This window comes from Gymnogyps californianus, chromosome 1, assembly GCF_018139145.2.
Source record: "Gymnogyps californianus isolate 813 chromosome 1, ASM1813914v2, whole genome shotgun sequence".
NCBI classification, from domain to species: domain Eukaryota; kingdom Metazoa; phylum Chordata; class Aves; order Accipitriformes; family Cathartidae; genus Gymnogyps; species Gymnogyps californianus.
In genome coordinates this window covers 169422186-169477487 of record NC_059471.1, presented here as the reverse complement: position 1 = coordinate 169477487, position 55302 = coordinate 169422186, and the positions used below count along the sequence as shown (strand labels likewise).

Below are 55302 nucleotides of genomic sequence, written 5' to 3'. Positions count from 1 at the left end.
TCCAGACAGCCAGCACATAGCATTTGGCCTTCTGCCAGTTGATGCGACCCTCTACTGGAACATATCCACTTGGTGATAAATTATCTTTGCCATGGAGATGGGACAGTTTGGGAGCCACTTAATGTGCAGTTTTTTAAAGTACCGCTTATTGTCATTTTTAAAATGAAACACCTTGGAAAAATCTACTGCTGCTACAGAAGACCCTGTTATCCACCAAGTTTACAACCTCATAAGCAAGTAAAGGCTTGCTAGATAATACCTATTATATCATTAGTTATCTATTAGTATCTATTCTGCATTAGTTGTCACTTAATTCATTACCAACTGAATGCTGTATCAGATTTTTACATTATTTTTGCTGGGACTGATGGCAGGTTAATAGCCTTGAGGTATAGTATCCACTTATTTGTAGTCTATGATCAGTAACAACGCACTGGTGTTCTGGTATTCCCAGGTTCATGAAAATGGACTGCAAATGAACCAAAAATCTCTTACATGGCTTCCTAAGACATTTAAGTACATATTATTATGACAACATAATTTAAAAGTATTTATCACTAACAAATATTATCTAGTTTTTTTCCCTTTAGAAAGAACAGGGTAATCTTCATATGATAAAAGTACATCAGTCTGATGAAAGTACATCAGTCCTCTCCAAATGCAGAGAAAAATTGTTTACTGATTTTTTTTACATATTTAATTTCTACCCATTGTCTTGTGTCTGTTTAGTTGTGGTTCTATAACATTACTAGAATTTATTTTCCTCATCATAAACTTCAGCTTCTTCTAACTATCTTCACCCATGCTATCTGTGGATCTGTCACTGATACCTTCAGTGCAACTCAGTTTTATTTTTTCCTTATTACTAATATGTGCAGAGACACTATTATATATACTTTATATTTCCTCATTCTTCATGTCTCATACTTTTAATTTTTTGTCACTTCTAATTGCATTTCACTTTTCTACTGAAACAAGCAAGCTTATGGCTAAAATTGGCCTTTTTTGGTTGTAAAATCAGGGGGGAAAAGGTATTTGAGGACAATTTCTTAAATTCTTTTTAAGTATTGGTATTCTTATTTTTCTTCTAATTTTTTCCTCCCAGACAAATTTACTCATCCTTTTCCTGTTTGGGGACATTGAGCTCCTCTGAAATACTGGCTGGAACTATGTTTTTGACCGTATTAAATGGTCAGCTTTGGCAACCACCAGATTCCAATCCAGTGATTAACTTGTCTCTATTCATCATGAGGAGGTCCAGAGTGGATTTACCTCATATTGTATGCAATACCTTTTGTCTTAGGAATTGTGCAGTGTTGAGAAACTCTACTAATGCTTTATTATGGGCTGCATGGCACTGCTAGCAACATCTCACAAAATAAAATTTCCTGTTAGAAAAGTTATTTATTTCATAAGTTACTCCATCTTATATCTTATTACCTCCACTTCTCTGTGAGATGCAGACCACCTTTTTTATAAATGGTCTCAGATGCTGTATCTCACACTTTGGTCCTGAGAGACAGCAAACATAGGTGTCTACATGTGTGTTAGGAGTCCAAGCATTCCTCATGGTCAATGAGGATCTAGTAAATGAGTTATGGAGTCTAGGGAGTGATTCAACTCTCTAACACAGACACCATAACAGTATTCAGTTACCTAAATGTAGGCATCTAGTATCTTTTGAGAATCCCTAAGGTATCCAGCTCATCTGTGTAGGTTATGAGAAAGGACGTAAAGACCTGTCCACTTTTCAAGTGGCAGCTGATGACAAAGCACACTACTCCACAGTGCCTAATACAAGGCATCTGCATTTAGGCAATTGCCCATCGTCAAGGGGCTTCAGTCAGCTGATGATACAAAGGCATCTACTGCTGTCTGACGTGCCCTGGACTGTACAGTACATCCAAGTGGGGCTGACTGCTACGACTCAGGATCTTGAGGAGACCTGTCCTGTCCTGAAGTAGCGGCAGGAGGCCAGGCACATCTAAGCCATCTAGAATGACATTAGACACTTATGTTTTGACACCTGAATTGTGCCCTTGGAGCTCCAGTCCAGGAGATAGCCAGTCTCCTAAGTGAGGTAATATCCTCACTTTGTGTAAACTGAACAATATTTTCTCCAACAATTTTCTCTGTAGACTTCTGTTAGCTGAGTATTCAGCACAATGTCTGCAAAGAAATGTCACAGAAATAGAGCCAAGCAAAATGAGATGTACAAGCCTGGACACAGTCATGATCTATTCCCCCACAGGTATTTTCCATTTTCTTACCACCTCTAAAAAAACATAATAATAAAAAAGCCAAAACAGCGAATCTTTTGAAAGGTCAAATAAAAATTTAGAAGACAGTCCTCTGCTTCCATTAGATCATCACCTGAGTCCTCACTGAACAGTTTTCTTTTGTTTTAGTCAAGCAAAGCTTTTCAATAGATTTTATATAAAATTGTGTAAGTTATAGACATTGGAAAGGACAGAAACAATTTAAGAGATTTTGGATCACAAGCTTTCATAGGCTTATTTTAAATTGACACAACAGTGCTTAAGGTCTAATTTGCTCTCCATCCAACCCAAGAAGGGACAAGCTGTACCAACATTTCCCTCATCCTGTGTTGATTAAGGAGAACACACCACTTTCCAAGTATTCTTGTTCACCTCCAATAGATTTTAGACCTCTGTCTGCTTAACCTGACTCTTTTTTCTTTACCTCTTTGTATTTTTTGGACTTCAGTAAGCACTTAGCAATTGTATTTGGATAATTATGTATCCGCATATTTATACACATGTGTGTCTGTCGGCTAAATGACAAACTGATTTGGACCAAAAACTGGAATCAACGTCTATCTCTTTAGCTTCCCAGTAGTCTTTTTCATATTTTCTTAATATTTGAAATTACTTTTGCTTATCTAGATATGTTATGCTACAAAACAGAATAGCATTTTCAAAGATGCTGCACTTTTTTGGAATAGCAATATGAAGCTAACCCAGAGGGAACTTCTTTCCTTCTCTATTCAAATGCTGGGTTGTAATTTCTTTTGGATTGTAGGTATAGAAAGTAAAACATTGCAATCAAGTATTGTAACTCCTTCAAACTCTCAGTCAGATCAGAACTCCATGTTATCAGCTGTTCAAAGATATAAAAAGAGAGAGATAAACTTTGCCATGAAGGGCTGAAGAAAGCATTACAACTGACTGAGAAGAAAAATAGCAAAGCATTCAGATAGCAAGCAGGTAACAGCATTGTCAATATTTGGGTAGATCAATGCAAAATATTAATGTCACCACACTTAAAATTATTGTATACAAGCAAATGGATGACTTACCTCCCCTTTAGGCTCTACCTACACTAGTAATTCATATAGTGCCCCTGGCACTGGCAAGTCATTTTTTATAGTATTAATTTATTAGAATGGGCTTTTCATGATTCTAGCCTGAACTGAACAATTCCTAGCCATGGTTTGGGATTTACCACTCTCAACAGAGAGTTTAAATGAAGCCACCTTGTTTCGTAGGGTAAGATAACCTTACACTAGAGATGGGGCTAAGTCATGCTAGTTGGTCTAGAGCTGTAAAATGGCATGATTTTGCTTAATAATACAGATGCAGCTTTAGACTCTGGAATATAACCTGGGCCATCAATCAGAAAATAGACATTCAGGTCCTAAGGTCTGCTGACATTAGCTGATCCACAATTTGAAGTTTATCAAATTATAATTTCATTGTTTTCACCATTTTCTCAAAATTTATGTGTGTTTGTATGTGTGTGTGTGCATATGTCACTCGTGCTTTACACTGAAGTTTTGAAGAAGATACATGGGTTATTTTTAATTTTCAAAAGAGAAACAAATATGTTCCAGAAATAAGATCTGATTCCAAGCCTTAGCAGAGTAATAATTTTTAAGTGGAAAAGCTGGTTTTGCATAGAACTGCTGACACAAACTTAGCTACAGCAGTACCGGTGAGCAACACTATAATTTAGGTCATGTTCCTGTCCCATAGATAACTTCGATAATATGGTTAGCCAGTTGCGGTATAGCAAAATCCATTGCCCCTATTCCAATCTCATGAAAGCAGAACAGAGCTGAGCATCATACGTTTGTAATAACTTTGCTCATGAACAGAAGGGTTTTACACTGTGTTTTAGCAGTTATATCTTTGCATTTATTATAGAACTTTTAGCAGTTATATCTTTGCATTTATTATAGAACTTTTAGCACAACAATAATTCAATAACCCTAAGAGTATCTGGTGTCAGAAAACAATATAAACAGGGCAATCACATTAGAAAGACCCACACCTTCTGTAGAAGAGTTTTGGTGAGGCTTTCGTGCTTTTCTCCTATCCTACTGAGATTTACTCTTCCCCCTTTCTGGGACTTAGTAAGAAGGTTTTTTGAGGCATGCAAATGTTGATGAATGAGCAAGGCTTGTTCTGAGCACATGTGTGAGCCTGCATCCTCATGTCCCCTACATCCAGACCCATCAGAGATTTGTGTTGTCTCAGACTGGTGACTTTTCTGAGGAATCCACATGAGGGTCATTCTTTCAAGCAAGTGGGGAATAGATGTGCAGGTGATAGCCCACGACATTTTGATTCAAAGCACAGTGAAGGGAAGAAGGTGTTTGCTTTACCGATGAGCACGATATCCTTCTCCTGAAAGCCACCACTAATGACTTGTCACATATTCACATGTCAAAACATTTTCAGAAATGTGCCTTCTAAGGTCTTGGAAAACAGCGTTTGTGCTCCTAATTCACTCAGGTGATGTTGAACATTTTAGTCCATGCCTATGTGCCTCTCAGCCTAGTAAAGTTCATCTTGTGTATGTCTGAACTGCCTGTTAAGCTTGGAGCCGCAATCATCCTCAGGGAAGAGGTAATTTATTTGCCACATTTCAAGTCTGCAAACAAGGCCGTTGGAGTGACTGGGGACTTCTGCAAGCTCTATATGTGACAACACACCACATTCCAGGCCCTGAGCACACCATTAGGCTCTGATTGCCCTGACCAGCCTCATTCATGTTCACCAGCCATGCTGCCTCCACCCAGCAGCTGTTATTTAAGCTGAACCCCCAGCCCTAGCTGTGTTGTGGGTATGCTGTGCCTAGTTTTGTACCTGGCATTATCTTATGGACCTGGTATCTGAGCTTGACCTTGGACCTGCCTCCTCAGTGGACATCTGTCACTGGATGGTTGGCCAGCCCTGGTTACAGTCACCAAACCAACTCTGCTCTTCTTCTTTAGGTGCTGTGGGACTGTGCACCTTGCTCATGAGGTTGCTGCCCTGCCTTGTGTAACTGCTGGCTCCCAGCTTGCCTTCCCTTGCACAGCTGCCCTCTCTTGCTGAACCCCAACAATAAGCTCAGGGAAAAGACAAGGACCTGAGCTTAAATGTAGCTCCTGGGACAATGAGTGGTAGATGTCTAGGTAAGCAGAGGCTCTGGGAAGAGTATGGTTATGGTACCGAGAGCCTGCTAGTGTACTCAGGGCCCTGGTACTGCATATGGAATCACAGAATGATTTGCGTTCGAAGGGACCTTTAAAGATTATCTAGTCCAATCCCCCTGCCATAAGCAGGGACATCTTTCACTAGATCAGGTTGCTCAAAGCCCTGTCCAACCTGGTCTTGAACACTTCCGATGATGAGGCATCCACAACTTCTCTGGGCAACCTGTTCCAGTATCTCACCACCCTTAACGTAAAGAATGTCTTCCTTATATGCAACCTAAATCTACCCTCTTTCAGTTTAAAACTGTTGCCCCTTGTCCTGTTACTACAGGGCCTAGTAAAAAGTCTCTCTCCATCTTTCTTATAAGCCTCCTTTATATATTGAAAGCCAGCAATAAGGTCTCCCCGGAGCCTTCTCTTCTCCAGGCTGAACAACCTCAGTTCTCTCAGCCTTTCTTCGTAGGAGAGGTGTCCCAGCCCTCTGACCATTCTTGTGGCTCTCCTCTGGACCCGCTCTAACAGGTGAATGTCTTTCTTGTGCTAGGGACCCCAGAACTAAATGCATAACTCAGGTGGGGGTCTCATGAGAGCTGAGTAGAGGGGGAGAATCACCTCCCTTGACCTGCTGGCCGTGCTTCTTTTTATGCAGCCCAGGATGTGACTGGCTTTCTGGGTTGCAACCACACATTGCCAGCTCATATCCAATTTTTCATCCACCAGTATCCCAAAGTCCTTCTCTGCAGGGCTGATCTCAATCCATTCATCACCCAGTCTGTACTGATACTGGGATTGCCTTGACCTTCATGAGGTTCACATATGTTCATGTACTACCACACATGCTCTCATACCAGCCCAGAAGCTGTCCATGAGGTAGCCAAGTGGCTAGAAAGCTCTTTTATCTCCCCTCTCTCTCACTTGAACTGTGAATGAGGGTAGAGGGGGGTGGGAGGCATCCTCAGCTTCCTCCTCTTTTTCAGCTCTGCAGAATAATCTAAAATCATTGTGCAGCTGTATTTTTCCATACTGTGGGCACATTCCCGCTGCCTAAGATGTAGGGAACACAACAATCCTGTGGGTCAGAATTCTGACAAGGAAGTTCAAAGGAAATATTACCATTTCACAGTAATTTAGTCCTTTGACAGCAGTAAGGAGCCTAACTATTTAACTTTTTCCATAACAATCCAATTATCTGCATCTGTTGAACAGCAATTCACACAATCTTCTCTGTTTCCCTGTAACCTACACATGCAGTGGCTCCTTCTATATATCAAAAATGATTGGTATGTCTTTAAAGAACTTGGTGCTGGAAATGAGCAGTAAGGGATAGAAGAGAAAAAAAATACCCAAAAGGTTAATCTTTTTGTTTAATTTTGGTGATGGCATGATGAAATATTAAATCGTCTGAGGTTTAGGATCTCTCAGTTGCTCTCTGTTAGCCAACACCTCAAAGACAGTGCTTTCTTTCAAGACTTCATTGCAACATATCCACTTTCTCCTTCCACATTAGAATGATGTGTATGGACAAACCTCTGAAGGATTATTCTCAGAAGTGAAGAAGCCTTTTGAAGCATTTCCATTGTCTAGAGTTTCTAACATAGCCAAGCAATATTTAGAATGATTCTGTCTTTCATGTCAGGCTTGTTTTATGCATTTTGAAATTCCTTTTTTTTTCTGCACTCTGGAATTTTGTTTATTCTTTATAATCTTTTGATTCCTGCAAAGATTCAGTACCTTGAAATTAAAAGATGAAACGATTCATCAGCGGAATACTACATGATTAACTTAATTGGTTTTCCTGTTGAAAGGGCTTTCTAACATGCATTTAGCAGCAGACACATGGTCCCTATTTTCCATCCCTTTATATTGGGATTTGAACACTTTCAAAAAGTTACTGTGTGGAGAAGCACTAGCCTAATTCATCTCAATTAAAGTCTTCATCTGGAAGCAATAATATAACTTGTCCAAACCTGAAGTTTGCAAAAATAGTAGCAAAATCCTTAAGGCTTTTTCATTCAAATATAGTATGTAGTTTAATCTGTTAGTTAAAAATGAATAAAAGGTGTAAGTATGATTTATCATAAATTACATACTTCAGCACTGTTGAGTCAATAACATAAAGAGCTGGAAAAAAAAACCCTGGCATTTTGCTTGATTTCATGTTAGATATGAAAATAGAAGGTTTTGTAAATTGTAACCATTTATACAGAATAAAGCTATACTTATTCTACTGTCCATTCCGCCAAATGCTAGGAGCAATAAAAACTACCGATTAATATTTGTGCATATAAACAAAATCTCATGCCATTTATCACCAGAAATCATCATTTGCAATATTCATCTTCTGTTCATCTGGGTGTGAGCCAAGGACAGTACCTGGTACAATTCTTTGAATGAAACTTTTCTGGATAGAGGCGGTTTAGACAGTTTTTTGTTTGTTTGTTTAAAAACTGCCTTTTGTATTTAGACAGTGGATGGAATCTTTTGTTTAATTTCCCTTCAAAATTGAGTGCCCATCTGTAGCTTTCAGTTCCTCTGACTGAAAACATTGGAACTATTCATGTGGGTAAATGTTTGCAGATGCAAGGCCTACAATGTTTGTTATTTTCCAAAACCAACTTCACTGTGTTGCTTGCTGCAGCCGTACATGTAGATTCAGAAACATGACCATCACTGCTTCTCATCACACTGCAGATTCTCTGATTTTGTTACTAGTTCCCTTTATTTATTTTTTTAATATTATGTTATAATCTAAAAAGATGTGTGCATATATATATGATTAAAACAATACCATTTTTCATAGGTTTTTCCATTCTTTCTCCCACAGATTTAAGTCCCAGTTTAAGCAGGCAGTAACAGAGCATTAACATTCTTCTGGTCTGCTGACTTAAGACACCCACATAGAGGTAATCTCCAAAGCTTTCAAGTGGCATAATGTACACACTGAGTAAGAGAACAGCCTGACAAAGCAGTTTTGAAGAAACCACATCTTTGTATCTCAGAAAGGAAAGCGTGGAGTTTAACAGCAGGGTAAGCAGCCCTCTGTAGTGCCTGCATCCAGACTGATCCTCAGGCACTTACGGTGCACTAACAGCCCTGAACTTCCAGAGCAGGAAGCAGGGCAGGAGACCAAAGGCTGGTTTATGTCACTTTAAATGTATCCATTGATGAGCCTAGCTGTTTGAGTGTTTGTGCCGAGCTTAATTCAAACACTAAAACAGTTTTTGTGCCTTTTCAGGAGATGCACCCATACTTGGTTCTATTGCAGCTGGAGCTGCTGGAGCACTGTTAGGGTAATGTTTTATGCTAAAATTTATCAACGATTTTTAGTTCCACTATTTCAGTTTGAAGATGATGCACTTAATATTGAACATCTCACAGCCTACGTTTCCCCTTCAGTGCTATGCAAACTTGTCACTAACATGCTCCTTAATTTCTTTTTCTTTTTATTGAATAAACTACTTCCAACTAAATTAGCACTGACTAAACCCCTTTGGTGTTTTAAAATTTGGAATGGAAAAAAACCCCAACCACCTAGCAATAGCTTGGTAATGACCATGGAAAATAAGTCCACCTCTTTTGAAAAAAAAAAAATTACAGCGATGTAGACCAGTCCCTGTAGCAAAACTGACTTCAGAGCAATGTGTATGTTCAGAGAGGATGAGCAAAACCGTATCCATGTGCAAAGCAAGAATATTTGACTGTGGACTTACAAAAAGACTATTGATTTCACAGCTACCCACTCTGACCAAAAAAAAAAAAAAAAAGAAAAAAAGAAAAGAAAAACAGCAGAGTAAGTATGTGAATTTGTGTAACCTCTTTTCATAAAGCCTCATAAACATCTTTCCTCCTGGTTTTCACAATTAGTGAACAGTAACTTTGTTAGTGTCCCTCAGTGACACTAGATGGCACTTCAGAGTAGTGGTGAAATCAGAAAGTCTTTTGTAATCTTTTCTAGTTATTTTGCATACGATATTATAGATGCATGAAATGAATGCTTGCATCGAACATAAGCAATTTCTCAGCTTTCTGCTAATTTGTATGTAAGACTGTGAGGTAGATAATACTATCTGTTTAAAAAAAGTAACAAATGTAAGCAGAAAGAAATTATAAGAGTGGTTCACTAGTAGGTCAAAAAAACAGGTTATGGTCCAAAGAGCTGTTGCCAGACATTGTGTTTAGAGGATCTGAGAAGCAGTTTGTGGAGGGAACTGAAAAAAATCTATAGGCCTGGAAATCAGAGCAACACGTTGATGCCAGGGATTTAAGAGCTGATCCTTTCCTGGAAATGAAATTAGATTTGATGTCATTTATACATCAGCAATCAAGTATAAGATGACTGACCATAACTTGGTGCACTTTAGGAGAAACCAGCCAGATCCTTTCTGGCCTTAAAAAACAAGCTTATATGAAGGGGCTAATTCATTTGTAGTCAGGTTTTGAAAAATAACATTATTTAGCAATATATGGTTTTGCTAACAAGAAATGTGTATGTATTTTTGGAAAGCCTAAACCTGAGGGATATTATTAATTAAAAAAAGAAAAAAAGAGTGGGAAAGATACTACAAAAGCAAAAGAATAAGTTTACAGTATTGCCATCAAACTGCAGTAAAAACTTAGAGAAGCATCACTTCTTCGAGACCTCATTTTCATTTCCAACTTCTTTAGTAAATTCAGTAGAAAACAGAAGGGACTATTTTCTTTAGTTAAAAACCTCTTACAGGGATTTTAATTAACACTTTAATAAGATTCATGACTAGGGGAAAAATGATACATTTTGATATCAAAAAGTAGCAGAAAATATTGGCCATAATTCTTAAAAGCTCTTTAAATAAGAAAAAGGGAAGTCCAAACATTTACTCAGGCATGTTCCTAAGTAGTGTGATGAATCATAGGCATTATTAATTTAAGATGGCAGAAAATATATTGTTGTCTCTAATTTCATTATTCTGTCTTCTTTATCACAAAAAGATAGAATTTAAAATATATTATTAGCAAATTGGTTTTAAAATCAAAGGCAAGCAAGTGCTATTATTTTAGTTTGGATTTTTTATAATTTTATATTTGGTGGAAGAAATAAGAAACCTCTCTATGTCAGTTAAATTCTTCCGTCATTTTTGCAGCTGAGGATCTGTCACTACACCTTTTTATTCTCATCTCTCTTCTTTCCACCAGCTTGAATTTTCCAACTATTAGGATATGGTTTTGTTTCAGGCTCCCTAGCAGGGTCTATTCTCACACCAGAGAGGTGGTCACACCCCTGCCTGCAGTGACCCCTCTGTGGCCCAGGGATGCAGGAAGGGATAAAATGCCTTAGACTGCACCAGGAAACAAGGGTTTTATTCCTTTATGTCTTTGAGTCCTACAGTTGTGACTGTTTACCATCTTCATACTTTATAGAGGGAACTCACTGTTGGGCCTAAAGGCTTTCTACTTTAGCTCTCTTATTTCTTTCTGCCCAACTGTTTATAGTTTGTTTGGGTTTGTTCTTTTTTCCTTTCTTTCTTTCCTTTCTTTTTTTTTTTTTTTGTTTTGTTTTTAAGTGGAAGAGCCATCTGTTCTGTATTTATATGAAAAGCAGTTTTAAAAGTATTGGGCTTCCCGCTGCTTTGAAGTCTTTGCAGATGCTGTGTGTGGATAGGGTCCCATCAGTCAGACATTGTAGGTATGGCTACACAATTTATGGAAAACCAACAGTGTGTTTACCTTTTGAATTTGTCACGATCTTGCTGAGGTCTCATGTTATAGGATTTGCTTATTCTGTTTTATTGTGCAGGACTGGGAATCAGGAAAGTTCTGTTATCTTTGCAGCCCTTGGTTGTTAGTGGAGAATGTATTTTATGAGGAATAGCTTGTGCTTCAGCACAGAGGGCAGCAAGCTGGGTATGGGACATACCATGGGTATTACAGAGGAGGACCGGGCTCAGATATTTTCTTCTGGACTTAAAGTTTCTTCTGGTTTGAAAGAAAAGCCTTAGTATGGAGAGATTTTAAAGCCATGGACGGAGAAATGGGAAGTTTGTGTATATGTTTATATGAAGTTTTATGTAATAAGTAATTGTTATTATTTATTGTATAAATAAATAATACAACTTCCTACAAGTTCTATCGGTATCTGTTAATTTAAACCATGTACATACAAACCCTGTGGAGTTGTTCAAGCTAAGACAATGCCTTTGTTCTCTGTTGAAATGCCAGTGCTTAGCTTTCTGCATGAAGTCTCTCTCTGAATAATAGCAGATATCCAATCAAGAACCAAAAGAAAAAAATCTAACTGCTGATTTTCTGGAGGGTTTTTCCTCCAGTGACAGAAGGATATCATGTACTGTTAGTTTTATTTAAAAATAACTCTCAGAAAATGTGAAACCCAGAAGAAAAAACAGATGCAAATGCGGGAAATCATTGGCTACTGTATGAAGAAGATAACTAACAAGTGTAAACACACTTTTTCTGTGTAATGGCTTTAGTGATTCATAATTGTTTCCAATTATTTACTACCTGAATAAATGACAGCTATAAAGAGAATATATTCATTTTCTAGAAAAAGTGCCTATGAGTGTTAGGCATGAAAAAGTTTCTTGAGGCAACAGAATTTCACACAACTTGCTCTTACTTTAGCTATCAGCGTGTCAAAGATGTTCAATTTTCAAGACAATCATAATTAAAGTTCTGACACACCATGTTATGCTATCAAAACAGAAAATAAAGACAAACACTTTGGAGTTTGCCTGTATTACATTATTCTTTAATATAAATGACATATAAGTTTTACAAATTAGAGAGATTGACCTTGGAGTATTAAGAGGCTGCAGAAGATTCTTTTAAGGTGACATTTTTATTGAGTATATGTTTAGCTTTGTAGATTGACAGTAGAAATGTGCAGCCTACCTTTGATGTGCTTGCTACCCACTGGTATAGGTTGAAGAATCCCAATTTGCAGAGGGCTTCAAATCACTCTAAGATACTTCTACCAATGATGTCCCAGCAATGTCCAGTTAGGCCTTGCAGTTATTTCACTTCATATTTTGCTATACTTATGATTTTGCTTATAATCTAAATTCCACAAATTCATCAGATGGGGAGCCTGCATATCTCTACTTGACAATTAAAAACATTGTTTAAAAACCAAAAACAGTAAAGGATGCTGACAAATGTACAATGCAGAACAAGTGAACAGCGAACTGCTATTATTTTTGGTTTAGATATATACATGGATTGATACCAATGACTAAACCCTAATACCATACTCTGCAAGGCAGTCTCACTGAAGTCATTAAAACTGCTCTTGTGACTAAGGTGAGAGGGATTTGCCCTAGAGAAATTTAGTCATTGAGCTCCAGACATAGGTTACAGGTTTTGTACTGCAGACTACTCGTTATTTTGTTCAATAGGATTATGTTAGGCTAATCCTGAATAGCATTGCTCTAGAAAAATGGCAAACTGTAAAGAACTATGTGTACAATATGAATTTATTTTGTTTTTCCCAAAATAATGACATTAGCAACAACTTTATTTGCCTCTGCTAAATAGATACATTCAGAATTAGCTTAGTGTTATAGTGGATATTTTTAAACCTCCAGGGCTTGAAATAAATTTAAAGGAGGTAACTCTCACCTTCTCAAGTCTCAAGATGATTTGAGAGTCTTTTTTCCCTCTACTATTTTTTTTTTGTGTGGCTATAAAAATAACCTCAATCGCTATCTTTTTTTTCTTTTTTATATCATAGCTTGACAAATATTTACTCCGAATCTCATATACAGTGGAATCTGAAAACCTGTAGCATTCAGCAAACTGAAAAATACCACAGAAAGCATGCTGGAAAAGAAGGCTGAAATAAGTCAGTTTAAAGCACAGTTGGCAATTCTTTTTGATGGTATGCTTGATCTTGTACATCTGTAATGATTCATTTATTCTACATCAATGGATCATCTCCACTTTAAAGTGAAGATTCTGGTATTTGGCATTAATTGTTAGCAACAATTTTTTTGAACAGGCCTATTACAACAGGTACTTTAGCTGAAACAAAACCGAACCCCATCTTTAGACATCTATTTGTAATTTCCAATCTGTACTGCAGAGCGTTCATGGATACATCGGAAAGCAGACGGCTGGATTTCCCAGTACTGCACGGGGTTGCTGAAGAGACTCACACCGGAATAACTAGCCTTTTTGGTGTTGTAGCCAAGAGGGCAGAAGTCGTTGATACCAATTGAAGCAATTTTGTTGTTATGAAGATAGACCACCTGAAAAGCATAGAAGTACAGAAGTAAGAAATAGAGCTACCGTGGCAAATAAGATAAATGATTTGATGTCAAATACTTGGTATGTATTGTGCAATGTTATACAGAGTAACAATATATCCTTTTTTCCAAACGAATGCTTGATTCTTTTTACCTTTTGACATACCTAGAGTATACCCAATTAGAAATAATTTCTACAGAAAGAGCAGAAACTGTGCAAGGCAATCTAATAATATTACTATCATTTGATCATACTGTAACCAAAACAGGAGTCAAAGATGTGGAATTATTAATACAGTGCTGTGGTTCAGAAGCATATGCTGTATGTAAAGAATGTATTTGGTGTTAATTGGTTTCTCTCCAGCTCTAATGCTTTCACTCTCATGAGTGCAACTGCACAGGAATCAGAGCCAAAGTAATCACTAATGATGATTTAAAATAGCTGATGAATATTACTTTGCTCCAGAGTCACCATTTATGATGAATTTTCCCAAGCTACGTGCAAGTGGTGATTTACATTTGGGAGTCTTCATTCTCTGGGAGCTTTCTTTCCCGTAAAATCTTAGTTCAGGTGAAGACAGATTTTAATTGGTTCCAAGAGGCCATATTTCTAGTTATCCAGCCACACAGACCTCAAAAATACTGTTGATGTGAAAAGTATATTGTGTCTCTTTGCCCTCCTGAAGGGACAGCTTTGTGAGATACCAAAGGGAGGGTTCTTGGGAAAGGTTGCAAAATGTCACTGAGTAGAACTGAAAAAAATTCAACAGAATAAATGTTCTTTGAAAGCATTTTTTGAGTAAAGAGGAAATCAAAGTATACAAATAATCCCATATTTGTTGTGTCCCCTCAGACACACAGAGATAACGAATGCACACTTCCAGACCTATACACCTCCATAGCCACATCCACACAAAAATCAGAGTGAGTCTTCCTGTTGCATTCAACTTTTCCATGCCTATTCAACAGTTTATGAAACTTGCATCAAGTTACCTTTTGCACAAATACTGTATATGTTTCTGTTCAAGACTGAATAACCACACCAGAACCATTTGGAATCTTTCAACTGTTGCTCTCTGAGGCAGTATGATAAACTTTACCTGGATATATTTGTGTTCGCCCAGCCCACCAGGTACTCTGACAAGCTCATTGTTGTTCAAATGGAGCTCTCTCAGATGAGGTACATTGTTAAGAGACCCATTTTCAACTGAAGAAATACTGTTGAAGCTGAGACCCAATCTGAAAATAAACAAACAAACAAAAGAATATGTTAAACTTGCCCACATAACCATCTTTCTTGGGTTGATTACTCCTCTACACTACTGTTGTAGAACAAACCAGGCTAAGTTTCAGAATTACACATGAGGTAGAGAGTCACCACGGAGAACTGGTTTAGATAAACATATTTAAATAAGTTTGACATCTGATGTGAACTGTCATAATCATCATGATATCATTCAACTTGTGCCCATGGTACTGCATACTTTCATGAGCTATATGACTAATCCCACTGTAAATACATACTGTGTACCTCCATAGGCACCAGTCTTTCTTTAAAAGCTGAATAAAAGTTTCTTGCACGACTTTAGGAGCACTGGCTGTAACTTTCTTTGTCAAACTACATAACCCAGGGTTACCAGAACTGTTAAGTTTAAATCTTCGCCACATCCTTCTAAGATAATTATGTAGTTAGAGCCATGTTACAGACTGGAAACAGGAGCTGAGTCATACGTAATGATCTGTTCAGCAGGACACAGAAGTGGGACATACACATTTCTCCTAGGTTCCAGTCCAGAACTTTCATCACAAAATCATCCTTCCTGCTTTATACATCTACATTCTGGGTTTACTAGCACAATTTATGTCCAGTTTGGAAAATCTGGTCCTATCTGTGTATTTCTGTGTTAATACTATTTTGGTTTGCAATTACCAAACTACAGAATTTTTTCAAGAGACTCTCATAAGTTACAATGCTCTGTGTTGCAGTAAGGAATTCAGTGGTAATTCTGCAGGAGTTGTCATCATCAGGAGTGTTGTCTTTTGAGAAATTTATTTCTATAAAGGCTAAACCTACTTCATCTAGTTTGCTTTATCTTTTTTCTTTAAGTAATCTTTTTTAATTTTGAGGGAAAAATGCTCTGAGATTTATTACTAACTGAATCAATTAAAGAATTTAATATAGATAATCAGAATCCTTGTGATAAAGTAATTTGCTATGGATGAGTACTTTTAAAGGAAGTCTTATTCACAGTAATCTACTACCTGTAATTCTTTGTGGCTTGTGCCAGCTTCAAAGGCCAGAATGTGGACCTAGTATAAAAACACAGAACTAAAAATTCCTGTTTGATCTTTATGGTTGAGATGTTTCCAGAAATAATGCCATCCAAGAATGGAAGTGCATTTTATACTTTTCCTTTTAAAAACAAACAGTCAAAGAAAGATCTTTTTAACTAGTATTATATATAATAAAAACAGTCATATGATACTTATTTAAACATTGCGATATTCTCAAACTATTAAATGACAAAGGAGAGCTTAATGAGATCTCCTATTGACATCAACAGGGATTTATTTCACTCAGAAATCAGTTCACAGTATCCCATATCTTTGCTAGAATTTAGTCAGGAAGAAATTTCATTTAAAAGTTATTAGAACAAAACTCCTTTTGAGTAGAGTACATCAAGATTTAGGAAAGCTTGGGGAATTTGATCCTACAGAGCAATTTGGTCTGAAGATCTACAGAAAGTCTACAAAGGACTTCAGTGATGGGTGCTCACAGTGAATGTCTTTAAAATGATTGGGAAAAAAAAAACATTTTGACAGAAGGCTATAAATTCTTGGTTGACACAAATCTAAATATATGCACACTACATATGCAGGTCTACAAGCAAATGTGTCTCACCTGGGGAGACCAGAACGAAAAAAAGCAGGTCTGACTTTCATATTGATCTGTTGAAGCAAAAGTAACCCCTTTACACACCATAGGGATGGACAAGATACAACTCTGCATTAGCTCATGCAGGGAAAGTCTGTTAGGGAAAGAGTGAAATTGGAGGAGTCTGTAGAAAAGTGGATCTAACTCCCACAAGTAGTGAAATTATATGTAATTACATCTCATCTAAATGTGTTAAAAACACTCAGTCACTCAGGGCTATGTTTACAAATGAAATAAGTCAGTATTACTGTGTAAAATACAGGGTGATTAAGAGTGTTAGGAAAGAATATGGTCTTCATCTCTCTTCTTTTTCCCATGGGAAAAAAAAGGGAAGAATTTGAAAAATCACTCTTGCTTAATATATTGACATATTACTTCCTCTTACATTAGTGAACAGGTAACATTTTTCCAGTGTTTTAGCTGATCTAATCACAGTGTTCTAAATCATTGAAGAGCATCATCAAAAACATATCTAAAAATTGAAGAAATTCTCAAATATTTTTTCACCTTTTTTTGCCTCCAACATCCCTGCTGGCCCATTTCCACTTTTTTTAACAAACTTCGTGCTGCTCAGCATCATTGTTATTCTGGGCTTGATGCAGCTTCCACTGTATGGAGCTAGATCTTTTCAGTAAACTTTAATAGGATATAGACATTAGTAACATCAGATGTGTAATGTGTATATCCTCTTGTGGAGCTCATTCCTGCATGTAACCAGCAAAGTCTTTGTTCAGTTTACATCCATGAGATTGTTTTTTTTCCACTTTTTTTTTCCACTGTAGCACTATATGAAGACTTTTAAAAGACTTAAGAGTAATTTTACAAGGAAAAAAAACAAACAAAAAGGACAGATGTTGGCGGTCTGCTAGAACTCAAGAATTCAAAAGAGAATGAGCAGTAGATCTACACCGAGCTCTTGCGTGGAACATTTTACAGTTCAAAACACCTTAACACAGTCAAAAAAATGACCTGTTTCTCAAAGTCTAACTGTGCTTTAGGGCAGCTATTAAACTGTTGAGCATGAGTTGACATGATCCAGGAGGAGAGCGGTCTGACACTGTACTGATGTTCCTGAAGACTTACATGTATAAATAAAAGCTGTTTTTCGGTAGCTTGTTTCTGTGGCATAAGGGGCATGCTGCCCCTTAGATTTATCCCATATGCTGCCCTGGAGCTCTCCCATAGCTCCCTCCTTTCTTCATCTGTCTGCTCTGTTATGTCCAATGTGCTCCTTTTTCACCAATCTGTATTCTGCCTTACTTTTCAACTTTGCAAAAGAGGATTTCTGACTATGCTTAGGTGGCCTGCTTAAGCACAGGCCAGAGAGCAGTTTAAAACTTGGTGCCTGCTCTGAGCAGCTCCACATTTCCACGATCAACAGAGTATCTTATTTCTCCATACAGTACAGCCACAACAGAAGCAGGCCAAGGTTAGATATTTTTAGTAGTCCATCAGCACTTGCTGCATAAAACTGTCTTAAGAAGGACTTCCAACAATATTGTCCATGTGATGTTGCCTGTAGTGTTTTCCAAGTGTGAATGTGAAAAAGCAGAAAAACTCTGTCATCTGCAGGACAGTTGACACACCCCACACCTCCCTCCTCCAGTAAAATAAATTACTCTCTACCTGAGTAGTTATGATCTTGTTTTGGTTTTGGAAGTTTTCTTTATCATTTCTCTGGAGGATGTTACATTTTATACTAAGCCTCTATCATAAACCATAACTGCTTCATAGTCCCCTAACCCATAATTATGTTTTTTTTAATTTTTTTAATTAAAATCCAGGACCAGACCTTTTTTGAGCTGAGCTGAATCTGTGATCAAAGATGAACATTAAACACGAGTTGAAATGTCTTCTTTTACAAGCTCTAGAAAGCTGTTCTAAGCTTTATCACTTGGAATTGCCAGATTCGAAATACACGTTAAGTTACTATATACTTCATTGCACTAAATTGCTGTCCAAGCTACTATAAACAGTGGTAAACTTGACTCCTGTTGCTCAGTAATCTTTCTTTGATTTCTGTTTTCTGCCTTCATTATGACAAGCAGAATGATTAAGATGAAGATCCAGGGATTAGATCAGTAATCTGATTAACAGTCTTTTAGATCAATTACACTTGTATTTTCACACAAAAGTTTTAAAGTATCATAGTATTAAAATACCTTGTAGTAAAGGCCCATTTTACTATTTTAGTATGTTATCTAATGTGAACTAATTCACAAATAATTCTGTATGTTTGTTACTACTCTTTGGGAATTCTCCTTACATTTTCCTACAGTTAGAGGAACTTATTCAACAACATATTCACAGATTAGTAAGGCACAATCACTCTGACACTTTTTCATTTATATTGTATGATTATTTTTTTTGTCATGTTCCTGGACTCATTGCAGACTTGCCTTTCTTGAGAAACAAAGGAAACACTGTTGCAAGCAGTTTTGGTTCCCATATGCTTTTTTCCTCAGTTTCCAGGGCAAATTGCATGAGCGATGCAGTGTCCCAAGAAAACTGCATAAACCAAAGATGGAAATACAATGAAAGAAGCATGAAATAATTAAAAAATCTAATTGCGCTCTTTATCTTTTTTTTTTTTTTTTTTTTTTTTTTTAAATCAAGGAAACAGTTGTCCTGGGCATACAACACTCATAATTGAAAACAGCTGGAAAATGTTGTTAGGAAAAAAAGTGTTTTGTTCTCTTAAGTCAGTACACAAGTCCTTAGAAGCTTTTCCTGCTAAGTTATGTACTGCTTCAATGATGATAACACTCACGAAGCCCAGAATGATGTTTTCTAATTGTGTGTGTGGTGGTTACAATTTCAACTAATATTTTATGTGAAAAGAAGAAATGAATTCTTACTTCGCCAAGTTGGTGAGTCCAGACAGACCTTCAGCATCAATTTTGCTGATTTTGTTGCCATCAAGGTGAAGTTCAGTGAGGGATGGGGGAAGGCCTGAAAGAGAGAATACCATCAAATTGCTTTTGATAAAACTGGGTTATTATCTTTTTTTAAAGGACTTATGTTATACTGAGGCTCTTTTACAGTAACAAAAAGATTTTTACTAGACATGGCCAAGAACAATTCACCGAATGAAACAAGGAACTCTCACAATCAGGGAAACCGAAAAGAGCTAGTAACAATTTATTTGGCATGAAATAAGACCAAGCTCCTAAGGTCGTCATAGAACAGTTAATTCTTAAAAACAGCTAAATTAAATTCTTCTCAGATATGAATTCTAGCCTTCATGATTATGTAAATGGGACATATATAATAGTGTAAGAGAAAGAGCCTTCATTTTAGCCAGACTATCCACATACATAAATCTACAAACATTTGGGACCTAGATATTTAACAAATAACAGCAGCAGAAAATAAGATTATAAAGATGAGGTAAAGTAATTTTAATGTTATTTTAGGTAGGGCACACACTAGTTTGCAAATTCTGTTTATCAGGAAAAAAAAATTGGAACCAAATATTTTAACTATCTGAGCTCCCTCAAAGGAACATCCGAAACAGGAAATGTGGGAAGAAAGAAATAACAACTAGTATTAACTTTCAAAAAGTTTTCAGCTATTTCAAAACAATCTGCTGGCTGATGTATGAATAAATTTAATATAATTTCCTCTGGATTGGAACCATTCTGGTTTGTTTTGTTTTGTTTTTAATAGGTTATATTGAAGTTGCTCTTATTTTGTAGCAATTTGCAATGAAGTACTTTTAAAAATAGCAAATATTTCTGTTTTGTATAGTAATAGTATTTTTGGCTTCAAACCCACACAATTGTGGAGGGCTGATTTTATGCTTGTAGAACTTCACTTTATTCTACATGAGTTTACATCTGTGTAATGTTGATCAGGCTCACCAGCCAGGGTTGGAGGGTGAAAATATTCTTCCAATTTTTATTTCAGCTATGAGACAAGAAAAGCAATATAACAATTATGTAACATATAACTGTTATAACATATAACATATAACCAAAATAACATAAAATGGCTTACTTTTGACAGTGCACCTCTTGTGGAGCTTCTCATAATAGAAAAAACAAAATTTTCCAAACCAATAGAAGTCAACAGACCAAAAAATGAAGTAGTCAAGTAATGGATACTCTAAGGACTGACCCAAAAGTCTTCCATAATAATTTTTTTCCCAGCTAACTAGAAGTCACTATATTATACCTGTGCAAATCTCTGAAATATTAATTGAATTTCTTACCTTTTGGGATGCTAGTAATGTTGGTGTCCGCAATACGGATGTAGGAGAGCCTCTTCATCCCCTGAAAAGCTCCGTTTTCAATGCCTGAACTCTTGATTGGATTGGTGCCTAGTTCTGCCAACAAAATATGGTTGTGAGCTGTGCTGCAGTGTAGGTACCTATATCCTTCAGGTCAAAGCTAATTTGGAGGTACAATTTATTGGAGCATTTCTTGGCTTTCTACATAAAATCACTGATTGAACTAAAAACAACATCTTGAAAAAACACTGAGTTGATTTTGTTATAATTTCTCATGCTCATACCTAAGACAATCACTTGATTCAGTCCGTTAAAGACAGCTTTCCTCAACTTGGAGATGTCATTCTCATGAGCCCGTATCTCCTGAAGAGACTTCGGCATGTTTTCTGGGAGTTCCTTCAGGTTGTTCTTGGACAGGTAAAGTCTTTCCAGTTTCTTCAGAGGAGCAAAAGCTAACGGGCTTATTTTGCTGATTTTGTTGTTAACAAGGATCAATGCCTGTGGGGTAATAATGAAGGAGATCTCAGATAATCACTAGGGAAATTATTTTAGGAATGAAACATTTAAAAATTATTATTCTTTTCTAGTGTCTTTTGATGGCCAATCTAGTGAGCTGAGGAAAATGCAATGCAGTACTAAAACAAATAGATTAAGAACTTCTGAAACAGTGAAAGATAAACAAGGCCTACATAACAAATACAACTGTTATTTTGTTGCTGAGGTATATGCAGCTTCTGTTAACATCCATAACTGATACCCAAGAATAAGTACAACCCTTCCATTTGAAAGCTGTGAAGAATAAGACATTCACATAAAACTAACATTATCAGTTTTATTAGCTTTTTTTCTGATTTTGTTTATTCTGAGGATACTTTTATACCTTACCCATCATCACACAACTATCCTAACCAGTTTTTCCTGAACAGAAAATTCTATGACTCAATACAGTGAAGGCACATCCCAGCTTAATAAAAATACGCGTATCATCACCTCTTTCCTGTTAGTATTGTAGACTGCACTTATTAGATTTCTGTCTGATAATAACCTCATTTTTGCAGACATATAAGCTATTTTTTTTGCAAGTGTAACTTGGTATGGAAGGAGAGCAATTTGAAGCATCATACTCTAAGCCCTGCAGTTAAGGATCATGGACCATATTCATTCTGCCTACTATGCAGGTACCTAATCTAGTTCTCACAACAATTGTCATATCTAGACTCAGGGTAACTCTAAGCAAATTATCTCTCTATACAGTCAGGGGAGAAAGGCCTCCATGAAAGCTCTGTTACCTGTAATAGGCGGTCTCCGTATGCCTCTGAAATTTTACATTACTGCTAACCGTCTTATTGATTAACCAACCATGGCATAAAAAGGGAGAAGAAAGTTCCATTACTGTCAGAACAGTAATGCAGCTAATGGAAAGGATTTCAGATATGATACATATCAGAATTAATCTTATCATTCCATCTGTTTGCTATCTACTTATCAGACTTAGTGCTGCATGTTTGTGCAGTAAATTAGATAAAATGGGCTGTATAAATATAGATATAATATCTACTTATATTTATTACTAGAGAATAGCTATAGAGCATCTTTGTTCACTAACTCCATTATGCTATTTTCAGAAACAGAGGACAATAGTTGCTGCTAAACCACAAATTTTTATATTGCATATACTATAGTTAACATTCAGTGCATTTTAGTACACTTTTAATATTTTCAGAATTACACTTTAGTCTGTTTCTTGGAGCAAAATTGAGCATTCAACACTTTCCACAATCAGTTAAGTATTAAAACAGTGCCAAGAAGTGTATCAGCATCTGTGACAGCACCTCTCCATCATGAAAACTGAAAGAGAGGTGAGAAGATAGTTTAAAATGGTATTTGCTGTGCGTTTTTTCCCTAATGAGTTCCTCATTCCTAATGATTCCTTGCAGATCATCCTGAGCAAAGCGAGTGTTCTGTACATGGTTTCACTGAGTACACGTAAAGCTGAGCATATCTGGTTTTAATTTTGTATGCTAGCTAGCAATAACACATTTGCAAGAGGAGGTAGAAAAGGTCACTCACAGTTCAGCACAGTATTTCCCTAACAATAAGCCTCTCCCAAAATAAATAGATTGGTCAGTGGAAGCCATGGGCCCAACTCTCTTTTATTTGAGCCTGAGCTATAAGAACTGCCAGGAGAATGCATAGGGTACACACAGGGTGTGGTTTCTTGAGTCATCATTGCCAGAATTGTGATACAGATGTAGATTCTGCCCGTAGTGTAATACAGCTACCTGCAGAATATTAAGACATGGGAAACAATCCAGTTATTATGGGGTACAGCTTGAATTAGGCAGATGGGTCTCTTTCATTGTTTTTATCATAATAACTGAGTAACTGAATGTGCTACTGCTAATTACATTCTTTTTTTCTTCTCCTTCTTAATTTTACCATGAATTTCTTTTCCATAGATCTCTAAGTCAACATTCAATGAGTTTAGACTCATCTTACCAGCACTTGAAATTTTTATCCTGCATCCTGCTTTGTACTGCTTCATCATTTATTTCAGCTAAAAGTCTCCCTTATCTTTTTTCTTTTTTATTTGACTTAACTTTGTTGCCTTTTAGATAAAACATGTTTGGGCTATGATTAACACAGCTGGTGATCTGATGTGAAATATTTCTTGCTGGAAATAGATAGGTATACATTCGGCTAGGCACTGCAATGTAAATATGCTCTGAGTAGTTGATGTTAAGAGGATTGTTACAGTTCTTCAGAGCAGAACTGATAGTCCTGACCAAAACCAGAAATTATCTAGGTATCTAGGATTAATCTGTTCTGCTTTGCCAATGCTTTCTCCTGAATTTGATCATGTTATCTTGAGGAAACACACAGAACTGTTGTTTTACTCAAACATTCAGAAAGTCTCTTGCTTAGAAATGATGGTATCTATCAAAGGTGTGTTTAAAAATACTGATTTCACAGTGGGACCATATGTGTGGTGGTATAAGGTGGGAAGGTATCACAAGCCTGTAGTTTTCAGCTTTTTTGTAGCAGAATATAATTTCCCACTTACACCCTGCTCTGCAAGTCCCTGCTCTCGGTATTTTAAACCTGCATTATTTTTCCACACTGTTGTGCAGCTGTAAAGAAGAAAAAAGAAACCCACACATCAGAATTTGCAAGAGAAGTTTTACTGTCTCCCAGAGCAACAGCAAATGATGAGGATAACACACCAGCATAGCACCTGGCAAGCCATACCCCTGGGTTCCTTTCCCACTTCACAATAACTCTATTATATGCAAGACTTAAAGAACTAAGTTATTAGCCTTGGAGCAATGCTGTTTACTTTCCTCAGAATGTGCCCCGTATGGTTTGCATGTAAAAAAAGTTAAAACAAAACAAAATAAAATAAAATGAAAAACTCAGGGGAATTTAGAGGTCAGTGAAAACAGGAACTAGAGGAGAAAAACCTAGGGAAAACATCTGCAGGCAGTGCTATTGAGGAAGGGATGTTAGGCAAAAACATGCCACATGGTCTAGCTATCCTGAATAAAGCCCAGATGGCATGATGGGGCATTATATTCATCTTGTTAAAGGACATATACAAATTTTGTACAGGGCAAGAAGTACTCGGAGGGAAAAATAAGGGTCAACCTGAAAGTGTCGAAAGTGCTGGAGCTCTTGGCCACAGAGAGCACTTGTGATGCTGTTAGTATGAAAAGATTTGGCAGAAATTTGAACGCCTAGAACAGAGCTGCAGGAATTGATACTTTTATTCAAAAATCTATCTTCTTCCACACTTCCATTTTTAGTGGAGGGAAAAAGATATTTCTTTTAAAATAAATGTACTCCCTGCCCCCCCCCCCCCCAAAAAAAAAAGAGTTGAAGTGTATCACCAATTCACAATACAAAAGGCTGAGCACACGAATGTATAGCTTTCAGCATGACCTGGTATGGGTGCAAAGATATTTAGCTATAGGTAAGAAAAGAGGCACGAAAGAAAGAGAAAATAAAGAGGCACAAATACATCAAGTATTAAAGATATCACTTAGTCAGGCTCAGAGGGTTCATAGCAATTTCCTATGGATAAGAGAAAAATTAGCTTCCATCCTCATTTTCCTGAGATAAAGCCTTTTGCCCTTGTCACATATAACATGTAAACATTGCACAGTAAACATCGACTCTGTTATAATATTGCACTGTGGTATTACCTACGGACCACCTTATCATGACCAGCAGTTTAAGCGGTGCTCAGAGAGGAAAAAAAATCCAAGCTTTACTGCAAAGATGGCTTACTTTTTACTGAAACACCTCTGGTATTAATGTAGTCACAAAAAAAAAAAAAAAAAATCACTGTATGACAGGAATAGATGCTGGCTCCGTTGAAGTCAGTGGGAGTCTGGCCATTTAGCTCTCTCTGGCCTGGTTTCTACCTCAAATATTTATTCCCAAAACAAAAAGGAGGATTCACAATTCAGGAAAATTTTGGAACACTTGTTGGCAGGCTTTTGTCAAAATACACCCTGACAAACTGCAGAGGGAGCATGCAGCAATCATGTAGGAACTAGCATAGGGTTCTTCTTCTTGGGGTTACCAAAACTTAAAATTTTTGCCCTCTCTGGGGGTGGGGAGCAGAGGATTGTATTTTTTGGTGTAATTTCATTATGTGAAAATCTCAGGGGATTGTTCTGAGGGCTTTTCATCCCTACTTCTGTTCTTCTTAGTTTAGAATAGTTTGAAGCGAGAGCCTTGCCAAAATCAGAAGTCAACTGTAAAATGATCAGCAAATTGTTATCAGTCATAATACATGGTGATACATCTGTTTTGCCAGCTGGGGATGGTACTCTTACCTAACATCAAATCTTTAATGATGCATGCGTCCTTCAGGGTTTAAACTGAAAAGTCAATCCGCTGACCCGATGGAATTTCTTTAATTTCCTGGGTTATGTATTACATTATTACCTGGTTTTTATTACGGTTCTGCTAGGAACAGTAATGCCTTAAGAATTGTAAGCTCAGGAGTCAGGCATCCAAATAAAAATAATAATAAATTTCGTCCTTGTTTGCCTTATGTTTTCAGTTGTTAAGTCATACTCATAACCTGGACATATAGTCAAGCTTTTCTGCCAAATTATTAGGAGTGGATGTACACTTAGGAAAAAAAAAACCAACAAAGAACACAAAAAATACAAAACAGAACTTGACTTTCTTCTCTAATTGTGTTATACCAGGAGGCAGAATTCTATGAAATAAGTATTCATTTTAAAATTCATTTTAAAAATCATAAACATTGGTAAACTTGAAGGAACCAAAAGCCCCTGAATCCAAGGAGGTCTCTGAACAGAATTCCAAATGTTATGTCTCCTGAAGGGCCCATGATCTACAGTTAAGGCAGGAAAGGATAAAAGTATAAAAAAACATGATGGTGCAATTATTCTTTATTTGTTGTTGCTTAAATTCTTTGGTAGGGTTCGGTAGTAACCCTACCAAACCTAGGATCAAGTGGACAGAGCTAAGAAAGGCAAGGAAAAAGGGATGACATAGAAACAATAGGGAAGAGATGAATGAACTGTGAGGGAAGGAGATGGCAAGGCATTGAAACAACAGCCTGTCAGTACAAATGAAAGACGACTGTGGAAAGCAGTTTGATCACATCCACAGTACCTTGTTGAATAATCTCACAAAACCAAGGAGCCTGCTGCAGATCTAGTTTGCATGGCGTTTGAGCTCTCACTGATAAGTCTTGTGTAACGTGACTTGCACAGATGACCAGGGAGCAGCTGGCTCTATATTTTCCTGCTCCAACAAAAAATAATCTTAATGCTCTGGAGTTCTAGAGAATCTTTCAACTCTGTCCTTGTCTACTGAGGCAAGCATTTTGGCTATTCATTTTATCACAATTTACTTGTTTATTTTATTGTTGTATTCTATAAAATTTCCTTTTTCATTAGCTTAGTGACTCTCTCCAGAATTTTAAGGACCTCAAAGTATTTTCTTCTGCTGTTTTCCTCACACAAAAAGATCTTTACCCTCTGCACATTAAAAATGTTTTGCATGCATGTGGTGTGTTGCACGCTTGTTTCAGTGGAAAATCTCATTGTGTGTTAAGCACAATGCAAAGGAGAGTCTGAGGAAATGACAACTCTCTAAGGGAGTGCTGCATTTCAGAAAGATGAACTTTTTTTTTTTCCTCAAAATATTTGTTAGAAACCTACAGCTGCACCAAGTGGAAAAAAAAAAATTAAAAAGGTATCTCTCAGTCCTGTTAAGATTGTCTGCCATTGATGATAGTGGGAATTGAGTTCAGAGGTAGAAACTGGACAGAGATATCTGTCTTTTGTTTTTTACAGTATGCTGGTGGTTACTGATTCTTCATTCTGTGATTTGCAGAGCATTATGTTTACTTCTCTTTTAATTATCCCTGGGAAAAGGGAACTGAAGCTGTAATGAATCATCAGAAGACTGTGTTTTTTCATTAATATTTTTTGATCTATTAGGAGCTTTTCTGTATCCCTGGAAGATGTTCTTAGACTTTTCTTCAGTTAATCTGGGCTCTTGTCCTTCCATAGGGAGCCTTCTTTTGATTACCAAAAAAAAGAAAAAGAGTGCATGAAACTTTTCTAGTGCAATACATTATTTTTCCACTTGATATGACTACAAAGAGTGTTTCAGTTTATTTGCCCATACATTTAGTGTTGATAATCCCTTAGTGTGGATATGTTCACAACCTTAAGTCGCAAGTTTAAGTCTTTTATCTCTTGTGCAGGTCTTTTCTTTCGGTATAAATACAACTGGTTTTAGCACTGTTGTATGCACAACCATGGCTTTGCATAGTTCTGCCAGCTTAAATTAAGCAATGTTCCATTTGATTTCAGGCCAATAGCGCATTTGTCTTCTTTCGCTGTACTAACACTGTGCCATTGAAAAATTCCTGTTGGAAAAGCATGCAGTCACTATTCTGTTGTTTGTGCTGTTATTATAGTGATCTAATACACAGTAGTTTCTTTTACCTCTTTTTCCAAGTGCCAGGCGTTATGCTGGTTTGCTTTGGCTTTGCCACACAGCATGCAACTCCGTGTGCTGTTTTTGTAGACTCCTCCTTCACTCTGCATGAGGGCTTACTCATGTAGTATTTTGGATTCTCTATTGTGTCCATGGGGTCAAAGTACTGTACTCTATCCAGAAGTGTCAGTCTGCCTGGAAAATTCTGACAGTTTCATAGAAGATTTTTTTCCTGGCTTTCCCAATAGTGCCTCTCTGATTGTTTTGCCACAGGTCTAAATCATAAGCAAGTTTTTTACATAATATCAGACAGTTTTCAGAAACTGCACAACTCAGTCCTCAGCCCTAAAAAAAACCTGTCTTCAATTTTTTCCCTATTCTCCCAAGTCCTCTGGTAAAAAATGTATCTTATCTTTCATTTTTAAACAGTATGAAGTCTCACTTAGTTTTAATAGTACAACATTAACAGTTTAGCCACTTCTTCCTGGATAAATTTAAAACTATAAAAAGATCAAGTGCACCAAAACTGTTGACTCTGGTGTTTTCCGGCGGGCATCTATTATTTGCAGATAAATATTCGCTTAGTTGCATCCTTTTCTAATTGCTTGCCATATTTCCACAGCTCCAAATTTTAACTGCTCTTTTAGCTACTCAGGAAAATTTTCTGATACAAAGAATATTTTTGTAGGTACTATTTCTCTTTCATTTCTATTTCCATTTCCATGTATTGTGCACTCAGAGCATAAGCAGTTACATTTCTGCTCAAAGACAAGCCATGGGCAAGTTATAGGTAGATTCTTTCTTTTCTCCTTCATCTGGTTTTTAGTACAAGTTGAACTTTAGGTTCAACCCAGCTTCTTCGTGAAAATCTCTTCTAAAACTATTACATCTATGGCTGGTGATGTCTATAGGAACTAGGAAGGAATTTAAAAGGAGTATTCAAAAGGAATAAACTGAACATACTGTTCATTTTTTTCAAGATCTGTGAAAACTGGGATTTAAGGAATTGTTCCCTTAAGTGATCATTTGATGCAAGAGGTTAACTGCAGTTGCTGATAATCTTAGATTTTGGAACAATACTACTGATAATTTATGTAAATCTTCCTGTTTTAGTAGAGTATAAGAAGGTTTAGTAAAGTCTAAGAAGTCTAGAAACTTTTGAACACCACACTGTCAAGTTTAGCACTAACACAAGCCATGTTTATCAGGGAATATGATTAAAAAGCATATACAAGATACATATATACACATATATATATATCACACATGCACATATATCTCCTTAAAACAAAAGTGACAATGGAGCTCTGTCAACAACAAAGCTTTTGAGTTATATTTATCTAAAAACAATATTCTCCTTTCACTATGACTCTGAAGAATATTTAATTGCAAGGTGGGGAATGGGAATCATTCCCAAATATTGCACAAGAAGAACGGTGCCTGCTGAGAGTAAAGATTGTGCCTAGTTACATAAATGTACTGCATGACTAAATTATTATTTTGGGGAGGAGATGAGAGGATTGGGTTTTGTTCTTGAGTAAATCCAGGAAAACTGCATTGTTTTGAAGGTTATTTGTTAAAACTTATGTTACTGTTGTCACTCTTCTGTATGATTTCCACTGGTCCCAAACATGTACTGGGTACTTTTGGGAGAAAGACAAGCAAATAATCTGTTCCCTGAAGAGTTACCTATTTAATTCGCTATTAAATTATATATGCTGTAATAAAAGAAAGAAAAAAAAATCCATAGAGTTAGCCTCAATGAGATGACATAGTTCACAACAGCTTAACTCTCAGCAGGATGTATAACAGAGACCTGAGCTGAGTGCCAAGTAGACAGAAGTCACTGGGGGCAGTGCTTTTCATCTGCAATACCATGCTCTGACTCATTTCACGCAGTGTCATGAAGAAGGATTGCGAAAAGATTAATTTCACTGACAAGACTTTTCTCTTTTTTAGCACCTTGCAGATGATCTTCACTGAAAACACAGGACTTCTCTCCACGGTGGAAGAAAACCGAAACAAGTGGGCAGGAATTAGGGTGTTGAATCTGTTCAGTAGCCAAGCAGAGGAATTGAAAAAAAATTCTGGGGCACAAGTCATCTCATTCTAAAACCAACTCAGATGAAATGTGATGTAGAAGCACCTACTTCTCTTTGGTGACTGTAGAGGTTATCTATGTTACTAGCTGAAGTATAGACACCTATGCTAAAATTAGTTGACATGAACCTCATCATGATTTACTCATGCAGCTCCCTCCACTATGGACAGACTGGCATTGTGCCTATTCCTCGAAATTTTTTAAAACTTTTCTTCTTGATGTTGCATTAAAACAAAAATTTAAGAGGGAATTTGGAAGTAATTAAGGAGATAAATATTTATAGGATTTTTTTTTTCCCCAAGCATGAGTGGCTGAATGCAGATTCTTGTTTGAAACAGTGCTTGTTTTGGTGATGGCATTGGCATCATGAATGGATAAAAAGTGGGAGTTGGCTTCTTGGTTGTGAATGAAAACAATAGAATAGAAAGAGGCTGTGAAGAGCCAGGAAAGCAAAGCCAAGTAGTTTATGCCAGTTATAATCAAAAAGGATCAAATGGAATAATACACAGAATAAATTGAGTTGGTGAAAGACTAGAAAAATAATATTTTCAGAAATATGCCTGAGCTGGGGTATTACTTTCAAAGGCAGAGAATTAATAGCCTTTTTCTGATCTGGAAAGAAAGAGATATTTCAACAAAATCGAGGCAACACTATGAGGTATGAATTTTAAGATGTTGATAAAAGGTATAGAAATAAGAGAGGAGAACCTCAGACAGTGAAACAAAAATTTGGAAACAGAGGAAGGTAGTTGTCTGACGGAAACTTGGAAAAGAAGAGGTGAACCAGAAAAAAGGGCAGTCACAGAAACCAGGGAAGGAAAATATTTCAGCAAAGAGGAAAACAGACGGCAGTGTTGGAAGAGACTGGCAGGTAAAAGAGGATGAGGATGCAGTTTTGCTAGGAGAAGGTTATTGAAAAAATAAATAAAATTTCATTGTAGTGCAGGGGGCAGAAGATTGATTTGAAAAGACTCTTGAACTAAAATTAGTACAGAAAAACTGCTGACAAACATGGTATATACAAATCTCCATGAGCTCAGAGGTGGGAGGGGAAGGAATACAGTAATAAGCGAGTGAGGTGGCAGTGTTGAGATGGATCTGCTTTTTAAATAGAAATAACCAAGTTACTGTGCCAAAGGGACTGAAAAATAAATGAATGAGAGAAGTTATGATGGAGATCAGGAGACTGAATGGACAGGAGACAGGTATGAAGAGCTGAAAAGAGATGAGAAACTTCTGTGGTATGAGAAGAGAGTTTGCAGGAGAGGAATCGGAAAGGAAATAGATAGGCTGGGCTGGTGGAGTAAGATCACAGAGTATTTAATCAGTTTTCCTTAAAAACCTGAGTACCAGGCCAAAACCACATTTTCTCCCCATTTTTTTTGGCAAATGCTAGTTCATTTATACACTTACATGAAGATTCTTCACGTTCTTGAAATCTCCTTCTTTAATTTCAGTGATTTTGTTGTTCTGTAAGTCCAGCAGAGTTGTGTCGGGAGGAAGGTCTTTTGGCACTTTTTCCAGACCTAGGGACAGCGAAAAGAATAAACAATTGACTTTGAAAGAAACTTTAAATAAGTGTCAGTACTTTTCTTAGCAACATTTACCTTTCAGTAAACACTATTTCTAGAACTCATTTCCTGAAGAAGCTTATGAAGACTTATCTGAAAGTATTTCTGTCTCCAGCCAGTCAAAGGGAGTTTTATTTTGCTATGTCAAATCAAAACTTATTTATTCGCATTTCCGTTGTGCCCTTTTCTGAGAATATATCTGAGTTATAACTTGAAGCAAAGTTGAGTTTGGGAAAATTATTTCTAACACGTTTAGTTCCACTGAATTGTGTGAATAAAAATTGCTTTCAGAAAGAGGTATGGTATTTATTAATTTCACTGTGTGTTAGCTTTTGTGGACAGAGAACATTTCCTGCTATTTAAAAGGTAGTAGGCTTTTTTGAAAGTACGATAGTTAATTGTAATCATTTCCAGAAAAAATACTGTTTGTTTGACAGTAACTGAATAACTTGCAGTAAAGTCCACCTTAAAAAAAAAACAATCCACCTCCCCCCTTTTCTTTCATCTGAAACTATGTCCAAGTTTTCTGGAGAACAAATCTCTTGGTTTCACTACAACTGCCAAAAGAACATCAGACAGTTTAAATTAAAGACTCTCTTTGGGACTATTTTCTGAATAGCTGATATGTAAGTCCGATGAAGTCATGGAAATGAAATTATTTAGTGTTAAATAACACTTGCTTTACCCAGCTTTCCTTTCATACTGTGACTTGGAATAGAGCAAATCTTTTATAGTCATTCTGATTTACCACAAAATTAAAATGTTCTTTCCTAACTAGTCTTTTTTTTTTTTTTTTTTTTTTAACAGAATGTGAAATGCTAAATGAATGATTGGTAGGCAAAATTTATAGACACAAATAAAGTCTCTATATGGGCATCTAACAGAAGTGGACTTCTCTGGATAGAACAGTCTTTTTACCAGTAAAGTTTTTAACAAATATTTCTGAAGCTATATTTGAACTCTCCTGGGAAAGATCTCTCTGCAATTACCACCAGTGTCTCCCCAGTATGGTGGTGGATTGCATGATATTGTTCTCAGATGAAAGATATGCACCTATATATATTATCTTTTTAAACCTATATATTTTAATCTCAAGCATGTCATTGCAAATACAGTGAGATATGCTTGCCCAGAGGTAGGATATGCTTTGCCCACAAAGGTTGTGGAGTCTCCATCCTTGCAGATATTCAAAAGTTGACTGGACACAGCCCTAAGCAACCTGATCTAGCTGACCTTGTTTTAGCATGAGGGTGGACTAGACAATCTCAAGAAGTGACTTCCAAACTCAACAATTCTGTGAGTCTGTGATGTTTAATGTTCATCACAAATGTAAGTGTTTTCACACCTGGAATGCAGGTTTCTCTGTGAAAATCCAATGTTAAGCAAAACCCCTTCTCTTTTAATCCTTTTTAGAACAGAGAGAGAGAGAGAGTAAAAAAAAATGGTTGGCTCTTATTTGGAAGGATTATGGCAAACCATGAAAAGAAGTATATGTTTGGTACTATATTTAATTCTTTTAACCTACATAAAAAGCACTATTCTATAGTTACTACTATAAAACTTTACCATAAACTCTAGAGAAGCCACAGTGATGTGTACTGGAGCTTTTTACTACAATTAGTGACGCACTAAGAATTCATTATAGATTTGGCCATATTCTTAAAAATATCTGCATGCAGATGAGGCCTTCAATTTGTCTTTAGGTGCCTGGTCCAAATCTTCCAAAGTGTTGACCATCTCACAGATCCCACTAGTGTCTGTTACTGCTGTTCGGTGCTTAGCAAATTCTGGAAACAAGATTGCTTTTTTAGTTATCTACATATGGGTGCAGGAGACCTAAACTTTTGAAAAGTGTTTGCTTCTTTTAATCTCACTTTTGAATTGATAATATTAGTCTGTATAGAACATATCCTGTTGTCCTACCATTACAAAAGTTTGGTCTCTGAATTTAAAAAACATCCTAGCCACTCTTTCAAATTTATTTTCCCATCCATAAATTCTCTAACATTAGCTAAAAAATTATTAAAATATTTGGATCTGATATTTATTAAAACTGAGTACAACATAGATTAACCTGGCTGAGTTTTAATCACACCAGTATCCAAAAGTTTTAAAAAGCACAATCATCCAGCCTGGGATGAATTAGTAAAAGCTTCTACCGTACATAAAATGACAAGAGCCAAAGCTCACATCTCATCCTGTTTACCTTACTGATATTCAGTGCATGAATATATGATACAGATTAAGATTCTTCATATTACTAAAATAACCTTTCCTCATTCAGGCGTGGACTTCATTTTTACTGAAGGCAGTTGCAAAACCTTCATTACTTTCAGAAGTGTAGGACTAGAGTTCCAAATATATAAAATGTGATACCATATAATTTGTATGTTGGTTGTCTTTGGACAGTTTCTGCCCTCAGCGGACAGGAATGATGTCAGCAACTAAAAATTCTTTGTCAAAAAGCACTACTTTTTCAAGACCATAATTTTGTTATAAGAAGTTCTTACAGTCTAGCAACTTTTATAGCATTTTTCACATATAAATACAAAAAAAGGTTTAATTACTTGTATTCAAAGTAATATTACTACGTTCTGGTTGTCAGTACATTTATATTAGTAGACTGGTAACTGTAAATAAGTGCTTATGGCAGAAACTAGGGCACATGAGAGCTATACAGCTGTCCTTTATGTGATGCCCTTGGAACATACTTTGTAAGAACACTTGGATTGCCACTGAAGGGATAATTTGCCAGAGACTAAACTTCAAACTAAATTTCCAACTGTACATTTCAAGCTTCACACGTCAGCTTCTAAAAGCTCAAGTGCTATCCCTGAATAAGGTAGAACTGATAATTTCTCAGAGCAATGAAGTTAAACTTTCAATGTTTCATATTATAATGATAAGACATTTAATAATCAGGTATCCATTTGTGAAAAGTGATTTATAAAAGCTTCCTGTCTTGTACTAGAAACTAGAAGGATGTACAATACAATAATTAGCTTTTCATGCAGAGAATATAATTGCTATCCCTTAAAGTGTTAAACTTGTTTTATTACCTCTCATGTATATTCTGTTATGTATTTCCTGAAGCTGTTTTTAAAAATGTTTCAGAAAACAGCTATAGAAATTATATTTGATTTTTTTGTTAACTTGTCTGAGTTTTAAAGAGCAAAGCATAGAGGAGTACAGGATGCACCCCGGGTGCTGGAGAGACACTGCATTATCGCTAAGCAGTTTAGTACATCCTCCAGCTGAAAGCTACATCAACTGGAGCTCTCCAGTGGAGGAAGAGTTTATAAATTGGTGGATCTGGACACTGCCTTGTAAAATCAGCAGCTAAATAATTCAGGACAAAACTGTGTTTGAGGTGTGGACTGGATCCAAGTTTTTCACCACTTGTCACATCTACATTGGCTTCAAAAGCTGTGCTTCAGCTTGCAGGTCCAGGTCTCTATATAGGCAGATGTATCTCCAGATAGATACATGTAGGAGGAGCATTGGTGTAGTGCAAACTAGTCCCTATGCTGGAGATTCCCTGCCTGGAGAGCAAACCTTCAAACCTTCGTGGTCAGGACAGGTCAATAGGCAGCCAGTTCAGATGAATGGGGAGCCTGAACTAACATGACAGCATGACAGAATTTGAACCGAATCGAGAAAATTGTAATCCCACTAGAAGCTGAAATGGCTCTTGGCTTCTGGGATAGAATTACTATTTCCCAGGAGGATTTTTTGATTCCTCTGTCTGTGAGACCGAGAAGTTTAGATGGGAACTCTGGGCTGTCCTTACAACTCATTTCTGAGAAACTCAAGTGATGCCCATATACTTCTGAAGCCATGTTGTACAGTATGACTGCATGTCCATCTACAAATGCCTTCCAGTGAAATTTATGTAATACCAACTGAAAGGGGAACTGGTGTTGGAAAATGTTAATTGAGTCACCTCTCAATCATTTTAAGAACAGTTTACACAAGTATTCCAGCTCTTGGCTGTGATTTTTTATACATTAAAGCTTGCTTCTTAAAAAGCTATATGAAAATCTCTCATAGCAGTCTGGCTTTTTATGTGACTAATCAGTGCTACACAGTCTGGTATTCAGTTCCCTGGAAATATTTTAGATCTCTGGTTCCTAAGATTAACTTATAACTGATTAAAGATTTAGATTCTTCTGCCTTTCCCACTGTATGTTAAATTGAAAATACATGTGTCTTTATTTATTTTGATTGAATAAAACTAAGTCAGTCATTATTTAATTTGGTAAATATATTTTTAAAAATTCTTCTTATTCAGAAATAAGTAGAAATGGTATAGCTCCACCCTTCCAAAATCCTTGTTTACACTGAAATTAAGAGCCTAAAGATTCTGGAAATATAAAGGATTTAATAAACCAGTTCATGTATCCTTAGTCATAGAGATCATTTTGATTTGCACTAAAATATTTCTTTGGGAGAAATCATTACTTCCTTATAGAAGCTGAACAGCCATCAGTTCCTGCAGCACAGGTCAGATCTGTATTATTCTCTGCAGATTTCTGTAAGTAGAAATTTTCTTCTGTTCTACATTATCAACCTGTAGCACTCAACTGTTCCATCAGTGTACATGTATGTGTGTAACAATGCATGCATATGAAAACGCATAAAGAACAGACTATGCCACAGAACTACAAAATGGGGAAAAAAAGTGTGTAAGCAAGCTTGAAATATTTCCTTTTGTTAGTCAGGATCAGCTGAACTTTTATTATCCTTGGCAGAAGTTTTCCTAACTTTTTCTTACACTAGTCGCTACACCACAGATTTTTGGAATAACACAATCAAAATGTATTCATCAAAATCCAGGAGAGCTGGATCATCAACGGATTTCTTCATGCAGACAACGAGGGCCCACACTCACTTTTGGAAGCACTGAAAGGCTCATCTACAGTCACCTAGAAGATGTTTGGTAGGAAGAGGTTAACAAGACCAGGAATCCCTCCTTAGCGGAAGGATGGAGAAGCAGCTAACTTTGCAGAAATCAGGCTTGTCTCTGTGGGATCCTGTCTATGTGGGGTGTAGTTTTTTCTCATAATTTCTTAGGCAAATTACAGTGTTTAGCTGTGATTGCCTCACCTCCTGGAGAGGACAGAAGGCTGATGGGTCTGGAGATTTTATGAGACCAGAAATTAGGCAGAGAAGAGCCAAGGCTGGTATAATTCAGCCCTTATCCAGTCCCTGAGAGAGCAGCAATCAGTGGCTAGCCATGTTCTGTGTAGCACTGCACCAGCCCAAGTAGCATATGCTGCCATTTAGCCAGCCAAACAGGTGTAAGAGACGTAGCAAGGATTTGGGAATAGTGTAAGGACTAAGGGAGGTTAGGGGGTTTGGTATACAAGACAGGCTTTATTACTTTTTCAGCTGAGGGAATAACCTGCTCAGCTACAGGAGCGGTGATCAAGCAGCCGTGGAATTGTTTAACCCACAAAAGGAGAAGGGTGGCTTTTGAACCCTCCTCGCTATGAAGGCGTTTCAGTCCACTGCTCCAGTTTCTCAGAAGTGAGAGCCACAAGTTAGTCTGCAACTTGGCATGGAGCCACGTTTCTGCTGAAGCCATACGACTATGCAGAAAAGGAATGCAAGATTTATGGGGCCGGCAAGGGAGACTAAGCAAATGGGAGTCTGAGTCTGTAGCCCAGAGATGAGGACACTTCCCTGAGAATTGCATCTTTGCAACACTGAGACCACATAGTCAAAATAACAAATATGTGAACAGTGCCAATTATAAACAACTTTAACAGCACAAAAGAGCTTGTGGTTTGATTTTTTTTTGTTTGTTTGGGGTATTCTGTTTTTTTTTTTTCCTGCACCTATCCATTTTACAACAAGCAGGGATGGGATTTATTCCTCTGAATAAACCTTCCCTTCCCCAGCTGGAGAGAAGGGGCCAAAAGGCAGAGAGACATCTGAACTCTGTAGCTCAGATACATGTGTTATTACATTGCAACACTCACGATTATTATCACAGGGGCCATAAAATGGGGCTCTTTTCAAGACTCCTTCAGTTTCCATAAACAGCTGCTGCCAGCTGAGGAATTTGGGCTGAGCTACATGTAATTCCCAACTGTGATCATCAGCGGCTGCTCTCCCAGTGGAGGCAGCCTCTCCAGCAGCTGCCTGCGCTGCCTGTGCACACTGTTGTGTGCTCTTTGCTGCTCCAAGTCCAGCTCTGCCGCATCCCACCGACGGGCAGCAACCCTCACGGGGGTGAATGCCCTTAGTAATGCCCTGAGTGGACTCTGGGGTGAATGAGGTGAATGGCAAGCTTACGGGGTCAGGATGCTTAGTCACAGAAAATAACAGGAATCAAGGACTTCTTTCTGGAAGGATGGCAAGGAGCTTAACACAGCTTTGAATGCTTTGACTTAGAAAATTTCACTGACGCTTTCCCAGGCTATGTGCTTCAGTATTTACTGGAAATTTGTTCTCTATTTTGTGGGATTTGCAAATAGGGGTAATTTCATTATATGCATCCGACCATCCATAAAATAAGAAACAATTGTCTTTCTCTACAGAGAAGTATCTGCAGCCTCCTTCTCTCTCCCACTTTCAAAGTAAAAGTTTGTTCTCCACCTTCCCTTCGCTTGCTATGAAATCAGCAGTAATAATTTTTTTCTAAGAGATATAAAAAAGCAGTGTCCATTGGAATGCATGAGACTCTTAAAATACATCTTAAAGGTGATTCACAACCATTTTTCAGACTTTTTTCCTGCTCTTCAGTCTATAAGACTCATCTTCCATTAAGAACCATTTTGGACTTATTTTTATCACAGATTATTATTTTTGTATACCTCTGAGCCTTCCCATAGGAAAGAACAAGAAAATGAACTCCACCCCCTGCTGAGGTGGCCTCTCACAAAGGTAGACCTACTGATATGTTAGTACACTGGGGTTTTTTTCCAAACATTTACAACATTGTTTCCCAGAACAGAGTGAGGAACACATAAAAATAGAAAAAAATTCACACATTATGATCTAATGCATAATTCTCCATTATAATAGTATTAGTAATTATAAAGGCCCTAACAAAGGTTTAAAAATGAATGCATTGCTTTAACTGCTCTTTTCCATTTCCACCCACTCTGTGTAGTGAACACATATTTCAAAGCATAACGGATATTGCAAGCTACAGATGTTATGAATTATTTTTCAGTGCTAGTCACATTGTTGGTACAGATAGATCCAGCCTCCTGGCTCCAAAAGCTAATACCTAAGAGTAATGATATATTCTTGAAACTAAAAATCAAACAACTTCTATTTCTGTGTTCTTTCTAACTGACTTCTAATTTCGAAGATCTGGAAATGTCACATGCCTTCTCAAGAAGCACTGAAGTATTTTAGAAAGGCAGAAAAATATTCTGAAATAATAATGAGACTTCAGGGACTAAGACATTCAGTAAAAAAAATCAAATAGTATGTGTTTTCTGAACTCCTAGAATTGCCAGCTTTACGTTTCCCACTGTCATGGTTACAGACATAAAACATCCCCTCAGAGAACAGCAACCGTCCTGTGTGATTCATGCAATCTGCCAGCACCATGTGGATAATGGCTTTAGTCAAAGTGGATGCAATGCAGATGTACTATCTTTGAGTACTCATGCATTAAGACGAAACATTTATTTCTTACAAGTATTTTACAGTAGAAAGAAGAGAGCATTTCAGTGACTCAGAAAAGTGAACATTATCTAACAAATTACATTTTGAATGATCCTTTGGAGTAATATAATTTGATGTTTGCCTGGTTCACAGTTTAAGCAGCAGGCAACAGACGAGAATTTAAGGATAGCTCCCTCAATCTTTACTTTGGGATTTATCAGAATTAGCACTAACATAATGTAGTAGCCATAGAGTCATTTAGGGGGAATCTTCTCCGGTTTCAAGTAAACTTACCCCTTCCTGTTCTGACCACATGGTCATTGCACAGCCCTAGTTTTATTATGACCTGAGGGCAGAGATATGTTCCTGGTTATTTTGGATACTTCTAAACATAACATGGCCATTTTTCATAAATGTTGTAGGATTGTTTTCGACCTAGTTTCATGCAAGCAAACAATGGGAGGAGCTGCTGTGACTGTGTCTGGACATAGTGAATAACATTTAAATAAATGTTGGGAGAGAATTTCCTGACTGAATCGGAGAGTCTGCAGACCTGCTAGTTTCCTCTTTCTACTAGATGATTCTGTATATATCCTTGTAACTCTTAGATATTTTTACTTTTTTACTTATTTATTTTGTTAGTCATTTAATGACAGACCTTCCCCAGGTCAGCTATCACTGTACAGTCATCTCCAGCCCAGAGGATGTAAACTCTCTGCCACAGAGTGAAAGAATAATAAAGAGAAAATAGATTTTGCCCCCTAACCCTGAAAACAGTAAGATTTTCATTCAGTTCTTAAGTTCCTTCTTCCTTTTTCCTTTCCTGAATCTGCAACTTTCTATACGTCTCCTTTTTTAATCATTTCTGTTATAGTTTCCCTTGAAAAAGCAAGATTTTTCCCTTTCTTGTTCATACTATCCCTTCCTTTCTTTTTCTTTTCTGGGCTGCTGCTACTATACAAACTTTATTAGCTCTGTTTGCCTTTCCTTTGCCATTCATACTTCCCAGTGGTAAAGGATCAGTACAATCTTCCCAATTTGAAGGTGTGGAAATCAAAGCTGAAGACCTAATTGAACTTATGGAAAGAAATGGCATCAAAGTTGAATGATATCATAGCTTTTTACTCCTATTTGGCTAACTCACTTATGCCTTTGCTCCTACACCTCTTAGCTAGAGATATTCAGCAAAGAGTTTGGTTATTGCACCACTACAAATACTCTTCTTCCATGTCACCCTAAAATATGAATTCATTGAGAGCCTGTTTATTTTCTGAGGCCCACACTGGACCAGTAGAAGGGAAAACATGCACTCTGGCATAGAAACTGAGGTCGTCCTAGGCTTTCGCATCTTAGGTGGTGCAGGAGGTGCAGGCAGAAACTGGTTCTGGGATGGCCTATTGCACATTTCTATTGTGCTGATGATGTATTACAGAACCAGACAGTAGTCCCATTTACACTTGCAGATGTTTTAAATGCTGTAGTGTTGCTATAAATAATCTGTTCATTGGTTGTTTTGCCATTAAATCCCTAAAGTTGCCATGAAATTAGGTGAGCAGAAAAGGTTTCTTGTTTTCACTGCTGTTTTAAATATAAGTATTTATTGCATTCCTTTTCTTACTGAAATTAAAACTGCAAGCATCCTCTCCTTAACAGATTTTTGTAGCAACTCAAGGCACTCCAAATAGATCCCAGGAAACAAACACTAAGCTGGTATGGGATGCTCTCCTGGGTGCCCTCTCACTTAAGAGCATGCATGCAGAGAGCACACAAATTCTTTAAATACTGCTTTTCACCTTTTTCATTCCCTATTGACTGCCTAAGAAGTTTGCAGTAGAGTTGCCTATATAGCAAATGTAACCCTGCTAACAACAGGGTCATTTGTACAGAACTGTTTGAGTCCCATAATTGGTCCCATAAGTTGGAAACTACAACTCAACCCCCCCCACTCCTCCAAAAAAAACCCGTGCAGGCATGGTCCTTGGTCTTAAGGTCCCTTTGTGTCTGTGTTCATTGTTTCCATCTCTTTCCTTGCAAAGAAGCCAATGAGCAAGTTCTACTCCATCTGTCTACTTTGCTTTCATAGTGTAAAGGACAATAATGCTCTGTGTGAATGAGCCCTTAAATATAATACAACTGAAGAGACCTAGAATTCCAGCATTTGTCAATATTGTTTGTCAGGACAGGCATGTAAAGCAGGAGAAATAAGTTTAAAAAAATATTGTGATGTATTTTGAAGGATATATTCTTAGATTTGAACTTTAGGAAAAGATAAAAGTATATTCAGAAAAATAGTCTTTTTTTCTGTAACCTGATTATTTTCTTTCAGCCCACTTCCTTTTAATCACATGACAGATCCAGGACATGAGTAAAGCAAAATACAGACCAGTGAGTCCAAAGTTGATAAGGAGGGGACACTCTCAAATCTGGGTTAGAGAGAGGTGTTTTGAAAATCTGCTTAAAACTAGAATCTTTTCTAAATACCTTGGTAACTGGACTCTGCAAGCAGAGTTTTCCTGAGTAGCTGGAGGCTAGTATTGGCAGTTTCTTGCTCTTATCATTGGTGGCTTCACATAGGACCCAAATTCCTAGGTCTCCTCCCTGTTGGCAGTGGGTTCTCAGTGAACAATGGGAAGGAGCCTTTGGACTTTTTAGCTCCTCCTAAGACTTGGCTGGGAACCTTTCGCAGTTGAATAGCACAGGCTTTATGTTGTGAAAACACAGAGAGTTTTTAAATAGTTATATGTCTTACCAAGTAATAAACCCTATAAAGGTGTTAAGAACGTAATACACATACTATAGATGTCCATAACACTAGTAGGTGTCGGCAGTGATTATTTAGTATGTTTTAAGTACTGTAATCACCTGCTATGACTTATAATAATTAACTCACATTTTACTAGCTATCTATTAGCTATTTATTTGTGCATTGGGAAATTTTAGAAATGAACCCTTGTCACAGTGCAAACCAGAAAACAGTCATTTCTCGTATCACTTGGACTTGGCAGTCAGGATTTTCATTCCTGCCATTGGGCTTTCTTAAATGGCATTTCCTTGTCTGAAGCAAGAAAACAAATCTAAAAAAAAAATTAAAAAAAAGAAAAAAAAAGAAAACACACAGAATTGGTAACTGTTGGCTTGGCATAAGCACCTAATAAAGAAGGGATGTATTTAGAGTAGATTAAGTTTCACCTAGAATCATGTTTATCAACTGGAACTGGAACATCAGCAATTCAGGTTGCGATGCAACAAGGGCTGTCTTTTACTGTTACACTGGCAAAAGCTAATGACTTTTTGTTAATATAATGCAGTCTACATCCAGGCCAATATATTTTTTTCTTGACAACTTTTCAAGACTAATTTCTAATTATTGGGTTCTTGACAATAATTTTTCAGGATGTACTGAGTTTATTTTTTCCATGCTTTAATTTTATCACACATAACTTCATTAATCTGAAAGTAAGTTGTATAGCCTTGAGTGGCCATTGAGGTCCTGTGTTGGCAGTTTAATTCTCCAAGGGTGATGTATCCTTTCTGTCACTGACATCCACCTTAGACAGAATGAATTGCCCCATGAGGTGGCTGCCTAGCTCTTCCCATGGCTGTGAAAGGAGCCCAGATGACTCTTAGATAGCTAACATCACCTGAGATCACTCCTGTATCACAGATAATATCTGTAATACTTCATATAGATCCTCCAGTCTGATCTCCAACATGTTAGAGTATTGCAATTCACCCAGTTAGCATATGGAAAGCCCAATGACTTGTGTTTGATGGCAGCATAAGTTATGTTTGGCTAAAGAATGTTGTCCAAAAAGGCATTTAGTCTTCAGTTTTAAGGCCATGGTATTGTGATGCAGAGGCTACTCTCAGTAGAAGTGACAAAACACTTTCCCAGATTTCATGGTTCCATTTTTATTGCTGATATTTTTGTTAAATGATCCAGTTCCATGAAATCAGGGGATTTCATGAGGGTCTCAGCTTCTATTAAACGTAAAAGGAATAAGTCTCTAGTCCTTATTGTTAGAAGGAAAAAATGCATAAAACATGGAATAACTTGTCCTAAAGGCTCAGCAATTACAAGGTAAATTAACAAAAACTTTTTTATTTAAAATTTATATTTGTTAATGTCTGGCCATTTAAGGATCCTTGCTTTCTCTTATTACATCTTTAGAAACCTGTAAGATTCTGAGCTAAACATTTAGCTTTAAAAAGTTATGGTTTTGAAAGGTTGGTAAGCATTCAAGTAATGGCAGGGATTCTAAAGCTAAGTACACAATAGTAAGTACTGAGACTGATCACCAATGAGGTACGTATTATTTTTCTTTAAAAAGATTTTATGTTGACAACAGAAGTTCAAATCAAGGTATAGCCCAAAGGAAACAATTTCCTTTATAATGAGAGATGAGGTTCCCAAATGGAGTCATGATCAGAAAATGGGTGTTCAGATGTTTCTGGAAGATTTTATACAATGAGATAAATCATCTTTTGTCAACAAATAAATTAGCTGTTGTCACGTTACCATGGTTCAGGTGTTGAAGAACCATCAGTTAATACTGTTTAGACACTGCATGTGTTCAGATAAACTGCCTCATGTTACCGGATCCCTGGAATAATGCTTTACATATCTGTGAGCTTTTCACTCACTGATCTTAAAGTGCTTTTCAAACACACACTCCAACACCCATGCTGAGCTTTAATATACCTTTCTTTACTTTACAGCTGGAGAAACCCTACATTTCCAAGCTGTAAGTAAAATTCCAATTTAAGGTGTAATAATGCTCGAACTTTGATTACTGACATCCATCTCTCACACACCTTTTGGAGACCACAAAACCTCCATGGATGCTCACATCAAGAGGGCTGGAGGGACCCCCCTACATCCTGTGAAGTCTCCAAGGAAGGCGATCTCATTGCATCCTGCAGAACACAGACACTGCTCACTTCATAAGGGGCTGCCAGACTTATCTGAAGGTGAAAGAAAGCTCTGACCACCACCTCTGAATGCACTTATGGAGCATTCTGCATCTGCTGCAGGGCTGATGAATCACACATGCAGCCTCCTGCCTACCAGGGTAGGGGGTTCTGGGACGAACCTTTTCTTGAGACTCCCTTGGGAGGATGAGACTTTAAATTGAATGGTTAATCCTTCCTAGGGCTTTTACGAGGCATGTTTGCCTGGCCAACTGACTGCACATCTTCCCTGTATTTATTATTTTAAAACATGAAGAGCTGCCTCTGACCAGCTATATCAGCTACTCCCCACCTGTAGTGTGTACTAATAAGGAAGATGTTTGTAATTTCTATGGAAAGTCTGACTATAGCATAGTAATGTCTTATACTCAGGCATGATTAAATAGTGAACCTGTGGCTCCCTTTTAGCAACAGGAGGCAGATTCAGAAAAGGCAGCAATTTTATAAAGATACCGTGGTGGCCTTCCTTGATGAGATCCTTGAGCCTGTTGCACAAAGGTAATACATCTCATATAAGGTAGGCACATGGGGCTCTGCTCTCGATCTGTCAGTAACCGCAGCTCAGAGAGAATTCTTCTTCGGGGTGTGAGAAGACGGCATTCTCCTTCTTGCTAACTCAGCTCTTGGCTTGGAGGCAAAATAAATTAATTTGGAGGTATGTGCTTAGGAAGATGTGACTGAAGCTTAAAAGTACAAGAATGCAAAAATTCAGCTGACAAGAGTGTAATTGGACCACTGGGCATTTTTTTCACTGTTTTCATTGAATTTGGATTTTTTTTTTTTTTATTATTATTATTCCCATCCAGTACTCATGAGACAAGGAGCAAACCTGATCTCTGGACCTTGGATGTGATAGTTCTCCTGTGGTTTATTCACATAACTCTATGTCAGATAGTTGGCTTTTTCCTTACGAAGCAAGAGTTTACAAATAGCAAATGCCCCTTTGGGCACAAAAAGAAGCATGCTGAGGAAGAGGAGACCTCTCCATAAGTAGCCTATGTTAGGGTCCTCCATCTGCCTTGCTCCGACATGCCCTCTGCACCGAGGGGCTTGTGGCTGCAAAGAGCCCTCCTTCGACGCCAGAGAGTGAGTGGAAGAAAGGATCCTGATCCAGATTTCAACTTTCCTTTGTGGGACTTAATTTAGTAAGCTCTTAATATATCCCTGGGAGGAGTCTTGTTATTGCCTGCAGTTTTTCTTCAATTAGTGCCCATGGGACTAGATGACTAAATTTGATAATTTTGGGGGAGGGAGGTAGCTAATTTGGTTGGGTCGGAAACACCCAGAGCAGAAGGGAGAGGTGCCAGGAGCGGTGGTTAGCAGGGAGGTAGAACTGTCATTGCTGATTTCATAGCTCCCATGTGCACATTGCCTTCCTGATCGCTGCGCCCCAAGCACCCTTCATCCCACAGCCCAGGAGCATGCTAGGTCGTCCTGGCAGGACCTCCACAGTTTGCAACAAAATTTTGAGCTCTTGGGGCCAGCTCCCAGCTTTCCTCAAGTCAGTAGGTAAATCTGACCTTGTCTGAGTCTGAGTCACACAGAAACAGATTCAAGGCCAGAAAAGAGCGGAGGGCAGAATTGCCTGTGAGCAGGCAGCACACACAACTGTCCTGTCCCTGCTCGCAGGGCCGGCCATCGGACCTGTGCCCTGGTGAGCCTCCCACTTGGGCCACGACCCATCGGGACTGTCATAGCCACTTGTGACAAGGATGGATGAAACTTAATGCCAAGGCTGGGGAACTCTGAATGATTATCACTTCCTTGAGATCTGCCAGGGAAATATTATTTATTTTTCAGGGCTGCATATTTTAAGCCTGGGGAGATCTCTCTTCCTTTGTGCCCAGAGGCTGGATGTTATCAGCCCAGCCACTTCAAAAGCACAATCTTTTCGTTGCAGTATCTTCAGCATGTGGGTTTAAACCAAGCTCAAAGTATATCTCTTTCTTATCACCCCTCTCGAAATTATCTGGGAAACACAGACCTGGGGCCTTAATTGCTGTATTTCTGAGTCTCCTTGTCAGTATGGGACTCTATTAAACCAGAAGCAACTGTAGGCAGTGGAGTGTAGTGCAACCCTTTGGAAACCATGTGTGTGTGAAGGAGAACTGAACGAACATGGGAGCAAGTACAGGAACAAAGGGTCCCTGTGTGAATATCTCTACTTTTTTTACCAAGTGAAAGCTTCTTACGTTCTGCAGAATTGAAGCAGACTGGGGACAAGTTCCCAAAGTAACTTAAATCTCATCAGCATTAGCCAGTGTAACAACAATAAAACCTAAGACCTTCATGGCATGTGTGGCAACCTCCTCCCCACTCCGCATCCCATGTTTGCTACTATCTGGCACCTAAATGGTAAAAAAAGAAAATATCTTTCAACAGGGACAGTACTGTGAAAGCTTTATGAATGCATGGCTAGGTTAGTCCGTGCTCATTTGTGCAGCTTGGCTTGCATTGTTCACTGGGTCTTTGCCAAACATATCTGTTGCGTAATTATGTGGCTTGCTTTAATAAATTCACAGAAGTTTCTAGGGATGTCACTAATGTTTCCCCCTCCTTTTTGTAATTATACAACACCCACCACAATGAGACCCAGGTCTTAATTGGTGGATTTATGCCATGATTTACAGTAATTATCAAAGCCAATGCTATAACATCGGAAAGTAGAAACACCCAGCTATACATTTAAACAGCTGAGAGAAGCCTTTTAAGAAAAAATAAACTCTATAAAATCATAAGAGAAGTTATTTGTCTGTCCACTGAATAAATTGCCTAATTTCCTTGTGAGCAAAACCAACTTTAATTGATTTTCTGCACTACACACTGACTTAAACTGAATAATACTGGCTTAAATCAAGAGCAGTCTCACTGAAGTCAACTTCATTACTTGAGATTTCTACATGGGAAAGTCAAATACAGTGATGGCAGGCATGGCTTCACATCCTGCTGGTCTGACTGTGCAGACAAGCCCTTGTACGTGAGGGAGTAAGGGGACTTTGTGAGAAAGATTCCCATGGTTTCAGCTTGAACAGTGTCTAAGAAAGATATTTAATAAGGAGCTCCAAAATGCGTTCATTGTTTTGGAGCATTTCCAAGCTCTTTCCTCCAAAGAGCTGGTTCCAGCATATATGATTCAGGGTTGGTTATTCCATGCTCATGTATTCCAATGGAAATGGGATGATTTCTATGTTGAGGTACTACACAGTATGATTAAGGGTGTTGGAGCTTGGACCACGCAATTTAGAACCCTTTAAAATGTTTCCATCCCCACATCTGACCTCACTGAATTTATTTAATATGCATTTGAAGGAATAGCCTTGAAAAGTTATTTTCTCTGCAACAGAAATCTGTGGTCTTTCAAAGAACAAATGAAATGTACATACACAAAATACACATTAAAAAATCAAACATTCTTTGTGGTCAAAACAAATGTCCATCTTGTCAGGGCTTTATGGTCTACTTCGTATAGTCCATTCTAGTTAACAGTAGCTGTAGCACATTTCTTTGACAAAAACCCAGTTACGGAGTGGCAGTGCGTAGCAGCCTCACCATCTCAGCTGCAAACCTGTGGCTAGAATGTAAGTATATACCCTATGAAGATACTCTTGGCCTTACCTAGGTCGGAGCATTGCACCACGCGAAGATGGCATTGGCAGCGGAAGGGGCACACTGGTCCAAATCCAGATATGACAGGATCATCCGTTGGAGGCATATCAGCCGACCCTTCATCCTCCAGCATAAAGTCAAAGAGGCCCTGCTGGTGGAACGGCTTGGCCAAGCATGCTGGCAGTAGTAGGACGAAGAGAAGAGCCAGCCTCATGGCTTAGTTCATCGACTCCAGGCAGAACCTAGGGATCAAAGCAGGAGATTTAGAACAAAAGTAGCAGTTTCCCATAGCTGCACAGTTCCGCTGAAGGAGGTCCAGCATATCCACCAATTGCATAACTGTTCCTTTCAATAAATGAAAACTGAATTGTGAAAATAGGGCAGTTATGTGATAGGAGCCTGGTGACTGCTTGTCAATAGGCTTTTTTTTTTTTTACAGAGCAGTTTAAAGGCAACTGTAAACACATCTGTTTGCATATTTAGAGTAATATTTATTAGGAACAGGCAGCGCTGTCAACTTTGTTATGCAAAACAGTCAAAACAATAAGCCACATTTTCCATGCGTCTGTTTTCTGCCAACGTAACAGTCTATTTGATTTCATTAGCATTTGCTTCATAGCAATGAGTTCGTCCCCTGGGGACGAACCTGAGGTTCCCAAACTCACTGTAATGCAGTATTTCATGTCTTGAGAAATATTTTTTTAAAGTGCCAGCTTGCTGTGTGTTTTAAATTATAGCCTAGTAAAACTGACTGAGAAAGAGTAGGATCTAGTGACAGGGTGGAGAGAGAGGGGAAGATCTTTAGTTGTTTAAACGAGCTCTACTTCTTTCCCAGTTTAAACAGCACAATAAAATGGAATACAATGTTGTGTTATATTGGATATTTTTGGCTTTCTTTCCAAATTTTTGGCTAGGGGGTTTTATGATATAAACAATGCACCCTGAAAATCCGCTGCTTTGCACTGCATAAGCATTTGAATTGATGCTTGTAGTATTGTCAGCACACTTTCTAATGGGACTTCAGGGCCTCATTCTATAGACTTTCATGCTCAGGAGCAACTTTACGCAAGTATATATTTCCATAGGTATTAGCAAAGAAAACTGCTTAAATACGTGTTCTCAGGACCTAGGCCTAAATGCATTTCAATACACTGTACATTGTGCTACCTGTGTTGTTGTGTGCTAAGGAGAAATTACAAAACAGCTGTTTGCACTTTTGTATCAAGGTTGTATAGATCAGCTAATTTTCTGAAAATTATTTTCTCTTACTATTTATTTTATATAAGGAAGCTTATCTATTACAAAACTTCATGGGTCTAAAAACAACCCACAAATAAAAAATGAAGAAAGCTGCCTTCGAGTCGCCAAGTGACAGAAAGGCAAACTTGTCATTTACTTAAAAGCCTTTTCTTAAAATGGATGGCATAGCCCTGAATACAGACATTGCTCCTTGTAATGAAAGCAAAAATGTCCACTTGCTTCTTCAGGTCAATAACTTCTGAAATGCCTTGTCTGGGCACTAGCTGGGATTAATTTTTTTCTAGTAGAAGTTATCTAACAGTTAGGGGCGTGGTATAGTATTTCTCAGCTCCACACTGACTCATGGAAAGATAAAAATATTGGGGGAGAGGCAGAGGAAGAGGACTGTCTCCCTCTCTACATTGACATATGGAACCTACCACGTAGATGACTAACATGGGCAGCTGATGTTAGGTGAGAGTGGTACACTGAGGCCTCTCTTTCTAGAATACCACATCCAGGTACTCTAACAGGAGTGGTTAGTACAAAAAAAGGTAAATAAATAAAAACCACAGGCCTGGAATTAGATACAATCGATATTGTGCCTGGGTTCAATTTCCTTTATGAATTTCTACCTACAGATGCCAATAATGCAATCCTGCAGAAACCTTTAGGGCTCAGTCTTGAGAGGATGATAAGGTTACCTTATAAAATATGCTAGTGTTTTAAAATCATAGCTTACATTTCTGTTATCTACCTAACAGGAAGACAGGTATCCAACATCTTCAGATGTTCCAAAGACTTCAAAGTGACTTCACATGGAGTAAAACACCGTTTCTGTTGCCTCTTTAAGAGACACAGTTGGTTTCTTAGTTGGACCTGAAAGTATTTTCTATTCCTGGAGCAGACATATTACCTACTGCATGCACTGAGGGGTTTCGCAGACCTCAATGTCAACGGAGGGTCAGAGCATTTTAGTATGTCCTGTTAGCCCAAATCAGTGCTGTGTAAACTCGTGCCATGTAGCAGGGGGAGGCTGTGTCCCCGTGTGGGCCATCCTCCTGCATTCCCTGCTGCCCTGGCCACCCACCAACATTGGGGATGGGTCCCTTCCCCAGCAACACCCCCATGATGCATGCAGAGTACACAAAGACAAGTAAGGATGTCACAGCAAAATGGTGTTAATACATGGTGGTGAGTTCTTACCACGGTTTAATCTAAAACAAGATATTTGAAATAATCATTATTATATACGAATTGTTGTAAAATAACAATATGTGATTTATTAATAATCTGAAATGGGTAGACAAATCTGCTAAATCATCACCATTCATCGTAATATAAGCTACTGTGTGAAAATGATCAATAAAACATTATCCCAGTACAAATTATTTTTCAGAATGTACATTAACATCAATAAACACTGGGAATGTTGCACACCAACCCTGGCATGGCACTGGCAGTCACTAATTTTTAAAGAGCTTCCCCAGCTCTTTTTTACATATTTGTATATTTTTAAATTATTTTTAAATATTTAAAACTGCTTGTATTCCCCCCCAGGGTCACTGCTGAAGCACCGTCCATCCCAAGAATGCACAATCAGGTTCTTATCCTGGAGTTAAATTACTACCCCTCAAAAAAACCCCAAAATAATGCAAAGGCACTTTGGAAGTGTCTTCACACTTTACTTCTTATTCACATTAATATTGATGACTTCACTTATCTCAGTTAAACCCTGTAGTAGGCCTTTTCCTTTGGTCCCTGTTTTGTCAAAACTATAATAAAATCAGTAAGAGCTGTGTATAGAGAAAAACTGTAGGACAACAAAGGATATCAAGGATCTAATCTGAGGACACAGCAGAGAAAATAGCAGACACAAGCCACATATTAATCAGGAAATAGGAATAGGTATGTGTCTGCATATCTTTATTCGTATACATATTCGTACTGCAGGCACACGTATCTGTTCCTATTGTTTGCATGTGTAAATGAACATAAACAGAGAAAAAGATATATACAAAACTGTACTAGTAAGAAATGTTTACAATTCACTTACATACAAAAAAAAAATAGAGGGGGGAAAAGTCTGAATTCTTAAATGTCTGTGACACAATATTTATGTCTGCAGGACATAACTGTTTAAATTTGCTTTAATTATGTGTTTACAATGAGGAAGACTTTTCCAGAAACAGAGGAAACTATACCATAGACTTGGCCACATTTCAGTTTAAAATACCACTGGAAATATGCTTCATCAGTTCACGTCACCACTGTATTGGTGGTCTTCTTGTCAGTTTACCTTAATATTAAGTTTTAAATATTAGTTCACCTACTGTCAGAAATCTCTCAAAATGCCACAAAAGACAAGTTAAACAGTATCTGCAGTTTCAAAAAAAATCCCCTACATTATATGTTTTACCCATTTTGTGTAATAAAGTCTAGATGTGCAAACATAGGAGTTGGAAGTTTTAAAGAGATTAAAACTCTGTTAACAGGGGTTTCAACTCCAGGAATTTTCTCTTCTACTATTTCATTCATAGGAACCTTCTTTAAATGTGAGTCCCTTGTTTGTACACTGTAACATAGCACTTTCTAACATTACAAAGGCATACACTGAGCCCTTTTAACTAACTACTACGTCTTTTTTTCTCTGAAATTGAAATTATATTCATTAATGTTTGGAATATACATGAAGAAATCCAAATGAAAAAGAAATCACAGAGTGCAGTTTAAAACAGAAATGTAAGAACTCACACATTTTTTACACTCACTACATCACCGATTCTAAACACTGGATTGCAAACAGAGAATATACTGCTGCAAAAGTTTACAGTAAGGAAAAAGAAAGGACTATAGCAGTGCTTATACAAATCAAAACAAGAGACAGAACAGTCAAATAAACAGTAGGAAATCTGCACAGTCCTTGAGAACGCATTCTCATGTTCCCAAGAAACAAAAGTGCTGGATACAAAACTTAACATTGCTAAACATTTAGTAGGATTTTTTCCTTGCTTCTCTTAAAATTCAACTAGTTCTTGCCGTAGACTTGCCTGAAGTTTTATTAGTGCAGCATAGTTCAGGAGAATTACTGAAAACCGTACCTTTTAATCCAGGGATTTGCAACAGGAGCTCTCAAAGCTGAGATGTAATTAAACTAAATATTCAACCCAGGCAAAAGGCTTTGCAGGTGTGGAAAGGAGGAGGGGGTAAATTCAGCTCAGTGACTGTCACTTGGTGGAAAACCCTCCTGCTTCTATTCCATAGCACAGTTAAAAAATAAGGTTTCTCTCAATGAACACAATCCAGGCTGACACCCACATTAGATCATATGGTAATGATATGTCTCCTGTATTGTAGCCAGAAACTTTATCAGCTCTTTTGCTTTCTTTTCCTCCTTTTTCTTTTTCATTTGCTTTATTTCTTTTTCATCTGTTTAGAATCCCAAACTACTTGTACACTATAAGACAGATGCTTAGCTGTAATTCATCTTATTTTATTTATGTCCTTACAACATATATTTAGGAAAGTTTTGTTGGTTTTAACTATGTTTTTTTTTCTGACTCATTACTGAGAAAAATGTTTGGCTGTTCCTCTTGTTTATAGTATTTGTAATTCAAGGAAATGATATAAAACTAATCTTAGAGTTAGTTGAAGTGAAGATTAATATCAGAAAAAAGGGGTAGCTTTAGGTAAAACTATTTAAACAGATATCAACCTGCCTTTGCCTATGCTATAATCATTGTCAAACCAAGTAGTATATAGTGTAATATACTATTATCCTGTCTAATAATAGAGTTTTTATGTATTTCTTCAAACTACAGCATGTTTTTGATATATATGAAAATCATGTTTTCATTAGTAGAACGATTCTAACATTTGTGGTTAGAACTGCTTTATATAAACTTTGGGGTTTTTTACTGCTTTCTCACCAGGACAGCAAAGCAGAGGGGAAATTAGCTTTAACTGTTTTTTGGGGGTGGGTTTTTCTGTTTTTTTGGTTTTTTTAAGAGACAGTGGAGATTTTTTAAAGCATGAAAGGAAAAATGTGCCTGACTCATTGTTCAGATTTATATTTTATTTTTAGTAATTTCTGTTTTGATGCAAATATCAATGGAAGCTAAAATGCATTTTCTCTATTCCTGCGCAATTTTAAAAGTCTAGCAAACTGAAAGGAGAGCAAATACAATAATTAGTATTTATTTAGTAATCCAAACACATTGTGAACATGTGTAGCTTCCCTGTGCTGTTAGCTGTCCTATCTAAATACTGGAGGGTTGTGTCTCTGTGTTTTGACTTGTACCCTTTTATTTCTGCCCCTAGGCTAAGACCAGGTGCAAATCTGAAATCAAAGCCTGTAAGATGTGAAATTACGTTTAAAAGAAGCCTGAATTTTTAGAAACACAATAAACTCTTGAAATTTTAGCTATTCTCTTTGTTTAATTTCAAGAAGAGCCATTAAAACAGCTCTTATAATTGTTCTCCTTTGGTGGAAGAAAACATGGTAGAATAATTGACTGCTAGTTTTGGTTAGTGTAGCACAAAGGTGTAATCAGACATCTTACATTACAGCTTCTTTATATAGTTCACTCTAAAATTTAAGGATCATTTATTCACCCCTAGTCCTTGAGCGAACTTTTCCTCTGCCTCTCCACTGGATTCGAGACTGCTAACGATTTTTGTTGTGACATTTTTCTACATATGATTAGTGGTGTTCCAAGCTTTCATGCTTACAACAAAGCCTTATCTTTGTCCAGAAGTGTCGCCATGAGGCTTGCTGAAATCTTGGCTGCATCTTAGTAATGTCAGTTATTTGAACCTTGGTCACCAGCTGCATCTGGTGTTTAAAAACATTTCAAAGCAAGATTTTGATGAGGAACAGGTCAGGGTAAACTTGTTGTCAGTTTGCTTCACAAAACCCATTTATATCCTTTCCCAGTAAAATCATAATACATTTGTTCTGATATCTGTTATCGGGTTGAAAGGTGTTATAATTTAATAGCTTAGTCATCTCTTTGGAGGCACAGGAGGGGATGGACAGCCACTTCTCCTTTTTTGTCTTAGACGTTAGGGAGAGTCAAACAAAAACATGAAGATCAAGGTGGGAACAGGTGGAGCACAGGGTGCCTACCAGGTGCACTGGGGGCTCCCAGTCCACCTGCAGAGGAACTGCTGCACATAGAGGGAGAATTGTCCTACTTTTTCTGTGATAAAGTCCATCCCAAGAAGCTCAGAGGGGAAAAGATGTCACCACCTTTAGGGATTATGAAAACAGTTATGCTGCCTGTCGATACCCAGAGGTAGAAGGGGTATGTGTTAGGTGTCCAAGCCCTCCTGAAATGTAAAGTGGTGTATGTGGAGGACTGAGCAACTGAATGGGAGAGGACTTACGTCACTGAATATGGGTGCAGTACCCTATTAATTGTTTTGAGTAATTTGTGTGCTGTTATGAGAATGTGGGATCCTTTCTGATACAAGTATTCCTTTAACCCCACTCTTTGCCCCCTGCTATGTCACTCAGAAGATAAAAAACTTTAAAAAAAAACCAACCCAACAACAATATTAAGTCATTATGTTATTTTAAGGCCCATGATCATACACAGGGCCTAGCAGCAATAAGCTCTCATTCCCAGTCTGACCTACTTTGACTACAGCTTAGTCAATATAAAAAAATCATAATTAGAACAACCTTGGTTTCTATATGATTTTATTACTCCAATTTAACAAACTTTTAGGGCTACATGCTGCTCCAAATACTGATTCCCAGAAAGTTACAGGCAACTGCATGTTAATGTTATTTATATAACAATCTTTTTATTAAATTTTGATGGATAGCATCTGCTTCATTTGCTCACAGCTTGTTTTGTGGACCTTTCAAAGGGCAGTGGTGGGAGAGAAGACCGGAAGCTTGCCTGCTGTTGACTGCTCTGCCTGGGTCCAGTGGAAGTCTCTGCAGGAAGGAGATGAGCAGCTGCCCTGTAAGGAGCAAACATACCCTGGGGGAAGAGCTCCTGGAGCACGGGGCTGGGCTGGGAGAGAGGCATGTCCAGCAGGCGCCCAGCGCTGCCAGCACAGGTTGCAGACTCTTCAGAAGAACGGGGAGCCGACATAATCTGCCCCCAGGGGTGGAAAGAAAGGCTTTTTTTTTTTTTTTTAGGGAGCCTGGGGAAAAAAGGGTAGCATTTATTGCAATCCAGAATGTTACTGGAATTAAACCAAAGCAGGAGGACAGGATCTGTCCTGCAGGAACATGGTGGCCCAGAGATTCAGGTTCTTCCTCATTCTAAGCTTCCACTACAGAAAAAGGCATTTTTCTTGGGCTGCCTTCTAATAGATCCCAGCTTTGATGATC

At 37.6% G+C, this 55302-nt stretch overlaps 1 protein-coding gene across 1 annotated transcript; it reads right to left on the bottom strand.

Moving 5' to 3' along the window:
- Positions 1–12163: 12163 nt before the first annotated feature.
- Positions 12164–52358, bottom strand: DCN (decorin). Its single transcript, XM_050907688.1, has 8 exons — positions 52055–52358; positions 47724–47956; positions 31354–31466; positions 21131–21344; positions 20829–20942; positions 19474–19567; positions 14781–14919; positions 12164–13683 (listed from the first exon to the last, which is right to left on the bottom strand). Exons 2-8 carry the CDS (start codon positions 47926–47928, stop codon positions 13489–13491), a joined length of 1074 nt encoding a protein of 357 aa, XP_050763645.1. The 5' UTR covers positions 47929–47956; positions 52055–52358; the 3' UTR covers positions 12164–13488.
- Positions 52359–55302: the final 2944 nt, after the last annotated feature.

What these genes read in the sequence shown, in the direction of transcription:
- DCN (XM_050907688.1), bottom strand. Translation starts at nt 47,928, where the DNA reads ATGAGGCTGGCTCTTCTCTTCGTCCTACTACTGCCAGCATGCTTGGCC. An exon ending in GAATCAAGTGATTGTCTTAG is followed by an intron (nt 20,943 to 21,130) that starts GTATGAGCATGA and finishes TTTTGTTGGCAG; the next exon opens with AACTAGGCACCAATCCAATC. An exon ending in GCGAACACAAATATATCCAG is followed by an intron (nt 13,684 to 14,780) that starts GTAAAGTTTATC and finishes TATGCTTTTCAG; the next exon opens with GTGGTCTATCTTCATAACAA.